The sequence below is a fragment of the Pungitius pungitius genome, chromosome 19 (genome assembly GCF_949316345.1).
Source record: "Pungitius pungitius chromosome 19, fPunPun2.1, whole genome shotgun sequence".
Classification (NCBI taxonomy): domain Eukaryota; kingdom Metazoa; phylum Chordata; class Actinopteri; order Perciformes; family Gasterosteidae; genus Pungitius; species Pungitius pungitius.
Genome location: NC_084918.1, coordinates 10,249,790 through 10,313,287, shown reverse-complemented (window position 1 = coordinate 10,313,287; position 63,498 = coordinate 10,249,790). Strand labels below are relative to the sequence as shown.

At 44.8% G+C, this 63,498-nt stretch overlaps 3 protein-coding genes across 3 annotated transcripts; 1 reads left to right on the top strand and 2 right to left on the bottom strand.

Moving 5' to 3' along the window:
• The first annotated feature begins 2,901 nt into the window (after positions 1 to 2,901).
• Positions 2,902 to 40,769, top strand: bmp6 (bone morphogenetic protein 6). The gene is made up of 7 exons (XM_037455799.2): positions 2,902 to 3,577; positions 26,256 to 26,448; positions 29,727 to 29,875; positions 29,979 to 30,176; positions 37,410 to 37,486; positions 38,258 to 38,368; positions 39,259 to 40,769. Exons 1-7 carry the CDS (start codon positions 3,169 to 3,171, stop codon positions 39,406 to 39,408), a joined length of 1,287 nt encoding a protein of 428 aa, XP_037311696.1. The 5' UTR covers positions 2,902 to 3,168; the 3' UTR covers positions 39,409 to 40,769.
• A 198-nt stretch (positions 40,770 to 40,967) lies between these two features.
• Positions 40,968 to 47,245, bottom strand: txndc5 (thioredoxin domain containing 5). The gene is made up of 10 exons (XM_037455800.2): positions 46,984 to 47,245; positions 46,019 to 46,171; positions 45,535 to 45,640; positions 45,339 to 45,435; positions 44,420 to 44,535; positions 44,093 to 44,179; positions 43,619 to 43,786; positions 42,666 to 42,748; positions 42,403 to 42,532; positions 40,968 to 41,950 (listed from the first exon to the last, which is right to left on the bottom strand). The coding sequence occupies exons 1-10, from the start codon at positions 47,172 to 47,174 to the stop codon at positions 41,828 to 41,830; spliced, it is 1,254 nt and encodes a 417-aa protein (XP_037311697.2). The 5' UTR covers positions 47,175 to 47,245; the 3' UTR covers positions 40,968 to 41,827.
• A 12,515-nt stretch (positions 47,246 to 59,760) lies between these two features.
• bloc1s5 (biogenesis of lysosomal organelles complex-1, subunit 5, muted) lies at positions 59,761 to 62,727 on the bottom strand. Its single transcript, XM_037456560.2, has 5 exons — positions 62,243 to 62,727; positions 61,964 to 62,046; positions 61,369 to 61,489; positions 60,897 to 60,955; positions 59,761 to 60,663 (listed from the first exon to the last, which is right to left on the bottom strand). The coding sequence occupies exons 1-5, from the start codon at positions 62,259 to 62,261 to the stop codon at positions 60,493 to 60,495; spliced, it is 453 nt and encodes a 150-aa protein (XP_037312457.1). The 5' UTR covers positions 62,262 to 62,727; the 3' UTR covers positions 59,761 to 60,492.
• Positions 62,728 to 63,498: the final 771 nt, after the last annotated feature.

The following is a 63,498-nucleotide window of genomic DNA, read 5'->3' as shown; positions in this document are numbered from 1 at the left end:
GACCGGTGTGTCAGATAGAAAAATGTGAATAAGGATAAAACTGCACAATGTTTGTTCACTTTTTTAAAGGTAAAATATAATGCTATGGGTTAGTATAAATATAATAATATATATTATACTGTTTCTGACATTTGGCAAAGCTAACTGTAATTTAAGCAGTGTGTTAAATCCACAATTTGCAATCGTTGTCAGGAAGCTTCATGTTTCCCATAGAAACGCATGTACAGCTGTAGAGGGCTCCATCAGTCTACACCAAAACTAGGTTTAACCCCTGCTGATTGAACAAAACGCACTTTGTCTGTGAATTACAAATATGTCGTTTGAAGAAATGGTCCCGCACCTTTTTTCATTCATTTTTTTTTGTTCCATAGTGGATCATGAAGGAGCATCAGCAGATATCAGAAGACGGGGAAGGCTGCACAACAAAACGAATCCGTCACAAAAGATTATATCAAAAGAACGAAACCTGCAGCAGCTGCCATTTTTGCTTTGAAGAACACCTGATTACTGGGATAAGACGTGTGTTCGTGTGACCCGGTAACCGGCGCAATATGCTTTAATTACTGCAGAAGACTCAGCACCTCTTGTCAGATCTGTGCCAGGTGTAAACATTCCTGTGTTTTCGGAGCACGCTTCGCCCTCACTTTGCGTGTTGGACAGGCGCGTGCAGATAGAGCCTCAGCACGCGTACAAGGATCTCCCCGTGTGCGGCTTCAATGCTCTTTGGTCAAAAATGTCTTACAGGAGGGCTGGAAAGGAGGAAAAACCAAGATGTATGGATAGATTTGTGTGTGCGTGCGCGAAAGAGAGCGATTCAGGCAGACAAAGACCTCATTAGGTCTAGGAGGTGTCCTGTCTAGACAGTGTGATGACAGGACACAGAACCTCTGTTTAATGTTTCCTCCTCCTCCCTCTACTTCCAATTCACCCGCCGAACACACACACACACACATCACCTGCTCTGCCTCCGGGGATGTGCGCACACGCACACAGACGTACACGCACAGTTGCTTAATGTCAAGTAAAATGTTAACGACAGTATTGAGTATTAAGCGCCTTTAAAAAAAGAAAAGGCTCATCATAGGAATTTTATCTTGCAACGGAGAGCACCAGATGCTTTAGAGCTGGTTTGTGTTTGTTTAATATGACACATACCCAAAGTTAATGACCCATCAAGTGTTTAAAACATTAACTAACTCGCATGAAGTGGTAAGAATCCCTGATTTCCTTTCATTGTTTTGAGGAGACTCACTGTTCGTTGTGTCATTGGCAATGAAACCTAAATCTGTTTTATACCATGAACACGCTTTCATTTCGAGTCCAAGAAAAAACTAAAGAATGTGATCAATGAAGAGCTGGTTCTCGGTGAGGACGTCTTCAGCCTTGGTTCTGTTATTTTAATACACTATGTAGTTTAGTTTGAGCTCTTCGTTGCACCTCTAATATACACACACACAGACACAGGCACGATACTGTCTTAAACAATATCCAAGTCTTTACACTTTCTGCAGCAGAAAAAACATTTAAAAATCTAAATATTGTCTTGTATTGAGTGTCCTATTAAATGGTAGCATGTGATATTAATCAAGTCAATGCTGATGAATACAAACACCAGCATTGTAACATAGACAGAATTGTATTGAAAACTATTTTGAGATTTGGTTTATTAGACTGATGCACCGGTGCAAAGTGCTGCATTTAGTCAGAATGCCATAAATGTGTGTGTGAGTGTGTGTGTGTGTGTGTGTGTGTGTGTGTGTGTGGTATGTGCACCTTTGATGCTGCTTCTCACTCTTCACATGCAGATAAGATAGCAGCAGCAGCAGTAGCAGGGATGCCAAGAGATAGGACACCTTTGGACCTTATCACCAGGACCATCACGTCTGAAGGGGCCACGAAGACATAACACAGGTTAGGGGGTAAAGGAATGATGGGTGGAAGAGGAAGGAGAGGGGGAAATGCGGATTGAAATGTCTCCTTCGATGTGTTGGCCATGTCCAGCTGTTCTCTGCTAGTACTATTGCAATTCTTAATTATCTTTAGCCCTAAAAGTATACAGCAGTTTACCATTTGGTGCCAAGATAACCATGAAGGGGCAGCTCTCACCTTGCAGCTGGTTTACTTTTGAAATGCCAAGTTGTACAACGAATTAGGCCAGGCAGCCTGCTTATTTGTGCAGTGTGTTTGAAGGAGATCCGATCGCTTCTTCCTCCTCTGCGCAGGTTGCTGTGCGTCATTGCTTGCTGTTTCCAACTCCATCGTCAGGGGTCGTGCCTCAACTCGGCAACATGTGTGCTGCTCCAGCGGGGTCGGAAACCACCTGGACTCTGGATGGGAGTCATGGTTGCAGGTCTGACAATTTCGTTGGAAGCGAGGACTTTTTTTTCTTTTTCTTTTTTTAAAGAGCGAGCATGATGTAATAAAGCGCAACGACGCTAGCGTTAAAGTGACCATGTATGAACAGGCTGGCTGGCACAGAGCTGTAAAACGCAGCAGGAGCATCGAGAGCAACACCAGTGCGAAGGAGACCAACTTTGCGTTTTGTTATGAAACGACGGACTGTTATTCTGCAGCGAACAAAATAGGATGTTGGGGTCGTCCTCGCAGCCCGCAGAGCTCCACCTCTGGCCAAGTGCGCACAGAGTGGGCGGTTTCCGAAAACGCACGCACACACTCACACGCACACGGACACGCGCGCGGATATTATGGACTGCAACCTGCTGATTCCTGTTAGAGCTTTGTCAGTGCGCAACGCTGCAACGTCGTACCTTTCTGGAGCGCATCCGCGCGAGTAAAATGGTTTCGGTCGGTGGACTTATTCTTTTATTTGTGAACATCCCGTCAAACGGCGCCGTTTGACCGACTTACCGGAGCGCCCGGAATAAAGTTTCTCATGGTACACTCTACCCCGAAGCAGCACAGCGCGCGACAGGAGTCAGAAATGAAAGCAGGAGCGACACCTTTTTGCGCATTTCTCTATAGGAAGTATTCCAAATGGCTTGATTCACAAGTCTTTTCACGCGTTTGATCTCTGGTTGGGACTGATTACTGCGCGCTTCGACGGACTTTTGGTTACCATTACGCCTTTTTATATATACATTTGGATAGGAGACTGCAGCTTCAAGAGAGACCCACTTGGGACAGCTGAGAACACAGCGGGGAAACACCATGAACAGCTGCTGGTTTGCGCTGGTCGGATTGTGGTGGACTGCGTATTACTGCATGTTCCTGGTGGCGGGGAGTAACTATTCACTGGATGGAAACAACGAGGTGCACCCGGGATTCATCCACCGGCGGCTGCGGACGCACGAGAAGAGGGAGATGCAGAAGGAGATCCTGTCCATCCTCGGGCTGCCGCACAGACCGAGACCGCATCCGTCACACGGGAAATACAACTCCGCTCCACTTTTCATGCTGGACTTATACAACACCATATCCAACGAGGAGAAGAGCCGGGTGGAGGGCATCGTGGACCGGTACGAACCCATGCAGACGACCCCGAGTCCTCCTCTTGCCACATATCAAGAAAGTGCCTTTCTAAATGACGCAGATATGGTCATGAGCTTCGTTAACCTTGGTAAGTTGGATGCATTTCGTATTTGTCGGGGATTTCTTGTGTGCGTCATTGCGCTCTCTGAGATCTTTTCGTTCTCACGTTGTTTTAACTATAAATGAAATGGATTGAACCGAGGGTGAACAGGTGGTTGGATTGGAGACTCGCTCTAAAAAATCGTTTACAACAAAACCATGTAAACCTTTTTTAAATGACGCATGGATCAGGACCAAACGTATCTTTTAATATGATTTCTTTTTTTCAATTTCACAATGAACCTCGAAGACACTTTTCATTTAAACACAAGGCGCTACAGACGCACCAGCACGCACGGTGCCCCGCAGCTCGTGGCGTGGACCCCACGGAGGCCACGCAGCCCACTCCCTCTCTCATCCGTGGGTTTTAACTAACTGAAGAGGTCGGTGTTGTTGCGCATTGATTTATCGTTACACGTCCGCTCTCCGGGTCGTTCGGCCCTCCTTCGGCTCATTTACGGGACCGAAACTCTGTGGTCAGTGCTGCTTTGCAATCTACTCCGTGATTTATGTCTTCGGAGGGGGAAAATAGAGCCTGTATCCTCAGCAAAGCCGTCCACCACCACCGCTGGTATTTGTGTATAAAGGACTATTCCTGCTGTTGACCTCCAGCGCAGCGACGTTGCGGTCTCCGTGCGTCAATCGCGTCGCGTTATTTGTGTTACTCCGGCAGATTCGTCTTTAATTAGCCCCGGGGACGATAAAGAGGGACACTTTAATCACAACGGGTTTGAAACATAAAAGCGCAAAAGCTTTCCCTCCATTAGCAGCCCCAGTGTTTACTGGGGGGACTCTAAACAAAGCGCCTGAAGATAAACAGAGGCGCTGGCCAACCAGGGGGCTTAAATCCAGACAGATTGTCATTCTTCTTGGGAACTATAGTCTTTGTCACGATGGGAGAAAGCATCCCCGCTGGAGACTTTTACTGGAACAGGAAGTCCTTGAAATATTGTGTACCCCACCTTTTAAACCATTCACTAGTGACTCACTACACGTTACAAATCAGAATGAAACAAATGTTCTTCCACTTATTGGTCCTCTGAGTGTTGATGTTGCAACACGTTGTGATGAAAACCAGATATCTCTGCGAGACCGTCGCTCTGGTCTGGTGTACCGTGGCCACTCCGCTGGCTTCTGTGTGGGTGTGCGAGGGTGGCGGCGGGGTGTTTGTGTGTCTGTGGTTCTGGTGTTCCTGCTCTGTGTCAGTTTGGGTTTATACTGCGTTGCTGCACATCTGGCTCCTGACTTTGATTAATCGCGTCCTGTGCATCTTTTGACGATTCCCTCAGATTTCTGCGGTGACTGGGGGATTAGGTTGCCATCCCTTCCAGCCGTACACGGAGTCCCAACCGCCCTGGAGGGGGGAGGGGGGCGGCTTCCTCCCCGAATGTGATTGTAATTAATGTCGGACAGGCCAAGGCTTTCCATCTGCTTTGCAAATAAAGCCTCGCACGACTACTGTGTGTCATCGCCGTCCGATTGGTTTTTAATGCGTCTCCAGCTCGATTGGGCGATTTTTGAAAAGCTGTAGCATAAAGAGGCCCAACAACCCTCCTGGGTGGTCCTTCTTGTTTCTAAACCAGCCTAAAAATCTGGATATCATGTGTGGCTGAAGTGAAGCTACAAATTAGAATCAAGATAAATGAAAAGAAGAAAAGCAAAGAAGACAAACAATGTGTCAGAAGCGATGAAAAATGTGGCCCAGGATTAACAGACCGAGCCGAAAGCAGATTTATTCACAGAGAGGCACCTTCACGGCGGGATATGTGTTTGCGAAAGCAAATCAGGGCATGAAGTCAGGAGCGGCTCCGCTCACACTGACGATCTGATTTAGAGTCGTCTTTCTTACATCGGCAAGTCCTCCCCGGGTGTAGATGCGATCGTCTCAGACCCGAAGCGGACCCACGGCATGTTAGCTGCGGCGCGAACTGATGTCTCTCGCAGCCAGCTGCAGCACAGATAGAGAGCTCATCTTCTGAGGGGATCCTCTTGGGCTTTGGGTAGATTTAAGAGCATCCCCCCCCCCACTCCGCCGTCCCAACCTTTGCGTGATTGATGTGGCCCTCTTGTCCCGTCATCCATTCTCCTCGGCCTTTATCACTTATTCTGAACAAGCCATTGAGAAGAAATGAAAGAAAGAAAAAGAAAAGGAAAAAAGAGCTGAGCAAAGTGGTGGAAAACTTTGCATAGTGGGATGAGAAGCATATTTTCCAACTCCCCTTTTCATCTTCATTCCTTGGAAAGCACGTGCATCACTGTTTGCCTTGCGGACGTCCTGCTTTCCACTGAGGTCTAGTGAAGTGACACTCTGTGCCCAGTGACCCGTGCTGTGTGACGCTCTGCGGCTCCCGCCGGGTCCTGCTGCACAGCGGGGTGTCGCCCTCTGCCAAAGGTCACACCTCTAGTAGCACCGCAGAGATGTTTTTCCCACTGACGAGTCAGACAAGAAGACAGCGAGCTGTGAACATGGATGTAAGCGTCACCGCAGGTAGTTCCAGATACGGTACGCTGGATTAAAATGTACCCTTTAAATACAAGAAAACCTTCAGACATGGAGTCATTTAAAAACAGATCCGCTTTAAAGAGTCATGTAGTTTAGCATATGTGCCGAAAAGCCAAAGAACTCCATTGCAGGAGAACCCAGTTGAGACGTACTTACGGGGGAAAGGGTTGCTCTTCCCTTCTCGGAGGCCGGTCACTGGTCACAGACCTTCTATAAATCTCTCACACAGTAATATATTGTTGAGTGACGGGGGGAGACACTGACCAATATTGGTAAGGAGCATCTCTGGTGGAAACCAAATACAAGAAGTCAGCGCTCACTCAATTAATGAGACACGTTGCTGAGCAAATATCTGCAGCCACTGTGAGGGCAGTGATGGCCTTCAGGGGAAAATGAGCTATTCCTATCGGGTTTAGTCTCTGTGGTCGAGCGCGTGGTTCTGGTGAGTCAAGGATGCACAGAAATGGCTTTGGTTTCATGGTTTTCAGAACAGGAAGTCCAAATGTTGTTGCTGTGTCATCTGCATTTAGCTGTGACGACTTTGCTTCGCCGTTGCCGGGCAGACAGGTGCGGCGGCCTCTCTGAGCTCGGCTTGGCTCCTGTTGCATGTTTGCTCCACCATCCTTTTCTGTTTGTCCAACGGGTCCCATAATAATCCAAGGAAATCCATTCATAGATTTAAAGTAGCTTTAGAGTAGCAGTTTGAAATGCCCTTTTGTCTCTACGGTAAGCTCGACCCCGACCTCCTGTTTTCTATTTGCACACAAACGTGTCTGTCGTTGAGAAGATGGTCGAATGAACCGTAAGCAGTTCGGTACCGACTGAAAGGCTTTGGAGTTCAATAGTACAATTTATTCAATGTATGTCCAATCACACCAAGGCGCATGAGGTGGCTATGAAGTTATTGCCGCCCATTTTAAGACCGTTCGGGAGTCAAATCACACCCGCCTCACGCAAAATGTTGTGGGAATATTTTCTGCTTTGGTCGGCTCGTCTGTCATCATGACTGCTCTCCTTTTCTTTTTCTTCTTCTGCTGCCGCTCTCCGTCTCTGCACACCCCATTGCATAGCTATTGCTGGGCTGTCACTTTGCCTCTTACCTAAGTCAACAGCCAAGCTTTCTACTAGTCTACCTCCAGCACTTTAAAGGCATACAAGCCCCAAAAAGCTTTAAGAAGTGGGTTTTAGTGAGATTAGCCGGGTACAGACTGCTCAAGGCTTACTCTGAAATGCAATGCCCCTGTAAAGCGTCTGTTTTCCTTGTCTTATGATGCCTGGATACATTTCTCAGCGTCTTAGCCCAGGTAAGCCACTTCCTTTGCTGCGAAACGTGTCCCAAAGCCCCCAGCATGATCAAATAATGAGTTGGCTTCGATCAAAGAGTCAGTTGTTCGAAGCAGAAAGGGAGCTTTGGAAAAGTTTCTCTAAACCGTCTCGAAACACTTCCTGCAAAGCCTCAGAAACCCGACACAGAGCAGAAGAGAGGACCACCCGTCACTGCACCTCGACTTCCAACATACCGTAAACAATATTAGCCAGAAGTTAAGCGAGGAATTCAAGATATGCTGCAGCGGACTAAAGTAGACATAAACTTGGCGCCAGAAACCTTCCTGCAATAGTGAGAAAAGTAAGATTAACTAACTAAAAAACCCCTCTGTTTGTTTTCATCTGTTTACAGTATCCGATATGTCACCGCCGCTCCGAGCCTGAACTGATGTTCAGGAACGGCCCAACGCACACAAACAATGCTGGTCGCCGAGTTCCAATGTTTTAGAGTGCTTCCTTTTTCTCATGTTTGGATTGTATTGGTTGTCAAACTCTTTGGCAGCACACGCATCATCTCGTCTCGGCCCGATCGTGTGTTTTCCAGTGCAGCTGCACGTCCTGAAGGACGAGGTGTGACATGACGGCTCTATTGTTCTGCCGGTCTGCATGAGTATGTGCACGAGTCCTGTCAGAATTCTCCTCGGTAGGTGGAGGAGTTGACGCAGCTCACCTTTTTGCTGCATAGATGGAGATGTGTACACACACACACACACACACGGGTTGGTTGACCTTAGGGTGAGCAGATAGCCATTTAAAACGCAGCATTCCATTTACACTTGAAGTCGTCTCTGTCACACACCCTGCTTTTAACATCCAGCTACGCACACATGCCTCCTCCGCCCACCCACCCCGATGATATCTCCCCCCTCTCACGCTCAGAGCTCTCCAACTGGACGAGATGGCATCTGAGATTGGGGAGGCCGGGCAGGGGGGGGGACTGGCTGGCTGGCTAAGTACAGAGATTACACGTCTCGCCTTGTTTGTTCTTCTCTGTCCTCGTTGCTCCTCCCGCCCTGTCTCGCATCTTCGTTTGGACATTCCAGTTGGGGAGCGATAGCGGCCGGCGGGATGGAGGAGTGTGACGAGATAAGGAGGTGAAGTGCGGCACACTCGCGGCTGGTAACGATCTATCGACCGGAGCAGATAACCCCCGGCGGAACATCTGATATGGGCCCGCCGCTCCCATTTATCACCTTTGGGTGCAGGCGCGGCGGAATTTGCTGCGCGAGTTCTGCCGTGCTTCGAACAGGACGGGGGGGCAGAGCTTCACTGTACTCTCACAAATCTGTTCTGCTTTCGGCTCCACGTATCTCTTTCCCTCACGTCAGATCACTGCCGTGGACCTCCAGGAGAAGTGTGGCCCGCTGATAAGAAACAGGTTGATACGAAGGCCTCCTCCGGGAGCTCGTGTGAACCGACGGCTCAGTGTGAGACGAATTGATCACGGTGTGGTTCTCGTGGTTCAAATCAAAGATTTAAAGGATTTTCCAGACTAAAAAAAAAAGGAGTGAAGAAGCTATTTGTATATGGCGCAAAGCTGATGGTGGCAGCTGTCGAAACCAAATTTTGGTTCCGATACAAAAGCACCCACGGAAATGAGCAACTTATTCAAGAGGGTTTTAGGTACACCTGTCCAACTGCTCGTTAACACTTAATTTCTAAGCAGCCAATCACATGGCGGCAACTCGGTGCATTTAGGCATGTAGACATTGTCAAGACAATCTCCTGCAGTTCAAACCGAGCATCAGTATGCTGAAGAAAGGTGATTTGAGTGACTTTGAACGTGGCATGATTGTTGGTGCCAGAAGGGCTGGTCTGAGTATTTCAGAAACTGCTAATCTACTGGGATTTTCACGCACAACCATCTCTAGGGTTTACAGAGAATGGTCCGAAAAAGAAAAAACATCCAGTGAGCGGCAGTTCTGTGGGCGGAAATGCCTTGTTGATGCCAGAGGTCAGAGGAGAATGGCCAGACTGGTTCGAGCTGATAGAAGGGCAACAGTGACTCAAATAACCACCCGTTACAACCAAGGTGGGCATAAGAGCATCTCTGAACGCACAGTACGTCGAACTTTGAGGCAGATGGGCTACAGCAGCAGAAGACCACACCGGGTGCCACTCCTTTCAGCTAAGAACAGGAAACTGAGGCTACAATTTGCACAAGCTCATCGAAATTGGACAATAGAAGATTGGAAAAACATTGCCTGGTCTGATGAGTCTCGATTTCTGCTGCGACATTCGGATGGTAGGGTCAGAATTTGGCGTCTACAACATGAAAGCATGGATCCATCCTGCCTTGTATCAACGGTTCAGGCTGGTGGTGGTGGTGTCATGGTGTGGGGAATATTTTCTTGGCACTCTTTGGGCCCCTTGGTACCAATTGAGCATCGTTGCAACGCCACAGCCTACCTGAGTATTGTTGCTGACCATGTCCATCCCTTTATGACCACAATGTACCCAACTTCTGATGGCTACTTTCAGCAGGATAATGCGCCATGTCATAAAGCTGGAATCATCTCAGACTGGTTTCTTGAACATGACAATGAGTTCGCTGTACTCAAATGGCCTCCACAATCACCAGATCTCAATCCAATAGAGCATCTTTGGGATGTGGTGGAGCGGGAGATTCGCATCATGGATGTGCAGCCGACAAATCTGCGGCAACTGTGTGATGCCATCATGTCAATATGGACCAAACTCCCTGAGGAATGCTTCCAGCACCTTGTTGAATCTATGCCACGAAGAATTGAGGCAGTTCTGAAGGCAAAAGTGGGTCCAACCCGTTACTAGCATGGGGTACCTAATAAAGTGGCCGGTGAGTGTATATCGGAGGCTGAAATGTATGAAAGTCTGTGAATTCAGCATCAAATTTCCATTAAAGTAGATTTTAAAGACTAATATTTCCACATCAGTTCGGGGCATCATGACTTTTCACTGCGTAGTTTGCACAAAGCTCTACAGCAAGCGTCGTAATTCTGCATGCGCGTTTAGTGATCGTTGTAACCGTATGAGTCCGTATGAGTCCGTACGTGTGCTGCTGAGTGTGTGGTTATGTTCCCAAAACCAGGCGGAAAAGAGAGTCTGTTTACTCCGGCATGTCTCTTTCCTGCTAAAAGCACGCTAAAGCTGTCAGCCTTTGTCTTGTGTTTAACTGTCAAGTTAAGGCCACACAGAGGAGATCATTAACCTAGAATTAGTGTGTGTGTGTTGTGTGTGTATGAGGCTGTGTTTGTATGTGTGAAAGAGAGAAACAGTAAAAGAAACAGAGAGGCAAAAGATGCAAACAAATGTGTTTCTTTATTTCAATTGCTGTATTTCCCCCAGAACACTGATTAACCGAAGCCACATAACCCATTCTGTGGAAAGTTGAACACCCCTGTTCACACTGTGTTTGAGTTTAGGCGCATGTGATTAGGTTTGAAGTGACTGTAAAAACAAAATATAGGATGCTACAGGAAAGTAGGATGCATCCATGTAAACTGCATCAACACAAGCGGTAGAGCAGCTCTGAATCAACACACACTCGTTCTGCTTGAACCCGACATTCATCTTTGGTTTAATATTAGTCACATAATCGCCTGCAGTTTTCCAGCTGCGCAGCAGTTATAAATAGCACCTGTGAACCATTTGCCACTGAAAACACAGCTCAAAGTAAGAAGAGGGAGAAGGTACCAACTTTGGTTTCTGATTCAAGGATCATGGAGGGAATCCTTAATGCAAAAAACCTTTTAAATAAATAAAAGTTTAGTTAGTTTTCTCACATTAAACATACATAGGACTTGTTTGCAGAGTTCCACAGTACAGGACCCCCTTTTGTTTTCGCTATGTCTTTGGAATTTCTGGTTCGTCGCAGTGTTAAAAAAGGTTGTGAACCTGTGAACCGCTGAACTCCGCAGCCGCCGTGTCCTCTCGTGCCCGGCCAACTCCATCCGTTATCGTAATGTCACATTCTTCTGTGACACCAGAAAGCCCACAGGGAGTAGGGAGGAGAGAGAGAGAGAGAGAGATTGATTTTGAAAAAACCTTTATTTTTACATTAACTAATAACAATATGTATACAAATTAGACAGGTATATAATATAAAATTTATCTAGTAATCAGTTTGGACGATCTGTACTCCGCCGCACTCCTCCAGCATCTATTTGTCCGCGGGTCGCCCCGCACACGATCCTCCTCAGCCAGGCTGACGCCTCACTCTGTCCCGGTTGTGCTCCCCCCTTCTCTGTTGAGCTTGAGGAGGAGCTTCCTCAGCCTGAAGACCTCCTGTTGGGTGAAGTCTCCTGCGCCCTTCTTCGTACTGCCGTGTCGGGCGGAGCGAGCAAAGTTCTCCAGATCGGAGAAGTACTCCTCCAGCTTCACTCCCCTCTCGTTCTTGGTGAGATGCAGGAACTCCTTCACCTGCCCCACCCCGTACCTCCTGGAGACCGTCCCACCTGAGGAGACACTGATGGAGGAGCCCCACTCCGAAGAGGAGTCGGACTCCCCACCCCCCGCCTCCCCTCTGCTCGACAACCCTCCCCTCTTTGCCTGAGAGCCTCCTCTACTGGCCCTCGTCTTTCTCTTCAGGTGGGGGACCTTAAAGCCCACCCCCCCTCTTCCATCTCCTCCTCGCTGTCGGAGACCCCCCTCTCACGAACGGGCGACCCCCGAACTCCTTCACCATGGTTCTCCCGACTCACCCCACTCGTCCCCTCTTTCATACGGTCACACACGAGACTCGCCCACTGGGCTGCATTCACCTCCCCATTCACACCTACATTCACCCCCTCCCTCCCGTGATCGATCAGCTGGGCTTCGCCCATCCCCTTCCCCACCTGACTGACCGGTTGGGCCCCACTCACCCCTTCACCTGACTCCCCGCCGGCCTTCTGAGCCCCACTCACCCCTTCACCTGACTCCCCACCGACCTTCTGAGTCCCACTCACCCCTTCACCTGACTCCTCACCGACCTGCTGGGCCTCACCAGCCCCCCCTTCCTCCCTAGCACCCCCGGCACCCTCCCGATTCTGGTTCTGAGAGGAGGGAGTCTTCACTGGGCAAGACCTCGCCAGGTGTCCCTCTCCACCACACCGGAAACACCTCCCATCGTCCGATGTGGCGAACATGACATAGTCGAACCCCTCGATCCTCACCTTGATCACCAGGTTGAGAGCCTGGGTCTTGGTGAGGACCATGTGGAGCTGTCTCCTGTGAGACACCACATGTCTCAGCAGAGGAGACCTGCAACCTGAGGACACCTTCCTCATTTGGGACACCACCGTCCCGTGCTTCACCAACTCGCCGAGCAGCGCATCGTCCGGTACGAACGGCGGAACGTTCGACACCGTGACTCTGACCGCCGGCTCGGCGAGAGGCAGCACGGGAACGAGGGTGCCGTGCACCACCACGCCGCTCGCCACCACCTTGCGCGCCTTCTCTATGCTGTCCACGAAAATGACCACCGCGTGGTTCATCCGTGCAGCGGACTTCACGCTCCCGTGACCCACCAACCCCCCCACGGCCAAGCCACAGTCCTCCACGGAACACGCGAAGCACGGCGCGAGCTTCACGCCGTGCTTCCGCGTTAGCCCCCGCGAGGTTCATCTGTGCGTGCTGCACGCCGATCGGCACAAACTAAGACCGACAGAAAACAAAAATCACACACACACAATCACACCATAAAAACTCGTAAATAAACGAAATTCCAGCTCAAACGGTCACAATCAAACAATTCACCTCACGCTCCGCTCACTCCGCACTGCTTCCACTCAGAGAGAGAGAGAGAGAGAGAGAGAGAGAGAGAGACCAAGTGGATGCTTGAGAGGTGAGAAACTCACAGATGAAAGGTGATTTAAAGCCTTTGGTGACCTTGACAGAACAGCGGAAGGAGGGTGTGTTTGTCTGTATTTAATAGTCATGAGAAGTAGAATCTTGTCCTAGAAGCAATGCTCCGACCCATCGGTCCTTACGCAAATATCTCAACAGCCATCGGATGGATTGCCGTGATATTTCACACAGGCCTTTAGTAAAAGAGGGTGTTTCCGACCGACCTTTGCTCAGAATCGCAGGGAGGTTGATAAGTTCAGTTTTTAAAGAAAAAAATAAACCAACACTGCACGGACTAGTTTGTTGAAAATGTTTCTGTGACCGGACCTATTTGTTTGTGTACATGTTGTGATTTCCTTTTCAGGTCAGATGTGAATCGATTGAAACAAGGCCGATGTGTTAAATCGTTTGGAAAATGGGGTCTTGAATGGGAGATTTATTGTGGCTGCACCCCATTTTGGTTCAGTTGTGGTGGTGTTTTTTTATCCGCATTTATCAAAGTTTATTATATGCACCTGTGCTAGAGCCGCCATTTGTCCAGTTATTCGTACAAATTAGAAAAATACACCAGTGTAAAACAACTTGGACCCGATAAAGTGGATCAACAATAGCTGTTTATTTGACAGTGATGAGTGTGACTGGGTGCAGTTTACCCCAAAGGTCAGGGTCAAGGGTCATGGAATGAATGCAGTCTGTCACAAAGTTTTAACAAGTACGCAAATACTGACACATGTGACCTCTCTGCGTCTCCACTGAGAATTGGAGCGTATTCTAATGCGCTCGCTCTTGCCTTCATGGCATGCCGGCGTCTCGGGGAAAGCTTCAGCACTCGGCCCCTCGAGTGTTCCCAGGCTGGTGCTCTCTCCATGGAGGACGCGCCTGAAACAACAACTGCGGGTCCGCAGCGAGAAAAAAAAGGGCCCCATGTGAGCGCAGATGCTCCTGACCCTCCCGAGCAGGCAGCCTCCCTTTCAACCGCGCTGCCGCTGACAAATTTACGAGCCTCGGGCTGACCCCGCAGGCCGACTTTCCAAACACGATACTGACAGGAAAACAGTCGGGGAAGGGAGAGATGGAGGGAGGGAGGCGGGCGGGGTCGAGGAGTGCGATGAGGAAAAGAGCACGTGTGTATGCGCTGGGTCTATCGGAGGAAAATCAAGGGCGTAGCGCTAAGAGCACTTCGTGTCACCAATTGTTTTGAGTTTGTTTTCGACTGACAAATTTCTGCGATTTCGATCGGCCTTTTTTAATTCTGTGCGTCATCCTTTGAAACATCTCGGTGGGAGGTAGAGAGGGAGTTGACCCCTCTTATCACAGATGGTAACAGAGCAACAGGATTAGGGAGACGGTAGAAAGTACGCGGAGGACACCACATTGAGGGATGTTGGTGCAAAGACAGAAAATAAAGATTAAGGACAGTCAGGTGAGAAAGACGTAAGACAAAGTGAGATGGGGTAATGCACATCTCGGTGGAGGTAAGGGGCTCCACTCCCTACGAGGGCCACCCGCAACAAAAATGTGTCCCTCTCCCAGTGCCGTCAGGCTTTCTGGATAAAAGGATCTTATCACTAAGGATGTGCAGGGGAAACTCTGCCCAGTCCTTCCTCCTGTACGGACACTGTCCACACCTCCTGGAACACTTATCTGACCCAAAGGTCCAGTAGGAATCCCTTTTTGCAAGAGGAAGTCTCACATCTTTAGCGATATTCATCCACGGTATGCGTCCTGATGTAGAACTTATAAAATAATGTATCCCCTTCTACCCGTCATATTGTAGTCATTTGTCCAGATCATATCAGGCGTCTGCAGTGGTCAGACTTTTGCTGCCGTGTGGTGTGATCCCTTTTTGGTGGTTATATAGATCTTTGTTCGGATGCTGTTTCTCTGCTGATGTGTATAATCAATGCATTAAAAGTCCAGAATCTCGACCTTACTATTGTGTGTGTGATTCGGGAAGGTATTTTAGGGAGAGCAGCCCCCCCCCACCCCTCCCCCCTCATACTGGAATAAAGGTAGATTGGATGTGCATTTCTGGCTTTCACCAAAAACTCAAATAACATGTGGAAAAAGGTTCTTTGCACTTTCATCTCAACAGTGTTGTGTTGACATCCTAGACAGACGTATGATTAGAAACATTGATTATTCCTCTCCTGATTTTCCTCATGGCCCACCTGCTTTTTGAATATCCAAGTGTCTGGTTACCGTCGCTTGTTTTTGGAGCTGTGCCTGTGTGTAAAACAAGCAGTAGGTCTTACATGTAAGTCCGCCCAGGGGGGAGATTGAAGCTTGCCCGGACTGATTTATCAGAGGATCATATGCTCTGCCTGCAAGCTGCTGAAATGCACTGCGGTCACCGCAGGCTTTCCAAAGGGAGTCGCACGTTGGCCCCGCTGTCTTCATGATGGAGAGAGCATAGGGGCCAGAAAGGCAGATCCGAGAGATGAGGAAGGGCAAAATGTAGAGGGGGAAGAAAAGATGTGTGTGGAGGCGGACGAGGGTGAGAAAAAGAGATGTTGAGAGTGAAAGGGGAGGGTAGATGGAGGACTACCGGGATCTCCAAGAGAGACGGCCTTCTGCCTTGTGGCTCCCGACTCCAAAGTCACCAATGTTTTGGACTTCTCCCTCTGGAAACAGCTGCGTTTTCCTTTTTCAAAGATATTTTTTCCTTATTTATCGGATCCCTCAGGAGAGATCCATCTCCTGGCTCTGACACCGGCTTCCTCCGCTAAATCTGGGACCAGACTGGCCCAGGTCAGACGCACACACACAGACACTCGCACACGCACACGCATACCTGCTGCCCAAAAGCAGACACTAACCACAGATCACTATAGCAGGCCTCTTTGCTGTCAGTATTGCTACATGACGAGTCGTCAGATAATAAAAAGTCCCAATAAAAAGGGATTCTTGATGACCATCGGCACTGTGTTCACACACCATAAATATTATGAGGCCTCGTGAAAACTTTTTTTATAAAGATTTTTTGTTTAGCTGAAAATGGAGGAGGACATGGGTGTTTACGGGACACTCACTTATCGCTTGAATGGCGGCGATGTCTAAAGCAACCGAGCTCTGTGGGAAGCAGTCATCATCAGGCTCATGAATCTGGAGACGGAGCCAAACATCGAGGACAGATAATGGAGCAGGAAGACGGAAGCGGATCAGAGGTTTCCTTTTGCAAACCATCAGTCACCATGAATGCCGCGTTCACCGATTTCTCCAATATATTTTGAATTTAATAGCATTTTAGGAAACGTTGATGTGTCCACCTGTTGGACTACATGTGGAGATCCCATCATGTGACACAGCAACTGTCAACGATGGCTTTCTTTTCAAAGATTGCTTTGAAGCAACTTCTATTTTTTAGCAGGGAATAGTGGACCCAGACAAACCTCTGCTGGCTTTCCAAAATGTTTTCCCCCTGGTATCCCATGGCAACCAAATGACATAAAACCCCAACAATGTGACCAACTCCAAACAATGTATGTTTCAGTGCGGGATGAATGGTTCTGGTTGTGGGATGTTGTTGTTCGTTCTATACGTCAGACGCTGGATTGTTTGGTGTCACTGGTTTTGTTTATGACTGCGGTGTTTGGTTGCGTTTGTTTTCTCGATAGTGTCTCGATGAAACATCCAGTATTGTTTCTGCCAAATCGGTCCCAAAGGAGAACAAGATGTTGGAGAATGAACAAAGTCAACTCATGCACCAAAACTCCAGCCTAGGTCTCGTACTTTAATCCATAAAGCCAACGAAGCCCTTCCAGCAGTAAGTGCACTCAGTTTCAAGATGAGAACATTTTGAAAGGCACACATCATTCCGGGACCAAAATGGTGAGACAAAATCCCTATTTCTATCCCGGAAGGATTGTAAAGGCTAGAAATAACTGATTACTCTCACAGTAATCCTATGGCTTCCTGCTGTACTTGGATTTGTGCCGCGCTGCTGTGGATTTCATCTGGCTCTTACGGCCACAGGACCAGGTCCTGTGTGAAGACCGCCGAACTAAGTCGCAGGCCGCCATTGGGCGGACCAGAGGCTGTTGTGACAGCTGCTTCACTGCAGAATTACATTTTTATTAACATCGCATAAAGTGGAAACGAAATGTCATTGTTTATTTTTCAGCTAATTTCTTTCCTGATTTGGTGGAATTTCCTCCTGAACGTGAAAACAACATTGCGCTGTCTCTTGTTGACAGCTCATTGGCTCCAAAGGGTGTCTGATGAAACGGACACTTGTTTTCACTGGGGCTAAATCACAACCGGCTATTAATGTCAATGAGTGTTTCTCTGTGGCCATTTAGACCTTCTGAGTCTTCCAACAGACACAGATGCTGTTTAAAGATGGATCATAGACATGGGTGTAAAAGGTTGAATGTGAACATGCACTCACAGAACATGCACCTATGCTGTGTATATAGATGTTTGAGATGAACTGCTTTCGAAGCCCAGCTGGCATTGTGTACACTTTGAGAGGAACATTACTCTAATGACCATTTGTCTTGTTAATCCTGTGCGGTCCCTCATCCTTATCTTTCAACTTGGGTCCCACCAAAGTTTTCAAAATGCAGGCTGCAATGGAAACATGAGGGTTTGACATGTTTTACCAATTGAATCACAAAACAAATGCCACATGTGTGACCCGACCGCCTTGTAGGAATGTATCTCCTATGCGTGCAGTAATCACAATGTGAACTCTTGGGAGGCTTCGCTAATACACCTGCAAACAGTACACTCAATTATGTAGCTTTTTCTTTTTGACTTACTTGCTGTGCTTAACCTGGGCTTTAAGTTTATTTATTTAGGATTGATGGTCCTATCTAAGCTCAGTAACCCTCTCCTTTGTTACCTTACCTGCCCTGATGCAACGTTATGTTACCGTATCTCATTTTACGTTACTTTATGGTACGGTACATTATTGTAGTGGAGAAAGCTTGCATAACAAGATCAGAACAACCCAAGCACTCACATAGTCTTGTTGTTTAAATGCCCCGTGCAGCAGAGTTAATGGGCCCACATCTTAATCCTACATAATACTGCTTGAAGAGCAGAAATCAAATCTCCTATTGACACACAGGTATGACACATCCAGCTACCTAGAGGCCAACTGGAGACTCAACAGAGAGCCGATGACTGCTACCACTCAACTGTCACTCTATTGATTGAAAAAAACTGATACTGCACAGTCCAGCAGCCATACCTTGGATATCTATCTGTTAGCAAAGCCCCAGCAGAGGAGCAATTACAGCAAATTATCTGCCCTCCCTCGGGGTTAGGCACACACAAACCCACACACATTGCACACTAGCTAAAAACCTCACAATGACAAAAGATAGATGTGTGTCCAGACTTCATTTTATCATCCTGCATGGAATGCAGCACAGTGGTGATAGAGGTCGGGATGGATTAGATTATAATTAGATGCTCTTACTCTGTGGATGTGTGTGTGTGAGTTTTTGTCTAAGTGCGTGTGTGTGTGTGTCCTGGAATAGCACGCCTGACAATGTGTGTCTTGGTTTTGGATGGGACTTCAGAAAACCCCAAATGTTTTTTTTCAAGGAATATATTGAGGACTGTAAAATCAAAATGTATTATATGGTTCAAATGGGCCCTTTGTTCGTGGGGATGCCTGAGCAGTGAGGTCATCATGTGGTGTAACCTGTGGGAGCTGACGGAAGAAGAGCAGGGTGGATATCTAGGCCATTGATGCATTTCTGTGTCTGTGTGTTTGTGAGAGAGAAAATGGGGAGGAAATGCGGCTTAGAGTGTCAAACTATGAGGCAATGCTGCATTAGTTTGTGCTATTTGCACAGGCAACCACCCGGTCTGAAAAGTCAAACAATTGTGCAAGTGCCTTAAGTATGGATTTCTTCTAAACGGCCATCGGGGGGGCTGTTATGCTTCTCACATGACTCATCGCCCAAGTAAACATTGTAAAGATGAGTTTATTTGCTCAAGTGTTCTTCAATACAGCATAACGGCACAATATCTTATCAGTGCAATGAACTGAATTTCTTTCAAAGATTAGTCTTCTGGACTGTGAAACATTTCTCTGTGGGGTTTCTGCACCGTTAACTACCGTGACGGCTATTTTTGTTTCTTTCAAACATACCTGCTGCATCACTTCCTGTGCACCAGAGGAATTTTCCCAGGAAACAGATCTCACACACGCAGATTTGAGCAGTAAACATAAAAGCTTTCATGTACCGCCTGTCTGTTGTCCAACTGTTTTTTCTTTCTTTTTGCAGTTCACATGATCATTCATATAGAGTAGTCATGCTATTACTGCCTGGACTGGTGAGCATGAAGCACATTACTTGATACCTTAGATTAGTAATCTCAGTCTGCTGCTGTTCTGTCTCTGCTAATGGGGCTTGACAGGCTGCAAAAAGCGCCGCGCTCACTGCCTCATATCGCCGCTACGGACTGCTGCTCCTGCCTGGCGCTGAGTCCTCACACCACTGACCTCTGGGACGCCGTGTGTGTCCCTCCGTCCACTCTTTCACATGTGCGTGCGATCCTGTAATGTAAGTGTGGTCTTTTCCTTCTTAGCTTTGGCATTTACGTGTGTGTGTGTGTGTGTGTGAGAGAGCCCTATCATGAACGAGGTGTGTTTGTGGTTACACGTACAGGACATAAACTCTCGCTCTTGCCAGTGGCCCTTGGCTGGTCCTGTGGGGCTCAGCGTGTCGGCTTTGATGCTGGGTCGAGGGGGGGGGGGGGGTCAGAGCATAGGATGAGTCTCCAAAGACACAACCCCAAACTCCCGCACACACACACAATCGCTTAATGGTGACTCCCCCGTGGAGTCACAGCCCCTCGGCCTTTGTACATGGACCTCAGGAGCTGCCCCGCCAGCTGCCCGACTTTAAAGAGCAAAGCACTCTGCAGAGGACGGAAACGGCTCCTGGTGTCAGCCGAGCATAGTAGCAACACACACACAGCTCACACCACCGCTGTGTGTATGTGTGTGTGTTTATTGTAACCTGCCAATATTAATGTGCAATTGCTAAACGCGACAGCTGTCCCTACGTTTCATCTTTCCACGCTGCTTCGAAGCGAAAGGTTAGAAAGTTTCAAGCTTGAAATCCGACTTGAGCCTCTTCAGAAAGACTGGTCTTTTCTTAATGAGGGGATTTTGTTAATTGAATAGCGGCTGAATAGTTGTTATTGCATCAAGTGCAAAAGTTCCCCAGGGAAGCCGACGGGCCAAGCTGCTAATTATGGACTTTAGAGGGAATGGTGATACATGCGAAGACAATAACACGTCTGGCCTATTATCAGAAACCATCAAGCCCGAGAGAAAAAACACTTGAGCGGCTGTAATGACATAAACACAGATGAATATGTGGACATCCAGACGTTTTTCGTGGTAAATAGAAGTCTCCAACAATTTTGACAGGTTCTTGGTGTGCAAAAATGAAGGGAGTTCTCAAAATTGTCTGCGTTCTTCCCTCGTTCCCTAATTTTGCCTCCCTCTCATAGCCTCCCCTCCTCTCCCCTGTGATGCATCACGGGTCAGAGGAAACCGTAAATTAAAGTTTCAATTAAAATCCAGAGATTTTCATGAGTGACTGGGGTCCATGTTTTGGCGTTCTCACTCCGTTAAACCTCCACACAGCTCGCTGTTTGTGAATGTCGTGGCATCTCTGCTGGACTGAGGAGAAAACCTCTACAGCTACAGTAGCTTTTTGTTCGTGTGGTAGTTCTACAAAGGTCAGCGGCGATCATCCTGTTTCTAAAGCCTGAAACCAAACACTGCGACGAGGACAGCGAGCCAGAGGACGGAGATGTCTTCGGGGGCTATGGGTCTGTACACCACCATCTGAACAAAAGTTTTTTTTTTATCCAGCGTCGCCACATTCTTTGCGTGACCTCAACCAAACTGTGATTGACAGATATTGTTGAAAGTCAGCCGCAAATCTGTGTTCTGCAAAATCCTCAAATTTCAACCTGCTTATCTGACAGCGGGGTTTAAAATGAGAGTTGAGTCGTTTCGCCTTGAACAATTCCCTCTAAACCGCCTGTGTGTAGGACCTTTTTTATCTACAGGGTTCCATTAGCTGTTTTGTAAACGCAAAAGTTTCTACAAACTTAGAACAAGAAGCTTTTCTCGAGCACACGTCATACATAACAGATCCACTTCTCCCTGTGGTTCAGTAATATTGGTGTCCGCTAAAGCAACTGACTCGGGAGAATCTTGAATCACCACCACTCTGTAAAAAAATCCTCTTGTGGCTTGAGTAGCAGCTTTTCATTGAAATAGTCTTGCTTGAATGTTTTGTGGCACAGATTACTGTGGAACTGGTGCAGCGGGCTGCTGCTTGAGGTGGAATGATTTCCCCCTTAAGCCTGCGGGCCAAACCTGTGTTGAATGCCTGTTGTGGTTGTTCCTTGTACACGGCCTCAGCAGCACAATGAAAAGACATCACTCAACAGCTCCCTTTTTGAAATGGATGCATTTTTTGAGAAAACAGTCGTCAGCCTTTATGACGTTCCTAGGAGTATTTTAGAGCGTGAAGGCGGCCGGTGGTTGTTTCGCTCTGAGCTTGTGGGACGAGTCAGTGAAAGCAGGAGGGGGATTTGATGCCGGCGGTTTGTTGTTTGTTCTTCCTTTGAGGGACGGCTGGACGGCATTAGGAGTGTGAGCAAACTCGCTGACCACTGACCACGGACGAGTCCGCCTGTCAGACACCCCTGGGGCCTCTTCTGCACAGTCTCGCCTTCTCTGCCTCAGATCCCAGAACACCGCCTTTCTTTTCCGCTAAACTCCGTCTTTAATTTACTTTCTGGAAATCTCTTCGGCGTGTCTCTCTCCCTTCCTTCTTCTCCATTTAGATTTCATCACATTATTTGTATTTTTCCATCATAACTACATAATTGTGGATTGCATCCTAACTTTCCGTGTGTAGGAAGATCCCTGCACAGAAAGCTTTCTGGCTCAATGTCCACTTTCACTTTCAGTACCTTTTCCCTTCCTTTGCTCCTTTAAGGAAGCGTTCATCTTATAAATAAATCGTAACCCACCAAACCAAAAGTCCTTGGGTTCTTCCAAAAGCTGCTTTGTTTTTCAAATGATGCATTCAGCTCAACACTAATGCAGCTTCATAAGCGGTCCATTTCAATCTTTATTCCATGACAGTAGTATTATAAATTGATTAGATTATAGAGTTTAGACTATGGATTAGATATTCCCTTATCATATGATCACTCATTTTTTACCACTGAATGTCAGGTAATTTTTACTCAGCATGTCTCTGTGTGTGTATAAATGTGTGTGTTTGGATGGGGGGGGGTTGTCATAGTTCCTACAGCAGATCCAGATGTTGCGCAGGTGGAAACGATAAATCAAAGCGTCCAAGTGAACCTGCCAAATGTCCGTCTCACTCGCTCTGTCACCGACTGCCTCGACCGTTCATCATTTGGGTTTCCTGCTCTTTCTCCATCCGCCGTTGTCCCTTTGGTCTTTCTCCCTCTTCCTCGCTAGCACCACTGCCTCTGCCTTTCTTAGTCTGGTCTTGCCATCTGTCTTCATTTTCTTCTCATGTGTTATTTTAATGGCCATAAATCTTTTTGCTTAAATGTGAATTCCGATATCCATTGCAATTCCAGTTATCAACAACGGTACCCTCTAACAGATAATCCATCCCTCTCTCAAAGTTTCTTCCTCTTCTTGTAAAATCCTTCTTTCCCTTATTTTCTGTCACGCTCACTCTCTTTCTCTGTCTACCATTAATTATGATATTATTTACCTACAGTTTGTCAATACTCATCAGTTATCCCCCTATCTTTTGTATTCTTCATATTTCGGTTCCTTGTTGTCTCCGTTTGTACCAGCAGATCAAGTCCGCCTCAAACATCAGAGAAAGCATCACTATTGTCATATTTTCTTCTTATGTGTGTGTGAGTCCATGAGTGCGAATGCATTTTTCTCCCTGATTTTTCTGCCTTTTCTCATGAACTTGTGACCAGCAAAGGGAGCACAGTAATAAAATCAAGCCATAAAATACAGCACACCTACAGATTAGTATTCTCACACATGATACAAAAACACTGCACTTCCCACAGAGCACCGTTTGCACCAAATCACTACAATAATCACTCTTTCCCCATCTTTGGAATCACTCCCAATTCCTCTCTGAACAATCAAAATTTAAATCCCTTTTCCCCTCTGTGTGTTCCTGTCTCAAAGCTCACGTCGTGGTGGATTTAGCACAACATGTGAAGACTTCCCTTCTGATTTTTAAATGCAGAACCTCAGTAGATTCCAGTTGAATGTCGAGCCGAGAAGGTGGCCAGGCAGCTGGAATGCTACTCAGTGCTGTGGCTGGCAGCCTTGCCGAGGACTGCAGTGATAACGTGTGCGATAATGGGAGCTGTGAGACTGTTAACGTCTTCATAACTCATATTTGGAATCGTTCCTCTTTATCTAGAGGTTGCTCAAGAAGACTTCTCTCTTCTGTAAGAAGTGGCCACTTGAAAAAAGAAATGGCCTAGATGACCCTCTCTGCTTCACTTACTGGACCTGTGCTTGAGTAGTGAATCAGTCAGTGAATGGGTTATGTTGAGAAGTCAGAGGTGTTCACGTCATCTCAAATAGTTAAGTGTGAGCAGCCTGTTCAGCTCAGCGTACTGGTTGTAAATCCATGTGCATGAATGATGACTAACAGCCTAAATTAAAAAGGCTTTGAGGCCATTTAGTATTATTTCTTCCAAAAAGCGACAGGTCCTGTGAGAGGGGGATACAAGTAAAGGAATTTTCCACATCAAAGCCACAGATGCCGAGATATAATGACTTGTAGTATTCTCTCCTATGGGACAAAGCTCCCAAACATCCTATATTTCCCATAATGCGACCGATATAATATTTCTGTTAGGTCCCCTCCAAGAATAACCAATGTGAAATGCATATTTAATGCTAAGATTACGCCCGTGCCTGATATTCTGAGCATTGAATGTGCACTGCAGCAGATGTAATGAATATTTGATACACGTGAAAGTCCTCCTGACCTTCCAACCACCTACATTCAGTTTATCAGAGCTGTTGTGCCAAATACTCGGTAGATTCTTGTACAGGGGAAAATGAAATTCCAAGCTGCTGTTGTTTGAGCCCTGGGCGGTTGAAGGGAGTGTTGTAAAGTCATTTTGAGTGCGCTGACCTCTGCTTAAAGCCTCCACACAAGACGCACTTAGCAGCCTTCAACACAACACAAGACCAGACCAGTCCTCACACACATTGCCTGCAACATCTGTATCTGTGGTGTGGTGTGGGTGGGCAGCTTGTGGATTGCGATGATGAAATGGTCACTGTCACATCTGCTGGAAGTCACGTTGACGCTGATGTGCATTACATTTTGTTTTCTTTAGGTGTTTTGTTTAATGTATTTTTTACCCCATTTGAAGTAGAGGAACACATAACTGGCTCGGACACAAGCTGAGAGGCTTCAATTACTGTAATTTGTTTGAATCACGTCAACATTCTGGTTCAGGACTTTACTGATTTTTCTCAGAAAGCCAATGAAGCTCTGAGGCCTCCCCTCCCTTGCCTTCTCTGCTCAGTTTCTTACCTAACCTAAGGGTCTATGTAACTTGGAGGTGTCTGGGGATCCGGGGAGCTTTGACCTTCCTGGGTGTGCACACGAGGTGGGGCCGACGCTTTCGGGACAGTCTGATTGGTTCCAATGGTCTCACATCAACACAATTTTCTCTCTTCGGGAATGACTCTGGGAACAAAATGTGTCATTGGTGCATTTTGGGTGGGTCCCCACATCATAAAATTACCAGAAAGCTTTAACAAGCCTGGCTCGGGTACAAGACCAAATTCTTCATACCAGAGCTTTTGACTGTAAAATGATCCAAATGAATCTTCAAAATGAAATATCTTTCTGAGTAAGGTAAACAGTATTGGCCTCGTACACTTTATGGCTTCCTCAGACGTGTACAGTCTGCATGTGCTGCTGGACACACACTCACAGTATTATAAAGACACGTGTCGGGTTACTAGAGGAAGAAGGACAACTCCACATCCCATGTTTCTAGTCTGCTTTCAAGAGGTGAACTTTAAATGATCCACTTTTTTAAACATATCTTTATCATGTAAGTTGCCATTTTGCAGACTAGAGGGTAGCAGTGGCAGATGAAAAACTGGGATGGTAGTTCACATCCTGGCTGGCTCCTCGTTCGAGTCCTCAGCCTGTGGAACCTCGTTGCACTGACTATAGACTAGAGACCATGATGGAGAGCGTGTGTGTTGTACGTATTTAAATCGGTAAGAGTGTGATGGAGTTGGAGCTGTGCGAGTGTTCGGATTTGTGTGTTTTTGCAGAAAATAGCACATTTTTTACGGCTTAGCAATGACTGTTTATGTCTAGATGGATATTTTTGTACATGACCTTCTAATTGCACACAACATGCACCTCTATTCATTTCGCCCCTCTCACTCTTGGTGTCCGTCGACAAACTGCCTCTGCTGGCTCTTTGCTGTGGGAGGAAAAAACCTTCAGCTGAGACAGGAAGAGCCCCGGAGAGCACAGTATCATTATGGCGCATATTGCACTTAAAAGCATAGGAGGCAGCACATTTGTTGGTTTTGTCATCTCACGCCGTCAGAAGTGGTCATGGGCTTTTGCTTCGGACTGATGATAACAGGGGGTTATTTAGGGAAACTAGAAACCACAAAACCTATTAGACCTCAAGTATAAATCTCTTGTGATGGTTTTAAAGGCTTTTATGGTCGCCCTCGGCGCAGGATATCTTCTTATCGCTCACTGATGTATATTTACACTGAAACACCCGTTGTAAATATGCAATTTGATCCCATTTGTAAAGAATGCACGACAAACCAGGGACACGCCACTGAAAGGACATTTCAGGTCAGAAAAGAAAAGTTTGTCCACAGGAAGAAACCCACTCTAGTATTTAACTTTATACAGAAGGAGTTTTTTTCTGCTTGTCTCTCTGTATTATCTGTACTGTCGCTTTCTCTTTGTGCTCAATCATTTAATCCCATGTGTGTGTGTGTGTTTCCGTGCCCCAGTGGAGTACGACAGGGAGCTCTCTCCGCAGCGGCGTCACCACAAGGAGTTTAAGTTCAACCTCTCACAGATCCCAGAGGGCGAGGCCGTCACCGCAGCAGAATTCCGCCTCTACAAGGAGTGTGTGAGCCGCGCCTTCCGCAACGACACCTTCCTAGTCAAAGTCTACCAGGTGGTCAAGGAGCATCCTCACAGGTAACACACACACACGCACACACGCACACATGCACACACACACACACACACACACACACACACACACACACACACACACACACGCTGGCTGTGTTAACATAACTCCTCCTGAATGTACATACTGGTACATATTTGGCTTACTAAGCTTTGAGTGAATTCTAAAGTAACATTGCTGGGCCATGCATGTGCATTAATTTCCCCAGAGTTCTGTCTGGCAGGTTTGCAGAGGGGCGGCATTGTGATTGCACTGGGAATGGACAAGTCAGCAAAGAAAAGGGTGGTCCTGAAAATAGCGAGGATGCTCTGTTGACCTTTGCTGGATACAAACAGGGGAGAACTGTGACTTAGTTGCCTCCCCAGGTGTGTTTCTCCCGGTGTGGCTCTGCGCCCTTGCAATGTTTGTATTGTAAAATCAAGTAAAAGCCAAGTCTTACAGAAATAGCGCTGCTTCAAAATCCTCCCGTCCCCCAAATGAGCGCAGCTAATACATGCCAAACATTTACATTACGTCTGCATGGGCGGATAAACATCCAGGGAGATTTCTGAATGATTTTTGTGTTTTATCAAGCTCGCCCAGCGAGAACTCCAACATGAAGAGAATTCCTGAAATACATTTTTATATATATATATATATATATATATACGTTTTTAAGTCAATGTATTTTTGGGTTGGTAGAGGGATGAAGGTGGGGTCTTTAACACCAAATGTTTGCTGACTACAGTCCTCGGCTGAAACTCATCCACTCTTAGGCCTGCAGATTAAAAACGCGGCTTTAGGTGTTTGCAAAGTATATTTTTCTGTAAGTGAAGCGGTTTCTTTGGGTATCGAGGGCCACTTATTTGGTGCATTCCTTCATCCCTACAATAGATGGTTTGTGCGCCACAGCCAGGAGGTAAAGCCCTTTATTTTTGGAGATATTTGGAGATTAAAGGGCCCATATATCTCCAATTTCTTTATTATTGTAGGACAGATTTCTACCTTGAAGGAAATGACAGCCTTGCTGGTGTGTCATCAGGTGAGAAAGATTTGCTCCCGCTGTAGGAGTGAATTCAAAGTGCAACAGGCATCCTTTGACCAGTGGAACCAGTAAGCTCCAAATTGTTCTCATTTTCCACTCCTTTCCTCATTTTCTTTGAATGCAGCGTGACCTTTGAAGTTTTGGTGGTGTATATGTTGTTGTTGAGTCTGTCGTTGTGGTATTCCCCATTTTCCACCTTTTGTTTAATCTCTTCCTATGTAGTTGCCCCATCAGTGGGGAGCCTATTAACTTTCTCGTGCCCCTCCTTCCCGTAAAGACCCGACTCCCGTTTTGACTCTAAGCCGTAATGATAGAGCGCTTAATTATCCTGACACCCTTTGTACTTTTCATTTGATTTGGGGGAGTGGGGGGGATTGCTAACAGCAAGCAAGGAATGTGAGAGATTACAATACCAGAAATGTAGCAAACCTGACATGGTATTGAGAAAAGGCAGGTCGCTCCAAAGCCTGTTTTTTACTGCCCCAAACCCATTCAGCTGCTCTTTGAATAGTTGTACTGTGCCGGACAAGATGGTTTTATTCCTGTTTTCCATATTCAAGTGTTGTTCCTCAATGTGAACCCAGAGTTATAGTCTCCTGTACTAGAAACCTCTGCATCCTTCTCATCCAGACTTGCATAACGGTTTTACAATCTCACAAAATATGCCCTTTTAGCAGTTTTAAAGATGAAAGCACACAAAGTAACCAGGCCAGCTGTGTGCCACGCTCTCCCACCCTGAGATACATTTATAACAACATTTACTGACAAGACTTATGGAGATGGAGATTTATGGTAGTAAAGAAAAAAACACCCACAACTTTCACCTTTCACCTTATTATTCCAGTTCATTTAAGCAGTCAGTGAATAATACGTTTTCAAGTCGACTCCCAGTTGCCTTCGCCTTGCAGGCGGCTCTCTGATGGACCCCCTGCCTCCCGGCTTCAGCCCAACGGTGGCTGTGACGAGGAGGGGGAAACACCAGTAGACTGGCAATGTGTGAACCTCGCAGAGGGTTGCACTGTGTGTGCGTGCGTGCGTGTTTTAGGGGGGAAATAGAGGCTTTTACGGAAACTGTCAGAAACACTCTCATTAATGACCAATAAAGAGGGGACTCTGATGCATGACTGCAGGGGCATTCTCCAAACACCTGGATGATTGTGGGTCTTTGATGTGGGCTCTGGAGGAGGGTCGCTGTGTCATTACTACTGTAATGGGATGGTGGGAGGAGAGGGCCTCTTATCACTCACACTGTGTTTTTCTGTACATTTCTCCTGCTCTCTTTTCATTAATTCCTCCTCAGTTGCATCATGTGAGGGCTTTTTTTTTCTTTTTTTCCCCGTGCTTGACACGTTATTTAATTTTGCAGCCGGATTTCGTTCACTAGCAATGTTGTAAATGACATAAACATACCTGTAGCCGGATACCACAGATTTAATGCCTTCCTTTTTTCCTGTCCCTCAGAGAGGTAGAGTGTATGGTCAGACCCAATGCAGTGTGTATCCCAGCCTCTTGTTTTTAAGTACAGCTATTCATCTTTGTGTCGTTTTGTTTTGATTCTGTTACTCTGATACAAACCACCAGCTCCTGTGTTTCCCTTGGTTAGAGGTAGAATTCTCTTCTGGGTTTCTCAGCTACAGTATAATGGCACTGCATTTTATGCTGTACATTTACTAAATAAATGAAATACAATGTTCCAACTATATATACAGTGCATCATTATTAGAGTCAAGCACATTAGGCAGTTTATTTCTCCTAGCTCTCTCATCAGAAGTTGGGCCACAGTAGTTTTCCTGTTTTTTGCTCTCACCTTACTAGTTTGCCACCCTCCTTGTTTCATGTACTCTATATTCTGGAGATCTTTTTTTGGCTCCATTTTTTATTCTAAAATGTTGATAATATTCTTCAATTAGCATTAGTAAACCGTTTTGATGAATACAGCACCGGTCTGGAAAACCTCAAAGAGCTTGAACCTGGTCGGGCTACTCTGAACGCTGTGAAGTGAAATGCATTTTGGGAAATTAAACATTGAATACGTATTTCTCAGTTAGAGTGAGAGTGCAAGGCGTTATAACAGCTGCTTATTTCTCTTCTCCCATCATCTTTTTATTAGATGACAGTTTTGGCAACCTGTACCCGGAGACAAGTTTCTTTGGCCAATCGGCTCCACCCACCACCTGCAGTCCCCAGCACATCTCTATGATAATCTCCCCTCTGTTTGTGTGTCTGCCCCCCCCCCCCCCCCCTACCCTGTTCTCCCAGAGAGGCAGACCTCTTCCTGTTGGAGTCCCGCAGGCTGTGGGCGTCCGAGGAGGGCTGGCTGGAGTTTGACATCACGGCCACCAGCAACCTGTGGGTGATGAGCCCGGTACACAACCTGGGCCTGCAGGTCAGCGTGGAGACCAGCGGCGGTAAGAAATTCAGCTCACACTCTTCCCAGCTTACGGCGACCCCTGGACCATCATAGTTCACCTCGCCGTGGCGAGATTTTAAAAGCTGCGACGTCTGAAACAGGGCGGAGCATCAGCTCCAAGGAGGCGGGGCTAGCCGGACGCAATGGCGCGCTGGAGAAGCAGCCTTTCATGGTGGCCTTCTTCAAAGTCAGCGAAGTGCACATCCGGTCCGCCCGCTCTGCCGGCGGTAAGCGGCGCCAGCAGAACCGCAACCGGTCCACGCAGCCACAGGACGGATCCAGGGGGCTAGGCCCGGCAGGTCAGTCAGTCCGCTGCACGAACACTGAGCCTCGACCACAGTACAGTCAGACGCATAACTGACCTCAATCCAACCCTCACCACATCCGAAGTCTAACCCGTTGACATGTGCAGCATGTGTTAGAAGTGTTCCCGCTCGAGACACTTGATGGATCGGACCTGACTTCACCCGGATCTCCCTCTGATCAGCCCGTTTCTTTGCACAGAGGAAGCGTATCCTGAAGCCTGCGCGTTGAGCTGTCAATGTAAAGTTTTTCAGAGCTCCATACAATGTTTTGATTTTGAAGTGGTGCTGTGTAGCGCCTCTGCAGAAGAGTTGAGCTGAGAGGTGGAGTTGCATTGTTATGTTAGGGAGAGTGCAGAGGAGAGAGGATTTCAGGAAAAAAATTGTAGCACGAAGAGATTTATGAGACAAATGGACTGTTTACTCTTCTGGTGGCTTTGTGAAACACTTTAAGTGCTCATTAGAATTTGTTGCAAACACAGAAAAATGTCTAAGACACAAAATAGTGGCCGTATATATTCACGGCGAATGAGACTTGACAGGTGACCTCATCCTCTGAACCTCCTCATTAGTCCTCCCCGCTTCTCTTCCTGCTCAGCAGAATGATGTAATGAGCAGGTGTAAGCCTCATGTTATGAACTCTGCAAGCTTTTCAAATTAAATCAAACCCTAATCCGCCCACCTTTCACCTGCTGTGTGATTCTGGCCGGACTTTACAGCGCTTACAGCTAAGCTGCTCCTGTGAGGCTTCATTGTGTGACTAGTGCAGCACGTAAAGGAAATGCTCAGGGAGCCTGCTGTTAATGGTCGTCCGTGGTTGATTTGATAGATGGAGCATTATGTTAATGTTAAGCCTTTATGGCTCAAACCTTTGACCTCGCTGTGCATGCGGCCTTCAATAAAATGTCTCCAAGTGATGCTGATATTTCTCAGTTTAACACGTTTAATTCTGAAGATGCTCAACGTCTGTGCATGGGAGCTACTAGTTGAAATATGAGAAAGATTACTAGACAATACAGGTAAAGCGTGGTTAAAGTCTAGCACGCTACTTCCTAAACATTTGTCGGAAGGATCATAGCATTATATAACCTGTATCACTTTAATCAGCCTAAAACCTGGATCAACTCCACAATCAGAAATATATGTGAGCAATATATGTGAGCATAGTAATGTCTGATTTTGTAGAAATAGTCTAAATCTAAACATCCCAAAAGATTTTCCGCTTAAAATGTCTCAAGTCTGCAGCTTAAAAACCGGTCTAAATCCGGCTCCCATTGGGTTCCCTGGTGCCAGAACACAGCTGGGTGCACCGACACAGCTGTAGACGGCCCCACTTGGCCGGCTACCTGGGAAGCGATTTACCTTTGCTTTGCTTCTGCCGCTCCTCCGTTAAATGGCTCTACCATCTGCGTGATGTACAGAAGCATTCGTGGGACAGGTTGGGTTTGCTCTCGTTAACCCTCATTGAGATTTATTTTGGCCCCATTTCCTGTTTGTTCAGAACATCTCCTTTACTTTCTCAGCAAGTTGCTGTGTGCTGCCGTTAACACAACAGATTGTAAATACAATTCCTGCATGACTTCCCCCTCAGATGACATCGAGGGGAAGACTCACGGGACAGACAGGAGTGTAGCCTAGCAGAAGTGTACTCTCTCATAACCAGTGGTCTTTGTCTCTGAGAGGTCTTCACACTTGAAGTTGAGGTGCCTTGATGAAGATCCACATTGTGACATCGGTAGTTCAGTCTCATTCCGTGTAACAGATTCTATGAGGATGAGAAAAACTTTCTCCGCTGAAAGAATCTGCTCTAACGAGGACAAACTGTTAAATAGGCGTCCTGGAGGATTGGACTTTACGTAACCCACCGCCTCACCACTCGGGACGCCGGGGAGTGTAAATATTTAGATCCTGCACAGGAAGCGGGGAGGCCCCCCTCGCGACAGCCGAGTGTCCGTGGCCAGCGCAGGGCTGCTGGGATTGGACGGGATGGGAGGATCCGCGAGGAATTCAGGAGGGCATATGGTTTCAATACCGCATCGCTCACTCCAGAGGCGGGGAGGAGGACCAGGAGGGACGGGGAGAGCATCCGTCTTGTGGAGCCCTCAGGGGGGGGGGGGGGGAGAAGAAACAAAGTGTGGACGTTGCACCCCAGTGGTCCGTTCGGCGCAGCGCTGTAGTACATCAGCTCAGGCCACCACAGCGGCAACTAAAAGGAGTATTTCCCCAATAATTCACCCCGATTCTTTTTTTTCTCCCTAGAAAAACATGACATCTATGGCCGGAAGGTAGCAACATGTTTGTTTTTAAGTGCCCTTGTGTGCATTAACCTCCACATCGAGGCACTTAAAACGAGCATGAGTTACTTTGCCGTGTGTGCTTTCTAAAAATAGTCTCCCTCCTCGGCCTAAATCGCACATTCCGGACCGCGCCGCTGATCGTACTGCATCTTGTTTAGTTCATTAACATTTTGTCTTCTTTTCGAGAGTGATCAACGCCTCGTGAGATGTGTTTTGTTGATTTTCATTTCCTACATTTGGCAGCTCTGCTTTGCATCGTTACAATTGACTGAAATGCCTCTTTGTCTGCGAAAACTATCAAACTCAACTTTCCCCACTGTACTCGCTTTGAGGTCCCTGGATTTGTTATTTCTTCATTTTCACATTTTTATTGAGCTGGATTTAAAATAACATGTGATAATAAATGCCTTCCAGATGACAAAATCCAACAAATTCAGCCAAAGAGTTCAATCGAGTCCTGAGATTAGGGTGTGATATGTCTCCTGCGTTTTTTCACATCTGCGCACAAAGCAGACAATTAGCTGCTTCTTTTCTTAATTACTGACCATATTGTTCTAGTTCTAGTTTAGTTTATGTTCATTTCTTAAACATGCACTGGTTGTATGGATTGCTTGGGTGTGCCTGGTGCGTGCACGGTGGAAAATGCCGCTGTGTACCTTGCCAAAAGAACAATACAACACCTTTAAAGGTAATTTGGGGTTTTGTGGGCGAAGACGGCTGAGGAGGTAATGGGAGTCGGGTTGGGCTTTGGCTGTGGGGGAGGTTAACAACCATCCGGGGAAGGAATATCACGTCCCGGCTGCAGAGAGGCGGCCTGTAATTAGGCCTAGCCAGTCATTAGCTGCACGGCTAAAAGGCCGACCGCGCTAACAGCTTCGCTAAAAGAATTATAATAACACGGCGCTCGGCCAGCCGTGTATTTTCATCTGTCTCCCCTCTCCTCCCTCCTCCCTCCTACCTCCTCATCCTCCTTGCTCCCTCCCCAGCCGACCTTTTGTTTACCGTCGGGGTAATTAGAAATGGCGGAGCTCCCTCGCAGGGTTTAATAACCTCTGTGATGAAAGACGGGAAGAAAGATAAACTCCAGTAGTAGTGGTTGGAGGGGGGGAGGGGAGGGAGAGGGGACGTCAGGGACAAGAGTGACATTCTCCTTTCATGTCGCTGTTCATGGCCTCTCTCCTTTCGGGAAGGAATGAGGCCATCGGGACTCTCTCCTTCCTCCTCCTGGGTTAGTGACCCAGATTCCAACATTGGGCCTAAATAACCCAAGTCCTCTGTCACCACCCCCCTCTATGTAATTGATACTGGAAAGAGCTGCAATCTTTTCTCACTCTTGATTTGAGAAATTGCGTAAATGGACCGGCTATAGAGTTACAGTGAGATTGTGGCCCACTGGGGTTGAAATTACTTTTTAATGTCATATGTCACACGCACTCACACACGCTTCCTGGACCAAACACCCTGGCTATAAAGTCTGAATTGGCACCATTTAATTCTTGTATTTTTCTAGCAACATGTCATGAATATGACTTATAGCTTTTTCCTCCTAGCGTAGGTGCTGGGGAAAGTGTTTGGGGAGGGATGAATGGCGGCTAGTGTAGTGAGAGGTTAATATCAGCGCAGCACATTATATTGAACGTCTCAGTGTTAAAGAGCCATGGCGCTGGTGCTCAGTGGAGAACAGTGTTCGCTGGGGAACCGCTAGTGGCTCCCTACCTCAATGAATTTCATGGGAATTGGCTTCATAGGAGAGTTTTAGTGTCACATGATCAAATGGTTGCTTGTCTACTCCCAGAGAAATATTTCCAGGTAACAGTAAGGTACGCTGCGGTAATAAGGCGGGGAGCTCAGTTCCACTGGCTCCAGGTCAGTAAAGGGAAATCCTGCTTCCATCTGATATTCAAATATTTGACCCTGACAGCAGAAGCAGGTGGAATTCAAATTCACTGTTTGCTTCTTCCTGTGCTGCCAATGCTTAGAGGGGTTTAAAAAGTGTTTGGAAATATCCTTATTCACTCTCTTCTTCAACATTTTGTGTAAAATATTCAATCTAGATGTTTAATTTGGATTTTGTTAGCTTTGGAAAGAGTCAGCTGTTAAGCTACCAACCTTCACACTTAGCCTCCAGATGCATGAATCCTATCAAAGAAGCTTATTTTACAAAAGGTCAATCTATTTTTTGAATGTAAAAGGGAAAAACGATCTGAACTATGTTGTATATTTTATATTTAAAACTTACTTATATACGCACAAGTGGGGTAAGAACAGCCCGTTAATTAATGTGGTCGTAAATGGTCGCATACAGATGTGTATATATGTGTGAAATGTGTAGAGTGAGACTCCTTCCCACCTCTGTGTTCTGTCCAGGAAAGGAAAAAGAAATGAATGAAGCCTCTTGGGAGCTGGAGCTCAGCGGTAGCCGTGTGGCATTACATTTTTACAGGCCGGAAGGGGAGATGTGGTTTATGGCCACCACAAATCTAGGCCTTTACACTCAATGAAAGCCCACAGTAAATATCAGCTTTATTCCTCTTAAAGCACCCCACAGACTCTAAACCACTATGGCTTTGGGGAGGTGCAAGGAAAAGGAAAATATATCCGCTGATAAGATTTAACTTGTTATTTAATGTTTAATTATTCAAACAAGTGGAAGACTACTACAGACTTATTATTTAAAGGCCTTGGAGCGTTCCCCTTGCGTCCGTAGCACTCAGGTGAACTTCCTGGCGAGGAGCCGTGTGCAGACCGGAGTCTAAACCTTCATCCTGGCTGCCATAGAAAGCCCACCAGGAAGTCTATTCATGAAGTCTGGAGCTCAGTGCAGTGTTATGGTGCAATACAGCTATTCACAGAGACACCTTGACTGGGATAGAAATAGAAAGCCCGAACGTCATAAAACCTGTGTGATCCATATTCCATTACGGAGTCATGAATAAAGCCCGTAAAGCCCGTCCCTCCTGTAATACGGAAATATGTCAGTTCCTCTTTTCAGCTTTCAACTATAGGAAATATCTGTAAGATTTATAGCAGCTGGCCTCATATTATCTGTATCATCTGGACACATACGCTTGGCTGATTGGAAAGGCCAATGTATGCACACATAAACACATAAACACACACACACAAAAACACACACCAGTGACTGTATTTCCACATTAGAACTGCCCTTCCTATTGGAGAGGAAGGAGCCGTAAACTGGGGAAACACCTGACTGTATTTGAAGGCCACAGACTATTCGACCTCATTTCGTGGCTGTTTGTCTTCGCCAGTGTCCCCTCTCGTTTCCTGTCCCCCACGGACCAAACACATCTAATCAGAGGACATGTTCTGCTTCAATGAAAAAGAAACTGTTAGATCACCTGTAAATGTGCCCTTCAGATGCTCCCTCCATTCCTCTCTCTATTCCTTCCTCCCTCCTTACTGCCCAGTCACAAGTCTGTGCAGTGCGTCTTTTTGTGAATAAAAATTCATTTTATGATGAAATCTTAATGCAACTAGTGCTGGTCAATTTAAATAAAAACTCACAACATCAGGTCATCGGTGTGTGTGTGTGTGCGTGTGCGTGTGCGTGTGTGTGTGTGTGTGTGTGTGTACGTCTACCAGTGGTAATGGATGATAGACGTAAAGATGTAAGAAACATCAATGACCCTTACATAATCAAGTATGTTTGTATATAAGGTGTGTGTGTGTGTGTGTCCCTTTCTCCCAAAATCCAGCTGACTAAACAAGTGTGCTGTGGTGAGTTATTGATGTGTGACACACACACAGAAACACATTCACTTATACACACCTACACATTTGTAAATACACATAATCTGTTATTTGGCAACGGTTTATTGTAAATGTGCATTTCTGTAGACGACAGTGAAGCACATATCCACGCTTTCACGGCTTAACGAAGCGGCTTCATTAAAAAGGGCCGACTGTGCAATGAGCAAATCTGAGAGATCTGTTGAACGTGGGAGCAAGTTACAGATGGACTCAAAGCTGCTTTTTTTTCTTGCAATGTGTGAAGTTGTTGTAGCCTAAATATATTCAGCACTAACTCTTCCCGGCTGAAACCAGCATCGTGACCCCAAATCACCTGTGGCACCGAAAACGGCCGCTTGAAGGTTTTCAAACATTTGGTTAGCGTTGTTTTAACGAACTTAACGAACACGGGACGGATTACAGCCACCATCCGGCCTAAAGGCCACCGAGGCCACGTGTTGACACTACCAGCCTTCCTTTGTTTCCCCTCTTTCATTGTCTCCCTCTCCGGGTGGTTTTTAGTAACAAAAACAACAATCGCAACAATAACACCAATGAGGCGAGACGCGGGGCGAGGAGGACGTCAGTGGAAAGTCTGCGTCTCCGCCGCTGACCTCAGCGCGGCGGCCGGTGCCAGCAATGACCTCCTCGGCTTGCGAGCTGAGAGCCAACCTGTACCTGGGACGGCCTCTGAGGCCTCCGCCGCCGCTCCCAGGAGGGAACGGAGATAATTAGCGGGGGCGAAGCTGGACTCTGCACACACACGGCCCCCGTCAGCTCGCGCCAGGCCACGTTTGGATGGCGAGGAATTCGATTAGGCCCGCGTTCAAACTCATTAGGCGGCAGGCGGATGCGAGGCGCGTGCAGCGCTGTGACATCTGTGCTACGCCCCTGGCGTGCGCGGCCCCAGCAGCCCGCTGCGGGACACACGTCATGAGTCACTCTCGTGAGTAGCTCGACCCGCGGAGGAGTTCTGGCCGTCCCATCATCACGTTGGGCCTCCGGAGAGAGAGAGAGAGAGAGAGAGAGAGAGAGAGAGAGAGAGAGAGAGAGAGCGATGAATGACATAATGCAGATGTTTCTGATTCACAGCAGGTCCGATTCTCCCCTCTTATTTGGCGGTAAACGGTGACGTCGGTGCGCGAGATGCAACTTCCTGACAATTTGTGTGGTTCTGTTGCAGATTACAACAGCAGCGATCAGAAGACGGCGTGCAGACGACACGAGCTCTACGTGAGCTTCAGAGAGCTGGGCTGGCAGGTAGCCGACGTCTCCTCATTTAACCCAATCGAACAGCGTACACAGGGGGTCAGGTGGTAGTGATCCTTGGTGGCGGCATTTAACGGCTAGTTTGATTTACCAATTAATAATGCTGACAGAAACCGAGAGAATCTATATTTTAAGGATCCATAAACACACACGTCTTCTTCGAGTGTCTCAATAGTTGCTTTCTTAAAATCTCCACTCCATTATATTGAACTCAAGTGAGAAAAAGTCTGTCGTGTGTGTGTGTGTGTGTGTGTGTGTGTGTGTGTGTGTGTGTGTGTTTACAAGGAGACAGACATAGAGGAAGACATAGAAGGAGTCATGTACATCCCTCCCAACAAGCTGTTAACACAGCACTGACATCTAGAGGGAGACTGCCAGCACTTTCTTTCACACACACAGACAGAATGAGAGGGAGCGATACAGGAGAGGAAGACAGAGACGTATTAACACACACTAGAGGAAGAAAACCAAAATAAGTTGGAGAGATGTGAAAGGTAGAGGAAGGAAGGAAGGAAGGAAGGAAGGAAGGAAGGAAGGAAGGAAGGAAGGAAGGAAGGAAGGAAGGAAGGAAGGAAGGAAGGAAGGAAGGAAGGAAGGAAGGAGGGAAGGAAGGAAGGAAGGAAGGAAAGAAGGAGGAGAGACTCAAGTGTTTGAGCAGGCCCGTCTTTAAAGACGGGCCAACGGGACTCCTCTGGGTCTCTGTACCTGGTCGATGCTGCATAAAAAAAACGTCTAACGCCTTCTCTCATGCGTTTCTCTCAGGATTGGATTATCGCTCCTGAAGGCTATGCAGCCAACTACTGTGACGGAGAGTGCTCCTTCCCCCTGAACGCCCACATGAACGCCACCAACCACGCCATCGTTCAGACTCTGGTGAGTCCCGCTCTGGGCGCTGCAGGTTTAATTTTTTCGCTATAGTTCCTGCGGGATAAAACAAGGTTTTAAAGGGTCTGTATCTTTTTTTCAAGCAATAACTACGACAGTTGAGTTTTTTTTTTTTTTTTCGGTCCATTTTGGGGCCTCTATGGGAACTATTTGAGGGAATTTCTTCAAGTTTAGCAAAAACACCCTCCTCGACGTGATGAGGAATTCATTGGGATTTGGTGGTCGAAATCCCTTTCACAACTCAAAGAACCTCTTTGGCCGTGACTTAAGAATGAAAATACTCATCAAGACATCTACCATTCTATGAAATCAGATTCAATATGATTTTTTTATGACATGTTACTATTTCATTGCAAAACGTGTCGCTCTACATAATGAGGAACTTATGGCTTATTATTTAAGGATATTTTAACACGGAATACTTTAAAACACTAAGGCCTTTTTAAAGACTTCTTCGTAAATTATTACATCATGATTATTATGATTATTTAATTTTTAGGACATAATATATACAATGACATTTTTAAGACTTTGGAATACCACACTAATGTACTAATGCAGTGACTTTTTCCAATGATTCTTTACGAACTCTTCCAACTTAAAATACTATGATTTTATGACTTTTGGAAACAATATGACTTCTTTTGACATACATACATACAATAGCTTGTTTGTCATCATCATAGTAAACTGAATTTTTTCAGCATTCTATACAATTCAATAACCTTTTTCAAATTGCTGTCTTTTTTATTCTTGACACTTTTTAAAATTACCTTTTGGACCCACTATATTTTGTAACGGCTTTTATATACCACTTTTCTTCATATAGTTCCTCACTATACCAAACAAAGGTTTAAAGAATGTCCTCTGATTGTCAGGTGCACCTGATGAACCCGGAGAACGTGCCGAAGCCATGCTGTGCCCCCACCAAGCTCCACGCCATCTCAGTGCTCTACTTTGATGACAACTCCAACGTCATACTGAAGAAATACAAGAACATGGTGGTGCGGGCGTGCGGCTGCCACTGATGCCGACACCGAGGGCCGACCATGCCGGATTACAAGTTGGGTTTGCAAAAGGGACTCCTGGGTGTGACGTTGAACTCAGCCAGACTGTCGGTTTAAATCCTCATCCTGCAAGGAACGTCCACCCTGAAAGATCGTTGACATGATCCATACAAATATTCTTGGGACTCAGTTTTAGGAAACTTCTCCCCTTCATTGTCGAGCCCCCTGAGCTGTCAATCACCTCCTCCGTTGGCTGTGGAGGGTCTGCAACTGAACAAACAAAACAATCGATTGAGTGAGAGTGTGTGTGTGACGTGGACTTCTAGTTTGTGTATGTGTTTATGGAAGTGTGTGTAAGAGGCTACTGCCCTCCTCCCTAGTGGAGAGGGAGAGGGCTACACTGAACTGTTGTGGGGCCAGTCAGAGTGCTGCTTTCTGTTCCTTCTTCCAGAGGAGGCTCCAATAAGGACCAGCAGCTTCTCTGCAGCGCATCACCCAGTTTTATCAAAGCCTTCAAAACCAACCAAATAATCATTGACGTCACCAGGTCAAAGTAGTTTATAGATGGAAAACTACAAACTCAATTGAATGATACATTAGTTATGAGATTCATATTTCCTAATCATTTTTTTTTCTTAGGCCTTATTTGCCCTCCTAAAATATAAGGACTGAACCAAAGTGACCGCTGGCTATTTTAGTAGCGCACTGCTCCAAATATCCCTTCTTGTCAATATTTGTCGGACTCACTGCGAGCTGGTTAAACATGGACGCATGTTGTGGCTAAACTGAGGTTATTCTCCAAAGAACCGAAGAATACAGCCTTATCCCTTCGACATACCGCTACCGGCCATTTCCATGTTGCTGCACTCTCAAAGTTAACAAATGCTTCCCCCCTCACAGCACACCAAGAGATTGGGGTTTGTATAGCGTCAAAAACAGTTTGTTGTAGCGTTCTGAAACGATCCCTGATGGTAAGTGGCAACAGCTTTCCAATTGAATGTTACTGTGAGCTTTGAATGAAAAACTAACAATCAATACCGTATGTGCCTAACCAATCATAAATTACAAAATATACCTCTGGTAAGCTGCTGTTTACATTTTTGATCATGTTTAGTCTGTTTTTTGTAAATACTTGTACATTCTCAGCTTATTTATTGCACCTTTTATTAAAAAAGAAACACATACCTTAGACAGATGAAAGAACGAAATGAAAATACAAACTTATTTTTTATTATGAAATCTCATGTTACAATTTGCCATTCACTTTTTGTACAAAACCCATGGGTAGTGCACAACCCATGACTCATAGGGGGGAAATACTTCTGTCACTGGAGTTCCTTAGACCATGTGCTATCCATAAAAACTTAAGAGTAAAAAAAACTGCTGTGTCTGACTATTTGTGTACCCGGGTTATACAATAAAAAGTGCCCTGCATCGTGCAGATTACTTTCTTCAGGTCAAAGAGCATCTAGCATGCGTCACATGTGGGTGAAGTCCGTTCCAGAAAAACAAAACTGCTCAAAGAACCAGTTCTGTGAAAGATGACCTGGGAACTGTTGGATTGATTGTTAACGCTTCAGTAAAAAAAAAAAGGTTTTAATCAGAGGGGGAAAGGCAAGACTAATGTCACCGTTTGTGACAGACACGTCAGATAATTAACTTCTAGGAGCAGGAAAGCTAAGTTACTCAAGAGGTAGCTGGTTCAACCACTAAGATGAGAATAGATCAGTGTGAGGAGTAGTGATGAATGATTGAGATCACATGAGTCAGAAAATGGGTCAGCATACCAAGTCTGCCTAATTTATTTCTCTTTCCAAAAGATGACCATCGTCTTCAAGAAAAAAAACATCGGATCTGTGATCACGATTCATTCATCACTACTTCTTTGAGGCTTTGGGGCGTTTCCTCGAGTTAGACAAGCCATCGCTGGCATGGATAGAGTGGCCTCTACTTCACATATGGGTGACACTAACGTTCAAGTGACAGTACCTTAACATGCATGGCTTGTGATTTAACAACAGATCCCACGTTAAAAAAATATAGCAATTAAAAAAGGCAAATGGCTACGGAAGACTTTTTTTTAACCGGCAGAAAGTTGCGCTGCTTTCCTTTAGTGCTACCCGTTTCACAGAAGACCTGTTGCTGCAAGGAATTCTGGTTTATTGAGCAGTGCTTGCAGAGTGGTTCCAGACGTATTTCTTCATGCCCACACCCAACCAATAGGAAACTATTTTTCATTAAAAGGTTGGGCAACAGCAATGAAAAATGTATCCACATCCCCCCCCCCAAAAGAAACACCTGTGCTGAAACATTCAGTCATTGTCTGACTCCTTTCTGAAGAGAACCCGAGATGGGAGAGATAGAGGGAGGTTTGGCTACTGTAGGAGAGAGAGTGGTGTCCCACAGGCCAGATATGCAGCAGAGTGGTGGAGGGTTTTGGCTACAGCTCGTCTCTGGCCTGCCTCATCACAAAGCTGTGCAGGCTCTCCAGGTCCCGCCCGCCATGATGCTCGTCACCCTGCTCCCCCGCGCGGAAGAGAATCAAGCTGGGATAACCTCGAACCTGAATAGGAAGGGAAGAGAAACAGCTGCGTCATCCTTTTGCTTTGCCATCCATCAAAACCATTTTATTTTGAGGCAGCAGTTCAAGATTTACCAATAAACAAAAAAGATGGTGCATTACTGAAGTTAACTCCGACACCATACTCAAAAAAAGTAGCACAACTTGCATTGTACACATTGATAAAGTTGGTTTAATGATCAAAACGCATGTGCCAACATTTACCCATGACTTAAATCTGCTTCAGGTTTACAGTCTGATCTCATTAAAGTATGTAGCAGTGACATTGTTTTATGGCTCTGCACTAAAACCACCATCTTCACTTTATTACATCCTGTAAACACACTTAATCTTGTAGAAAAATAAAAAAGTTGACAGAGGGTTATGTAAGGGATCAAAGTACTGCTTGTATGGTGTCTTGAGGTATAAACTGCGGATGACGCCCACATACTTACGGAGTATTTGTTGCAGAGTGTGCGCTCAACAGTGCAGTCAACTTTGGCTATCTTCACGTCAGTAAGGCCGGAAAACTCCTTCTTGGAAAGATCCTCCCATGTCGGAGCGAGGTTCTTACAGTGGCCACACCTATAGTAGAGCAGGATTACACAGGGATGACATCACTTAAAGTGGCCGAGACATATTTATACATTTAAAAGTTGTCAGTGAGTAATACTTTCAAAAAAGGACAGTGAAGATGAGGAATAAAATGTCTTCTTACCACGGAGCGTAGAATTTGATAAAGGTGAGGCCCTTTGCCACAGTCTCGTCAAAGTTGGTCTCTGTGAGGTCCAGAACCCTGGACTGCAGAGAGAAAACCAGATATTACCGGTGCTCGATTGTGATGACCCGTATGATTACCTAACAGAGACCCCCAACCCATCTATGTGGTCATTTAAAAAGAAGTCGTCATTGAGTCAAATTATTATAAAGTAATTCAAAAGTTAGTCATAGAATGTTGAAAGATTAAGTTAGCAAAATATAGTGAAAAAAGTACTTTAGTAAGTTGAGAAAACTAAATAAAATAATTCAGTCTTAGAGGAAAAAAGGGCATAGTTTATCAAAAAAATATATGGAATATAACTAAAAAATTACAGTAAAGTTCCTCATGGCATATCAAAAATGAAAAAGCATATTTTGTAAAAAGTTAAAATAGAAAACCTGTCATACAAACAAGATTGTGCTGTAAATAAATCCTGGTATAGAGTTTTAAACTAGCTATAATTAAGTCATTAAAGTCACAGTATTTTGAAAAAGTAATCAGTTGTTTAAATTGTTAAATTACATTGTTTAAAGCCTCACTAGGTCCTAAAACTTCATAGTATGTCAAATAAATAAAAAGTTTTGGAAAAAGTCAGAGTATATTATCTAGACGTCATAATTCAAGGTATGCCAAGAAAAGTCAGAAGGTAAAAACATAGCGTGTGGAAAAAAAGAGTCCTGAAAAAAAATTTGAAAAGTCAGATAATTTGTCAAAGTGATTGTTTCGGATGTTGAAGTGGTAAAATATAGTGTATGGAAAAAATTTAACAGCATAGTCTGTTCACAAAAGTTGTGAAAATATTAAAAGTCATAGCATAGTAGGTCACAGTACAGCATGTAGAAAGTGTCCTGGTTTAGTGTGTTACGCATTAACCGCATATTGCAGTTCTTGTTTTTGTTGTCCACACCCACCTCGGCCGCCTCCACTGCCTCCTGCGCCGGCTCATCAGCGGGGATCTCATTTGCTTTTGGTTCCTCATTTGGTTCTTGATCTTGCGCCTGAGCGACGACAGCCTTCAGTTGGTTGTCAACAAAGTCTTTGAAAGAGTCCAGGTCTCTTTTTCCTTTGAACTGATCGGTCTACAAAAGAGATTAAAATGACACATTTCAATGACAGTTACACTCAGATCGCCAATGTAATCATGTATAGCTGTTGTGATTAACATGCTGGTATTTTTTAGTATGTTAGTATTAATGCATTTAATAATTCCAGTATGATGTAATGTCTTGGAGGTTGTAATAGTTTGGAACACATCTTTGGTGCCGATGAGAAAGAACATGACAGCAGCAGGTCAGAGGCATGCGACGCCATGCCGTGTGGGACGTCTCTTTATACACTGATCTTTGGAGAGAAAAGTCTGTAGCAGCCAAAAAACTGTTCCGTACCTTCTGTCCATTGTAGAAGAAGAGCAGTGTGGGGTATCCACGGACACCGTTGTCTGAGCATGCCTCGTACTGCTGTGTACAGTCCACCTAGGTCAGAAATAAAAGCAATAGAATTTATCTAGAATTAGAATTTTACATCACAGCAAATAATCCCCTCCCTTTAAGCACAATCAGGTGTTGCATTCTTATGTTTTTACTGATAATTTGATAACATGCTTATATTATTTTAAAACAAATACTTCTGTAGCTGTGATTTTTACCCAGGATAGTGTGTGGTGTGATTATTCATTCATGAACCCGTGAGACTGAAAGATCTGAGGAACCCACCTTCGCTATTTTGACATCATCAGAGTGCTCAAAGGTGGTGGCCAGCTGTTCCCAGGTTGGGGCCATCGCTTTGCAGTGACCGCACCATGGGGCAAAGAACTTAACAAAATGGGCACCTGAAGCGAGAGAACATCCAAAAAAACTGAATAAACAGCAACAGTATGGAAAGAAAAAGAAAAAACAAATAGTAAAATGCGCTGCAGTGGAGACCAATTTCTACATGGACACATTTAAATACAAATCCATAAAAGGGAAGCAAAGAGTTCAGATTTTTGACTTGATGGCGCAGTTGATTCCACAACAAACTCCACCCAGCCTGTAGTATATGAAAATATACACCGTACAACCTATACAGAGGTTATACGCAACATTTTAAACAACGTGTACTGGAGCTCTGTTGCCAACATGTGAAGGTGGGACCAATAAACACCATTTTAAAATGTCTATGTCATATCCTGCTTTTTCTCTTCTCCAAACAAGAAATCATTTATTTTTCTTCAAAACCAAAACATTCAACCTTCGCAGAGCTTAAAATACACAATTTCAACAAGACAATTATCGTGAGCCCTGTTTATTTTAGCATTCGTTGTCTGAAATTCCAGAAACGTCAGGCGACAGGAGACAAATGTTACATAGTTTGTCGGAGTCGACTTGACGTTGTGGATTTTGACTCAGGTGCTCGTGTTGAAATGTCGGTTATGTTAATCAAGGCAATGAAGTGTTTCCATTCTCTCAGGAGGTTGTGTGTGGTTGAAAACCGAAAGCATATTTAAAATTTGAGCCACAACAGAAACACACTATCTGTTGCAGGCAGGATGCAGCTGCATAAATACAAAGGAGGATGGTAACAATTCATTTTCCTAGGGCAAGTGTTAACCCTTTTCATTGAAGCACTGAAAATGTTCTGCTAGATCTTTACCTTTGGCTATGTGGGCCTTAAAGTTGAGAGCAGTCAGGTCATACAGGCCCTGCTTGGGCTCTGGCGCTTTAGGAGGCTCCAGTTCGGTCTCTGGCTCCTGGAGGACACAAAAACAAGGATCTATAAATACCACCGTTCTACTGCGAGAGTCGCTGGTTTATGAGCCCGTGGTGTTGAAACAATGACCAAAACTCACTGAAGGCTCCTCCTGGATTGTCTTCAACATCCAGGTCTCCAGAGACTGCAGATCTCTGGGCCCCTGGTACTTGACTGCCTCCTGGTCAGGCCTATACAACTTAAGCCTACATGGGACACAATAAATATTTTGAATTGAAAACATTACGGAGAGGCAGATGTATGGTTTGCATCACAAGCGTTTACAAGTGACCCATGCAAATACCAACTAGTGTCATTACAAGCTCTATGACCCTGTACAACGTTATAAAGCTTCTGTTAATCATTGTCCAGTGACTGTTGTGTTTGCAGGTAAAGCATGTAGTCAGCATCCTACAGTTAACTTGATGTCCTCAAGATACAGACCAAATATTAAACTAAATACAAGCCAATGTAAAACATCTGCCAATCAGCGATGAACGGTATTTTTTTCTCAGCTGATATAATTCATTCCAAAGAATTAAAATGAATAGCGGAGTTCAACAATTAGTGTGACAAACACTTACGTGGGGTAGCCCCTAATCCCGTGTTCATTGGAGCAGAACTTGGTGTCTGGGACACAATCTACTTTCACCACGTACGCCGGGGGCTCGTCCATGTTGTTGTATTTGTCTGCCAGCTCATTCCATGTCGACTGTAACTTCTGGCAATGGCCGCACCTGGACACGACACATCAGTGGTACAAATTCAGTACAACATACAACACTCCGTCTGGTCCAACCCATCTTTTGTCCAAACTGTGGTCCTGGTTAAAAGCAAGGGGGCATTTGCATACAACTTATCTACACTGCCAGTGGAAATGTGGAATTACAGGCGGTACGGGTCAAGTGATGATGGTTGCATGAAAGTTCAGAGGGACGTTTGAGGCATTGCATTCTCACGAATAATGCAAGGCAGATGGTGGCCTTCTTGTGTACCTTGAGACCCCCACACGGACCTCCGAGGGTCCGTGGACCACATTTTTGTAACCGTTGTAACTTCAGCTGCAGTCAACCGGTGCGTGCCACGTAAGCACATCTTCCCGAACTACAACCGTTAACTGACTATTTCTGCACTAACGTTAACTGTAAAGAAACGTCGCACCACAAACTGGGTGTAACTTCCTTGATTAAGGTTGGCGTTGACTATAGAGTTCGCAGCTACAATTCAACGGCCGAAACAAAACCAGAATTTTAAGCACCGAGGCCTTTTGTGAAAAGTGCTGCAATCCCAGTAAAGTACAGCTTGCTAATAGTTTGGCTAGGCTAGTTAGCAGCTAAGCTAAACACACCGGCTGTCTAGAACACCGGGGCTAGGTAGCCGACTAGCATGCCTGCTAGTTAGCTTCTTTGCTAACTTGCCGGTTAGCTCCAACATAGCTCTATATACAAACAGTTTCCCTGTTGTGCGCGTGGTGTTAAACGGACATGGCCGTACAGGTTACCGCAATTAATTTGTTCAACTTGTTAGCCTCGGGAAACTCTTCACTCACCATGGGGCGTAAAACATGACAAAGTGGGGTGCAGTGGACACCGCCTCGTTGAACATGTCCACCGTGTACGTGTGCTTGGCATGTTCGTCTTCTTCTGCATCGGCGTCGCAAAATACGCTGGTAGACAGCAACGATAAATAAATATACACAATACACAACATGAACGGTGTGCAACTCAGTGCTGAGGCCATGGCGAATCTCTCGGTGGGTGCACAGGTTCCCTGCTGGAGTGGAAAAGAGCGACTCTCGAGGTGCACGCCCCCTCCGACAGAATGCCCTTAAAGGCATGCGGACTGTGGATGGGACACAGGCAGACCGGGAGCGCCGTTACGGCAGCAGCGCGTGAAAACCAGATGTTGTGTAGATCTGTGAAAGCCTGCCGGCACTTTCTAACCTTCAGCAAACAGGATATGAAACAACTGTCATTCTTTGTAAAGGCGACTTTAGACACTACACGTCGCTTAAAAATAAAGAGGACACATTGCTTTATTCCTTCAGAGTTTTAGGTATTGCATTGTCCCCTTTTTATATGTTTTAAAACAGTAAATTTTGATATATTCTCCATAATACTACAAATTTATGTTTTTCTTTATGATATTTTATTTGATGATAGAATACAGCTACAAATAGACAGAAGGGGGTCAGGGGTTTGGTTTGAACCTGGACTGCTGCTTTTGACTAACCGTTTTTGGCGTACATTTTTACATGAATAATTATTCAATAGATTTAACAGCGGTCATATTCAGATTGAAAAGCATTTCGATAAAGATTGTTGTTTTGGGCTTTCCCCATCCATCATAACCTTCAAAACATTGTGCCACATCCGAGTGGTATGGGGACGCTAATGTGCCCTTTTATAGGCGAGGCTGCACCTGGTTACCAGTTTAGAGTCAAAAATAACATTATAAATATAAAGTTTGCAACATTTCACTTTAAATGTCGAAGAGGATATAATTTAAGAGACATTTGAGAATTTTCCCCCCTCTGGTGTAGTAAGGAAAAGCCAAATTGGTTGATTATAGATGGCTCACTAAGTTCTGGTTGACTGCACCGCTTTGGCAGGCAGTCTAAGTTTCCTTCACACCTAGAGCTTTCTATAACAAACTCTTTGAATTCCTAATGGTATGAATCTAGTAAAACATCCACCAAACGATTATGAAAATAAACCCAGGATTAAAAGGACAGGTTAGCGTTTTGCTAAAACTATAAAAACCTGAGCACAGCGCAAGTGTCACACCACTGCTGGTTCACGTGACAGATGGAGTGTTGGTTTTCTACACTGATGGTCAGATGTGAGTCAGAGTTGCCTCCTCAACGATGGAAACGATGCTTGAGAGTGAGCACATTGTAAGGCAAATATAATTAATCCAATTTATTGCCCTGGATAAATAGTTCCTCTCGTGGGGGCTGTAGCCTCGCGTAATGGTGACAGTGTGCATAAATCATGCATCTATTCCCACAACGGTGTTGTTGTGTATGTCTGTTCCCAGAGCAGCGCGTGGCGGCTGGCTTCACGGATTGACAGTTCTCTGGCAAGTCCTCCATTTAAACTTTCAACAAAGTCATGATTTCATGAAACCAAACGGAGACAACCTCCTTATGTACCGTATTTCCCTTTAATCATTCTACTTTTTCCTTTCATCCGGACAACAGGAAGAGTGGGATGAGGAGAGGAGGCGGTTACAGCATGGAAACAGATGGAGGTGTCGCCCTGAGCACACCATGCTGTATAACACTACTGCATCTCTTTCATAAAACCAGCTTTGACTCCAATGTGTATATGCTAGAAGTGGGTGAAAATGATTATACCATGCACAGGTCACTGTTTGAAGTTTAAAATATATGTTTTACAGGATGAGGTGTTTATGAAGTTCTGGGAGCGTCCGGTACTTTTTGAGGCCATTGTGTCAGGAAGTGGTCCATCCGTCCCCTCGGCAACTATTGAAATGTCACTTTTTAACATGCACAAGGACACACACACACACACACACACACACACACTGGAGAAGCAATATTCTTCATTATTATTTTTTAATAAGAGACAATTGACCTTAAGGTTCACAGGAAACGATCTTTAACCTTTTCCATTCAACCCTCTCCATTCATGTGGGCCCGGAGTCTTTAAGGCAAAGAACCTTTGGGGAATTTGCTTGTATGGTAGTAGTTAGATATATATTATATATATTGACACCACTTTTACGTATCTCCATGCAAAAATGTATTCTAGCCTGCAGCCTAGCTTAGCATGAAGATTGGGTTTATGTAATCATTTTGAAAAATACAGTCTGTGTGCCACAGAGGGAAAGAACACTCTGAGTGCTGCCTTCTTGAACCTTCCATCTTCCATCAGCGGTATTTATAAATGGACTGTTATGACCGCTGTGATCACGTTCCTGCTCTGATTTAGTCCCTGCGCTGACATGAAGGTGTCAGCAGTACGAGAACTTCCCACCCACTAAAGTTTATTTGAGCTATTATATTTAAAAGAAATGGCCTTGACATCCACTCATGACCCACGGTTCTTGCTACACTCACATTCCAGCCGCTGCTCACTCTGGGAAACGCAAATGCCTTCATGGTTAATTGTAGGTGAAAAATGATACATGAGATTATTTTCCTAGACTTTTCCACATGATAAATAACATCTACTAAAAGGCTCAACCCTCCCGAATGGGCTCTATTGTTACCATGGCAAGCCAATAACCACACATCACTATTTAATCTCAACATGTCATATAGCTGTGATAAATATGACAAAATTGCTGCTGACACATTTTAAATATGGTGTGGCGAAGTGGGGGCTGCACAGTGGTGGGTGTCTACCGGTTACCCATTGTTGATGAAACATGATGAAACATGTTGCCAGGCTATAGTTATAGGGTGGTGTAATAGGAAAAAGAAAGATTAATGGACCCTTGGGACCCGGGGACATTCTGTTTATTTTCTTAATTGCTTGAAGTCGGTGGCTGAAAGTGCAAAAGTCGACAGGTGGCAAACAGGGTGAAAGTGAGAACTGAGCGACTGAGAATAACAGAGAAGAGCAGTGTGTGTGAATGTAAAACCAGTCCATGCTATACTTAGATATTGTTCTTGGCCGAGCAATAACTCTATGCAGGGTGCTCAGGCGCTTTTCACAAAGTGTCTCTGACTCCTAGGACTATACATTCCTTGGTAGAGGTACGGTTTCTAAATGTTAATACACTGTATACAAATGCAGGCTGGTTGGGTACAGGATATTTGATTGTGTGTATCAGGGCTACAAAATGAGAGGTTTAAAGTATTATTTCTTTAATTCTCCCATTATCTTGTAATTGTATATTCGATCATTATACAACCATCCTTATAAAACCATCCAGTTTGAGTTTGAGACATTAAGCCTCCCAACCTTTAAACCAGGTTGCTTATCTCTGGTCCAGATTCAAATAGACTTTGTTCTGTTAAAAAAAAACATAGCAAAATAATCCTTTTAATCGCTAGATGTCAAATGTGTAATTTATAGTGCAATTCAACAGATGATTTGTATTTAAGTCACAGACACGAAGGTATTTTCAAACATAACTCTTAACATGAAGACAATTTAACATGTCTTTTTCAATCAAGCTATTTCTGCTTTACACCAATGAACACACCGAGAAAACCTTTAAAGAGAACGCTTTTTGGAACATTTCAGAGGCTATTTCTGACCCAATCTAATTCTGTCACCTAAACATATGGGAATTACCTTTCTGGACAGTCTTTCTGTAGAAGTGCTTTCTCCTCCCACAGATGGACATCATGCTCTCCAAAGCCAGACTTGTTTCCATTCGGGACAGTGAGAATCATGGCAGAATCATATCCGGGACACAGGATGTGACCAAAGGAGGGGAACCGATGTCATTTGCAGACAGCTCACTAGAGCCACTGCAGCAGGCACCTGTGCTGGGAAAAGACAGTGAGGAAAGGGCTCTCCCACATAAATGGAATAATCCCATAAACTCGGAAAGCCCCCTTGTCTTTTTTATCTGTGTGGCCAATAGATACCATTATTAAATAATAATAGTTATTGTAGGGGTATAATCAAGAGAGAAATTGAATATAAGGAAGCGCAGATATTATTGTGGATTACCATGACGACCCCGGCTGTATCCCAAGTGTTTTCGGGTTCTACTGCTCCCTGCTGGATCCAGGCGACTAAAGCCATGCCAAGTCTCCTCAGGTATCAACAGTATTGGAATTACCATCATTTTCCAGAAGGCCTGTGTGTAGGGTCAGCCGCCTTCCCACCGATGGAAACTGCTCTGCAGTAAACGGGTTGGATACTTAAAGCTGCTGCTTGAAATTGAACGTTACTCGCCATGAAATTGAATCAACAACACAAATGTTCCTAAATGTTTTGGAAACGAGGTCTACTTGGATTACAGGGCCTGGGTGCAAAGTGAATGAAGCTCAACTGACATTTTATGAGGAAAAAGTTTGACCGAAGAAGTCGTCCTTTTTTATGCCTGGGTGACCAGACTGGCCCTCTTCTATGCATGCTGCGTAGAGTCTATCACTCCACACCATGAAGTTATAGACAGCCCCTGCCACGAGATACTCACACTATCACCGGCCATTTGGAGTCATGTCTGTATCCACAAGTGCCTGAAGAATTAAAAGACGGTGGCACAGCAGTAAATTCGGGCGAACAGGTGGTGACGGGCCTCCTGATCCTCTTGCTGTAAAAGTCCCACTTCCTGCCGGTAAAGCCATCAGGATGTGCGGGCCACATTGTGCGGGGGTTGAGGTGGGGCAGAGAGAGGGAGAAGACGACGGAGGACAAAGACAATGAGAGAAAAAGGACCTGGACATCCTGGTATTTCCAGATTGCTGGCCAGCCACTACTCCATCACCAAGATGCTTGGTGCCTCTGAGGAAAAGTCTTCAGCTCTGCTGAATGCTTTAATAGAGTTTGCCAAAGAGTCATTGTACCTTTGGGGTTTTTGATCATTCCAATTATACATGTGTGTATGTTGAGCGTTTTCAAGATATTTTGAATATTTATCACCCTCAGCCTAATCAAATGTTATATGCTATATAAAATAATATTGTGGTAAAAAAAAAAAACGGAAATCTTCTTGAAGCCCACACATTGGAACGCGGGCCTCCTGCTTATTAAAGTTCCCTTGAGCAAGAGATATAGCGGTGCCAGGGCCAGCCTCTGAAATAGAAAGCAGAATTTCCCAATAAAGATCAATAGAGGACAACACAATGTTTTTGTCCATAAAAATCCTTCACGACTTATGAATCCAGTGGAGGCCATGTAGACACAAGCAGACTGTATTTCCCATGGGGACCTTAAATGTCACCTACAACCAATGAGACTTACGTGCGTCCAGACTGTCCACTGTTTTTAATTATTTTTGGACGCATTCAAGACACTAGAGCGCCGTGGTACCTGCCTTCATTGCGTCAAGGTTTGTTTTTTATTTTTCCCTGCGTCTTTTGAAAAAGAAAAGAAATTACAGATGCTGCCACACACTTACTGGTACTCCAGTTTGCTCTCATGGAAAATGTAAAAGGGGCCCAGCCTCGTTGAGGTCAGGCTGACATTGCCAATGAGAGGTGGCCAAGTCACAAAACAGATGTTTACTGTTTTTCTAAGGATGATTTGTTCTCTGCTTTCGGATTGCCTCAGGTCCAACCACAAGCTGGGCACCTTTAGCGGCGCTGCGTTGGAGCGGGCAGACAGTGCACAATACCTGAATCAGGTGTTTATGACTCACTGTAAATGTCTCTTATCGTATTCACGCTTCATTCGTCTGTGGGTGCTTAAAGTGAGTACGCGATTTGGACAGGTGTCTGGATTCTCCCACTCTTAAGCAGATGTGCAATAAAAGGATCGCACAAGTTGGGTGTGCTCCCCTGGACGTGTCACCCTGCGTGGGCAGTGAGTAAAAACACGTTTACCAAGGAAGCCCCTGGGTGTTTAGCCTGCACATGTGCATGAGTCGGGCCGGTGAAGCGCTCTCCACAGAAGCCATTAGGCAGTTGGTCTGTTGGAAGTGTTTGACTTGGCTGTGGGGCGGCAGCAGGTGCTGGGAGGATCGGCCCTGGAGCTGCAGCTAGCCGCCTGCTTTGATCTGCGGCCCGGGAACCGGTCTTCCCTCGTCCGTCCCATCAGAGCTTTCACTTCCTTCTTCAACGTCTTTGTTCCCGTCTTTCTCCCTGGGATCCCTCAGCTGTTGTATCATTTTTTCCATTTGATTGGTCTCACTTCCCCCTTTTATGGGCTCTTCTGCTTTATCTTTCTTTCACCATTTTTTTTAGGTTTTCTATCCAGACTTCTTTTTCTTCTCCTCGCCTTTTGTGTCTGTCTGTTGCCTCACTCTCTCTTCCACCCTTATCACAGCTATTAAATAGCATAGTTGTACTCTTGCCACACATCTGCTACGACACCACGGAGCAAAGGGTTGAAGTTTAAATTCATGTATCGAATGGACCGTTAAAGGAGACGTTGCAAAGTCATAAACAAGGAGAGTGGAGGTTTTTCATAAACTGTTCAACATTTTGGGAACATTTATTGGCTTACTTGCTAAGAAACAGAATATACGATCAACCGGGAAGCACGCCTGCCTGGCAACAAATGAAAACTACCAGCTAACAGCTGAGCTACTGGCTGTCGCTTTTATATATACTTCTACTTTTTATCCTCTCTTTAAGCCAGTTCAAAAGGGTTTGTTCATACATTATGTGTTTGGGACGATGCATTGTCTGCTTGATGACAGACAAAATCATGTTGAGCTCTAACAAGATGTCATGACATCCTGTGCTTCAACACTGGCACACAGTCAGTGAATCATACTTTTAGCTCTGGACTCTCTTCCTCTGTGTCTGTCTCCAGCAGCCTCAAGGTAAAGCCATTACACTTGAAACGAAGCAGCAGCAGAAGCAAAAAGCAGCGAACCCGCTCAGGTTCAGAGAGGGGAGGGAAACGTCCCGGGGCCCTGAAAGAGAGTTGCCTTTATTGAGGGAGCCCGATCCCATGCATTCCTCTGCCAAAAGCCACGGCCTCCCTGGAGAAAGCCACGATCAGAAGCTGACTCACACTCGGACGGACACACACACACGGACGCAGAAATCACATCCACACGGACCCTAACACGCATGCATCTTGTTCCCCTGCCTCCCGCCTGCCTCATTGTTCTGTCAGTCAGGATGGTTTCAAGCTGTGAGCCACAGCGGGAACGGTCTCCTCCCCGAATAGGTAACACACACACACACACACACACACACACACACACACACACACACACACACACACACACACACACACACACACACACACAGGCTTGTAAAGAACAAGCAAATGATTTATTGGGTTTCAGGGGCTGAGGTAGGTGGGATATTGGATGCTCCGTAGAGATCTCATCGTGAGATCATTCATAGAGAGCAAAGGGCCTGCTCTCACAACAACAGAGGAGAAATTCCACTGTCTTTTTTTAAGGATAATTTTGCTTAGTTACCTTTGTGTAATGATGACTACTGTGCGACCTCATCTATTTCTTCCATTATTTAGTTTAGCCTGCGAAACATTTTCACGGATAATCCCGTTTCCTAAAATCATCTGTCTATTCTGGAAGAATGAATCCCACATTCACTGTTATTTACAGCCATTTCTCACTTTCTTTGTGGAGTTTTAGGACGAACACTGAGAATGGTGTTGGTCCTGAGATTGTTTTCCAACTTTAGTGAAGTTTTATTCTATAACCTCCCCACCATTAGAGAACCTGTATTTAAGTCACATTCAACAACATAAACTGAATTCATGAACAACACACTTTTCAATTATCAACTATTACTCATTTGTAAACTGTGTACTTCAACATCTCTATGATTTCACTGGCCTTGAATCATTTTCTCAGTTGTTGTCCTTTCTCCTCCCTGTTCTATAACTAATGTCCATAAATGAATATCTGGGTAATGAGTAATAAATTACTGATCAAAAAGGCTTCATAAATCCAGCTCGGTAATTTGACCGAGGTGCTTGTTCTAACTAAATGTGCAGTGAGCTGATATTAATATAATATATTTTGTATATTTATAATGACTACCTCTGTGTTGAAGGTTACAAACACAGTCCAGCATCACACTAAAAAGGTGATGATAAGTCAGTGAAGGGTTGACACTGTTTTTTCTTGCAGTTTAGACAATCTTTTTGGTGCATTTTGTTGTGTATCTAAACTTTTCTTATGAGATTTGTTCTCACTGTTTTTTGAACGCTGAATGAAATTGTGTTTCAATAATGTTAGTGTTACTGTCACTGAAACCACAACATTAAAACGGAGATAACATCTCAGGAATTAGGAATCAGGAAACATTTATTGCCATAATATGTCAGACATACAAGGAATTTGACTTGGCGGTTGGCGCATAGACAGTTGGACATAGACGTTGGACAGCAAGACAACATAGTGGAAGGAATAAAATAAAATATAATAGAATTAAATGCTATGGGTTAGTAATCTAAAGCTACGGATTAGTTTAAAAATAAAGGAGTAAGAGTTAAAAAAGTTAAAAATAAAGTGCACCAGCCAACAGAAAGTATCAATAAAGAAAAAGAGCAAATGAAAGTCATTGTGAAGGCATGTGGTTGGCAGTGAAGCCAGACATTCCTCTCTGGTTCAGGAATCTAGACGACAACAGCTTTTTTTTTTAGCTGCTGGGGGCCGTGGGCCGATGACAGGCCGCTCTCTGCCTCCTCTCTGGCCATTGTTTGCCCCCTGATTGTCCGGAAGGTGTCTGTTGTTCTTGGACTCTTACCTGTGTTCCTTGGGCCGTCTACACTACGCTGTGGTATTAGTGAGGCTGTCTGATGATAGTGAACAGACGCAAAACAACACGCTCAGTTCAGCTAAGTGAACCCTTTTTTTGCACGAAAGACGGCAGTGGAATGTGTGTCTTTCAAAGTGGGATCACTTGATCAATAAATCAAATAAACTGGTGGCGTTCACTGTACAGAATGCAAAGGTAACATGTTACAGTGTCAGCCCTCATCAGTGTATCAGCTCTTGATAATAAGGCCACGCTGGCATTTACAGTGAAAGGTGGGATGTTACATTTATCCATTTTCTTTCCAGTGATTAGTTTTATATGACACCCGCTGCTCATTTTCTAAGCCGCCAGAGTCTGAGACTATCCAGCATGCCTTGCAACTTTCCCTCAGAGAAATATCAATTTCTTAATCTTTTTTACTGCAGCTTTGAGAGCTCTCCTGCCCTTATTTAGAAATCTACTGGGTGAGCATTTCGCGTAGCCAAAGAATTCATATTGCCACCTGCTTTACCATCCACCCGAATCCCTGGGGTGGTTTTATGCCCCGTTATTAACTCTGAGGCGTTGTTCTTTTGTTCATTGGCATTTTCATTTTGGCCCCCTTAGTAATTGAGTAACAGGGGCCTGTAGCACAAAAGAAAAAGAGGGGGCACGCAGAAGCAGACAAATTCTCATAAGCTGGCAGGAAGGAGAGGGTGAGCGAACAACTACTTGCTTTCTATTGTTCCGACACAAAAAAGTGAAATTGTAGTGCTGTTAGATCTGCTTTTTCTCATCAGTCAACTGAAATGAAAGGTGATCCCGACAAAAAGAAAATGTTTAATGAGGCCAATTTGCTGTCAGCTTTGACAAAACTGTAGCGGTCCTCCGAGTTCAAGTGTATTTTATCTGTTTTCTCAAAGAAATTAAACCTTTGCTGGTATTTGATTCATTTCCAAACACTACAGCAGTAAAGGAGAGTGAATAGACATTAAAATATCACAAGTGTGCTCAAACAGTGTCTGATCCTTCTAGCAGCTCACGGGAAAGGACCGTGGATGGAGTTGGGTTCATATACAGAGGGTGGAGAGATGAAAAACACAGTTCTGTGTCCTGCAATGATAATTATCGGTATATTTAAGTGTTAAGCTCATGATATCCAGTATTTGCAGTCAGAAAGCTGTGGATATAACATGATAAATCTGGAGACCAAAGTTTGCTGTTAAGTTGAATGGACACATGATAATAAGATCTCATCGTGTGAGTGCCTTCTTTACCTTAATGATGCACATGCATTGCATTAATGGTACATTAGGTATATTCCTAATGGAATCAGACATGTAGAAAGCACCTTACATGGTTCATATGGGTGTGATTAGTGTCAAATGCAGTTTCATTGACATGTAAGGATTTGGACAGTTACAAGCAGATGTTGGGAGGGCTTAGAAACAGGGTTCGAAACGAGGGGGGTCTGGGGGGGGGGGGGGGGTCCCGGACCCCCTATAAGTAATTATGGACCCCCTATAAGAATTTATTTTTAGATTTTGGGGGGTCCCCGACAAATATTTTTTAACATTAAAAATGATTGTAAAAATTATAGGTCTTTAGTGACGTTTTATATTTATAACAATGATTAATTTATTTCCTATTGGGCAGCAATCACGGCAGCTAATAGCATCACAGATTGTTGTTGTGGTCCTCCGCAGTAAACAGTACAGTCTATGGCGCAGACACGTAGGTTATTGTTGAACGCGGCAAAAACGAAGCCTCACAAAAAGTGCTTTGATTATGTTTATATCTCCATAATAATTGCTTATTATAGTAATAGACCGAATAGCAACTCTGATTTCGGTGCCTTATTTAGATGCCAGGAACAGTCTTTATAGACATCATTATTATTCAATCCAGCGGCTAGTTGTTTTACAAATTCCATTAAAATAAGGGATGAGAAACGCCAGTTGTATTTGATCAAACCCTTTGAAGGTGCATGGTGCTGCCATAATGAGTACACCTGGTGGATTTAGGTAACTTAGTTAACTTCCTTGCTCAAGGAAAGAACGACCTGTTATCCACTTTGTCATGTCAGGGATTTATATAAGGTGCTGTAACTTTGTTGCTCCAGAATAAGAGGGTTACCTGTTTGATTATAGCCAATCCACTTCTCCAGACACCACTACAATACTGGGACCCAGCCCATACCATAAAAAACATCCCAAGACCATTATCCCACCTTCAAAATATGCCAATATAATTTTACTTGCAGTATATAGTATAGCAAGGTAGTCTTCAGTATTTTTTATAGTTACATATTAGGGGACCCCCCAAGAGTCCTAAGTCATTTCGAACCCTGCTTAGAAATGTGCCGAATAGGTTGAGGGTTGATCAAACTAAAACTGTCACTCAGGCTAAGCTTCAATAGTTCCCTGTAGGTTCTTGATCCAACACCGAATGACTAAAATCAGATCCTGTTTTTCAGTAAATGCACATACGTGACCTGCGCATTTCATCCCAGTGTCACATTTCCTCTTTTCCAGTGTGGAAGGTTCTTTCTCAGAAAGGGCATTAGATCGCTTCTGGCAAACACACCTCGTCTCTGTGAGGAGCTCCAGCAGGGTGCCGCTGTTCCCCTTTTACCGCTTGTGTTGACGGCTCAGCGTCCCGAGAGCAGCGGCCTCTATTCAAAACAGGAAGAGCACACTGCTCTCTGATGCACGCTGCAGACCAAACCTCTGAACCGGTTCCAGAGACTTGAGGCAGCAGCCTGAGGAGGATGATAAGAGGAGATTTCAGCCAGTGCCCAAACCCGTCTTACTGGTCACAGCAGACGACAGGTTTGTGTGACTGACTAAGAGTATCAAGATGAACCCAATTCTAGAAATATAAGACAGCCTGTTAAATGTAGTTTTTAAACATTTACTTTAAGCACAGAGATTTCTTTCTTTACACACTTCTCAACCTGCGCTTTAACTTAACACAGAACCCAAATTCCTTTGAAAGTTGAAACCTGTTGCTTTTGTAATTCCTCAAACAGACCTTCGTCTAAATCCAAGATTGCTTAATGCAATTTGTTTATTGACAGCAGTGGTCTCCAAGTGCAATTGAAGATGGTGGAAGGTTACTCCGACCTGCCTGATTTTGTGGATTTGACCCCCAAAGAGAAGTGTTGACATAAACCATAGGAATGGTGATCTACGTGTACGCCTCTGGTTGAATCAGGACCACTTTTATTAGCTGTTTGGACTTAATTACAAATCTTTTTCTTTTTTTTTGCCCAAAGCGTTGCTCGTACCCTTCGTAAATCTGGCTTCAAACTGTTCTATCAAAACTCCTTCCAGAAGATATAAATCCTGCACTTATCAGGCCCAAAAAGTACTCACTACTCGTGAACAGCCAACACTCAAATGTATTTTAATGGTGACCTTTCATGTGCTTCGACTGTTTTGTTTCTTTCCAGCAAAACCCCAAAAAGCAAACAGGGGCAGATGAAAAGGTGCCTTGCTGGCGCGGGTGGGCCGCGTTTCTGTCTTGTCGCTCCTCGTTAGCCGCCGCCGGCCCGTCTCTGAGGTGGAGGAGAGGCCTGCACGCAAACACACACATGCAGGCGTCCATTTGCTGGCACCTCCTTGCCCTCTCTGATCTGTGACGCCAGCCATGTCCGACTCACTCACTCACTCACTCACTCTCTCTCACACACACACACACACACACACACACACACACACACACACACACACACACACACACACACACACACACACACACACACACACACACACAGCAAGAATGTGCATGAACCTGTCCAAGAATCCCCCATCATCATCATTAAAAGTGCGGCGAGTGTGACATTGACCTCGGGGGGTGTCCTCGTATCGCCGGCTTTATGTAACAACTTTTCTATAGGATGTGCTCTATAACCGAGATACTCAGGAGGTGAGCATTTCCACTGGATGCCTGTGTGCAAATAATAGGATAAACGGTGAAGCAAAAAAGTAAATGGACAACACAGACTTGCACAGAAAATGATTTAAAGCTTTTTTTCTTTCTGTTTAAACAAAATACAAATATTGGATTTGTGACGGCAAAGCAAACAAATAACAGTTGCTGCAGATCAATCATTGTTGGTTTCAGCAAAGGCCTTTTATGATGAAAGTTACTTCATAGACAGTTGGTTTACTTGAAGTTAATGTCAGAGGTGAAATGTTCCAAACACAAGAGGGCTGGTGAGGAATGACTTGTTCTGGAAAGTGTTTTATTTCAGCTTGTTTCTACAACACTTGACTGGTGCTTTAAACACACCGGCTCAGACAAGCTTTTCTAACATTTAAGGATCTGGCTTTCAGTGCTGAAAACATCTCGCCGTGGTGCCAGACTCCAGGTTCCTTTCAACTTGAGCCTGACGCAAATTCATCATCAGCAACCTTCAGGCTGGCATCAACTAAAATCACTAAATGTTGAAAACTTCACAGCCAAGGAACAACCAAATGATTGCTTGTTTAAAAATGACATATTCATATTTAGAGTTACTGTGAAAATTCTGTCTGGTATAAGACAGAAACGTGTAAGTTCGATGGCCTGTGAAATCCCACTTTGTTTATTTCTATGATTTGGGAAACGTTGAGTCTTGTGCAAAACCTCTGGACCTCTACATTTCATGCCAGCCATAAACTTTGGTTCGGATTGTTCGTCCATAACAAAACGCGTTGAATAAGAGAAGATATTCCCTCACACCCTTGCTACTGATTAGGGGGGGGGAAACTTCAAGTCCTTCTTCTTTTCGCTGTACTGCGTGCTGAGTTGTCCTACGGCCCTGGCGTGCTCCTCATCCACCTCCTCTTTTAATCTCTGCTGCTCCTTCAGAAACTCTGCCCATTCATCCTTCAGACGCTCTATGTTCCCCTGCAGGTGGGTGCTCTGGAAGGAGACGGGAACAACGGGAGTTTCTCTCAATTTTCCCTCTCGTACTACTTCAGCTGTCACACCGTCTTGCATTCATACACTGATAATATAAGACAGTGTAAACACAGCATTGTGGTTAGCATTCATACTAAATGGGCCTCTTATATCCGATAAGCTCACAATATCATAAATGAACGTAGTCTGCAATCAAAGAATATGATAATGTGTCCAACTCTGCTTCAAGTCACCTTCTGTGCCTCTAGCTCCCTCTGCTGGACTTGCTCTGCCATGTGATTGGCAGCCTCCACTGTGGGGGAGAAAAAAGAAATGTACTTAATATTCGTACTGAACGTTTTCATTTGATCGAACACAAAATATACAGTAAAAGTGTTAATATGTTTGTAAACTGTTAATATATTTGTTTGTCAAAGTTGGTTTCTTGCGTCGTTGTAGAACCATAGGCATTCAGAAAGGAGCATAATTACATGAAACAGTGTGTTGTTCAATGACTTCAAATGATCCGTTATGATGAATTATGATTCCGGTCTTGAAGCATTGTAAGTATTCATCAGTACGCAGAACTATAACTATATAATAATTACTCATAATTATAATTATTGTAAAGCGGTTGGCCCAACAGTGTCTGACTAGATCAAGTCAAGCATACATAGAAACAATCTTACCGCAATTAACAAAGTGTGACCTTAAGAGGAGACTTACAACGTTTAACAACACCAGACAGCATGCACTCTATCTCTGTCGGCAGCATTTGCTCATTTGCTTCCAGGACCATTTTGTTGAGGTTCTCCAGCAGTCTGCTCTCCCTGTGTCCACGTTTTTCCTATCGGCAGCAGAGGAAAGCTCACTGTTGTCACAGACATACCACACGGAAGACTGAAAACTACAAACATCTTTCACTGGGTCATAACATTTTGTATCTCTCCCACTAAAACGAGGGAGAGAAAGAACAACAAATGGTGTTTGCACATCGGCTGTTCGCCCTGCCCACCCAAATTCTTTATCTAGCAACATATTTGTATGTATTCATAGTAGCAATCGGATATAGGTTTAGTTACCGCTTGTTTTCCTCATACTGAACTGCCTTGATATGTAGATTCTGAGTATCTAATGCAAAGCCTAATGAGTGACAGCAGGGTTAAAGGTTACACATCGAAACTATTGAAAAAAGTCCAAACCTCTGTCGTCAGAGGCACTTGACCATGAAGACGTCACATTTGCAAGTAATGCCAGAGTTTCAAAAAGGCATGCAGCCTCATATATAATAAGACGTATGTGTCACAGTCATGACAAGTACCTCAAACTCTCTCACAAAGTAGCGGACCTCTGCATTGATGATTGGTCTGTGGTCCAACAGTCGTGACTGGATATCTCCCACATCTGCAACCACCTCGCATTACAGTCAGTTTAAACACAAATAATACAGGATGAAAAACATTTATTACAATAAGTATGATGTTGAACAACACTATAATAACTCCTTTGGAAGCAGTGCTTTCTTGTCGTGCTGTTGATAACCTGAATGCTAGAAAAGGTAAGAACATTAAAGGTAAACAGTGTCGAAATAGACACTCACCTTTAGCCACCTTGTCCATCGGTACCAACTCTGCTGACTCCTTGGTAAGTTATGTCTTCTATGCAGCAGCTAGCTCAACTAGCAGCTAGCTCAACTAGATGCTATTCACCTGCTAGTCCTGAACGTCCCAAATGCTAAGCTAGCCGGTCTGTCATCGATGTAGGTTATATCTTAATGATATAGTAAGATATACAAGCTACGATGCGATACGAATACGAAAACTGCACTGGTCTTTTGCTAATTGTAGTCATGTGAATGGAAGTCAGCTGAGTAAATATTCACTACTACTTCCGGGTGCAAGGCCGTGGACTGGTGGAGAGCGACTCTTGCGATCATAAATAAAATTAGTCCGAAAATCTGTCTTGTGTAGTCTTCAGATAATCTACAATAAGATGCTTTTTCCCGCGAAAGTTTGAAAATTCTGCAAAAGCTCATGTGTGCATGTGTCTAAATGTTTGGGTGACCGAGGACAGCAGATGTCAGTATTGCTCTGCGGAACAAAGTGAAGCAAGAGTCTACTTCAAACTCACTGCTACACGTTACTTGTTTATTCATAAAACTGGGCAATTATTAAGTATGTAATGATATTTATAAATAAATATAAACGTTTTGTCCTGACTTATTGATTAGAATAGTTAGTATATTATTCCCAATTCTGTGTGAACTCTTCCCGAATTGGGTAATTTTAATCATAATAATTTTACGAAATCAATACATTCCAACTAACAGTCTACCCACGGATGGCAACTAATTTATGAATGCTTTATCAATTATAGCCATTAATAAGAATATCTTTACCAGGTTGTGATAAATCCCAGTAGCTGGTCTTTTTCAATCTCTATAGATATGGTTTATTAAGCATTTATTACAACCTTGCAAAGTGAGGTTATTAATGTATTTTAACGCATATGTAAAGAATAAATTGATGATTATTATATTATTAAGACTTCTCTTAGATGGACGATTGTAATACTTTTATAATAACTTCAGGCCCTATACCAAGACAAATGGCTTACTTCTACAGATTGACTTCTGAGTTGGGACATATACGCAGGTATTTGCAGTTGCTTAAGTACAACTTGCATTTATCAAGATGTCTCTATATTCAAATGATCTACAGTATGTTAGATACAAGAACATTTACATTATGTTTCTTTGTAAACACCACAGTCACCACAAGATGGCACTAAATGTCTCAAATGAGTCATCCAGGGCCGGTTGAACCTCTGTGACTGAATTATGTTGGATTAGGCTTT

Bases quoted from the DNA above. Each gene is read 5' to 3' on its own strand.
- bmp6 (XM_037455799.2), top strand. From the start codon at position 3,169: ATGAACAGCTGCTGGTTTGCGCTGGTCGGATTGTGGTGGACTGCGTAT. The intron at 3,578-26,255 runs GTAAGTTGGATG...TCCGTGCCCCAG, and splicing joins CATGAGCTTCGTTAACCTTG to TGGAGTACGACAGGGAGCTC. The intron at 37,487-38,257 runs GTAGCCGACGTC...CGTTTCTCTCAG, and splicing joins TCAGAGAGCTGGGCTGGCAG to GATTGGATTATCGCTCCTGA.
- bloc1s5 (XM_037456560.2), bottom strand. The intron at 60,956-61,368 runs GTAAGTCTCCTC...TCTCCCCCACAG, and splicing joins GTCTGGTGTTGTTAAACGTT to TGGAGGCTGCCAATCACATG. The intron at 60,664-60,896 runs GTGACTTGAAGC...GTCTCCTTCCAG, and splicing joins GGGAGCTAGAGGCACAGAAG to AGCACCCACCTGCAGGGGAA.
- txndc5 (XM_037455800.2), bottom strand. From the start codon at position 47,174: ATGGCCTCAGCACTGAGTTGCACACCGTTCATGTTGTGTATTGTGTAT. The intron at 43,787-44,092 runs GTACGGAACAGT...TCTCTTTTGTAG, and splicing joins TCTTCTACAATGGACAGAAG to ACCGATCAGTTCAAAGGAAA. The intron at 42,533-42,665 runs GTAAGAAGACAT...GCTCTACTATAG, and splicing joins ATCAAATTCTACGCTCCGTG to GTGTGGCCACTGTAAGAACC.